Genomic DNA, 72,089 nt, shown 5'->3' with positions numbered 1-72,089 from the left:
CCCCCCGAAAAATTTCCGAAGCTGACCTATATGAGGGGTCGATCCAGCGCCAAATTGGGGCCGCTTTGCGGCCCCTTCACAAAATTCCGCATGGCAAAAGCGGCCCCATTCACAAAATTCCGCGTCGCAAAAGCGGCCCCATTCACAAAATTCCCCATCGCAAAAGCGGCCCCATTCACAAAATTCCGCGTCGTAAAAGCAGCCCCTTCACAAAAATTTATAAAAAGGCAGCCTTTTCACAATATTTTTTAACCGCAAATGTGTACGCATCTACGCGGGAGTCTCTTCCACCTTCCCCCATCTTATCTTTTTGCTTGCTGCGTGAGGTGTTTTTGCTTGAGAGCGTCAGAGGGGGAACGGGAGAGGGACGCTTGTGATTGGTAGCTTGTTTTCAGGAAAATCCTAAATTTTACTTTGATTACGCAATATATATTTAGTATTAATTTGTGTTAAGTTTCAAAATCCAATTCTAAAATAACTTTATTTGAAATAAAATTATTTTACATGCTGTTTTTATATTTTTATTTCTTTTGAAGATCTTGATTTCCTTACATCGGCCATGGTAAACGAATTTTTCGCATTTTTGATGTTTACTGTTAAGAGGCAAACAAATAAAATTTCTTATATATTTATTAACATCGTTAAATTGCTAAGTTTTAAACGAAATACCTACTCTGTAAGAACGTCAAAAGTCAAAAAATTAAACGCTGAATGCTGGTGCAGTATTATTTTGGGTTTTAATTACTTTTAAGTTTTTCAAACACATACATGGCATCTTTAATGAGTATTTCACTTCTGTGTTAAGAAATATGTGATACCTTTGAGTCTGTTCATATTGTATTTATTAGGAGTTATCATTACGTTCAGCAGCATGTGCAATTTTCATTGCTCTCAAAGTATTTGAGAGGGGCAAACAGGAAATCTGCTGTGAGACTTTCACTTTAAGAAAGTGTGCCTTGCATTTGTAAAAAACAATAAATGTAATGTATGTGTCAAATTACGAATAAAATGTTAAGGGTCTTACTTCCCCCCTCCCCCCAGCGCATTTTCTCTTGACAGCTTTCAGGTATTCTTCAAGAACTTGCAATCACCCCTGAAACCTGTCTAGGGCTTTTCTATAACGATACGACAGCTAAAAATGCTTTAATATAATCTTTTCCAAGAAAAAAATCACGAGAAGGTCTTTTTTACAAAAATAAAGAAAATTCACAAATATATTTTGCTTTTTCACAAAAATAACGAAATTTCACAAAAATATTTTGCCTTTTCACAAAATGGGGACCCAAAAAATAAAACCTGGATCGACCCCTGTATATGTAAAGAACACTATTTTAGGAAATTTTTAAGTGACTTATGGGGGGAGAATTAGAAGCCACTCTGCCAAAAATAGTTTTAGTATTGAAGTCTTAAAACTTTTAGGCTGTGTTTGGTAAGATAAAAGTAAGGCTCTTCTTTGAAAAATTTTGAAACTGGAGTGTTAAAAATGAAAATTTAGGCAAATTTTTGTGAAGTTTGGAGGACTCTCCCTCAAAAATTGTTTGTAGCTGAAGTTGTAAATTAAAAACACTATTTTAGGCCATCTTTAGATGATTTAAGGCTAAGGGGATTCAGGCGCTATTCTGTAATTTTTTTGAAATGAAATCTTGAAAGCCCGACTTAAAGCTAGCTTTTGCGAAATTCAAGGAAAGGGTAACATGGGGGGATGTTCTTCAAAAGTTTTAAAAACTGAAGTCTAAAAAACTAGTAGGTTCTCTTTGGAGATGTAGGGAGAGTAGTAAACTAATTTTAAATGGAAGAAACATTCGTTTTGTTGATGAAGTTTTTGCATTTTTATTAAATAATGTTTCCTAACAAATCAGCAGTCTCGATACATTTTGTATTATTTTTGCTCATTTTTCATAGAAAAAATTAGTGCCTGAAATAGTATTATTGGCTAGGTGCATTCAAGTAACAGGGAGGAGTAGAAATATAACCTTATGAAAATGAAAAATTGGCTATAAGAGAAATGGGATCAATTTAGTTGGACAGCGAGAAGTCGGGGAACATGATTTTGTTCTTTCTGTGGTCACCTTGTGTATATCAAGGGCTAAAATTCAATTTCTTCAGTATATCGATATTGTAAAAGTTTGTGCTTGGAGTGCTGTGCTTATCTCAAAATTTATACTAATTGTTAACAAGCAATTCTTTTTAATATAAGATAATGAAACTTCTCTGGGCAGGAATTTCCTGTCTGGACCATTTTCAAGGAAGGGATTTGAGAAAGCTCTGTATTTGTCATCCTGCCCTGAATTTTAGCCCTTGAATGAATGATTCAAGATAGTGATTTATTAACTTCTGTGTAAATATTTAATCATACTAAAAACTAAACTATTAAAATAAGTACTATTAAATTAGTTCTCCTTATGTTTTTTGGAAAAAATTAAGAATTGAGATTTTATTTTTCTTACATCGACTATTTTTAGTGTGACCTTGCAATGTTTAAAGTGTTATTTTTCTGCGAAAAATGCTTAAGAATTGAGGCATATTTGTATGATACATATATATAGATTTAATAATAATTAAGTTGATGAGTAGTTGATATTTTGAGGTCCTTAATTTATTTTAAAAAGGTCCTTAAAAAATCCTTACTTTTTGTTTTGGTAAAAGAGTGGGAACTCTGACAGGACAGCAAAAGCACTGTATGCACCTTCATTCTTTGAGCAATTAATCAATGCTAAAGTCAACTCAAAACTAATCTACTTTTAGTTAAGGTTCCCTCGTACGTCAGTTTTGTTTTGAAATATTACATTATTTTTCGAGAAAAAAGTCATTTTTTTTTTGTTCTGAAACCCTTTGGAAAGGAATGAGGGCAAAACTTAATCAGCTCCTCTCCCATTGTGATGCATATGAGCTCCAATTTTCATGCGAATCCTTGTATTATTGTTTCAAATACAGTAGTCAGAATAATAGCGGAAATCATTCGGATATGGACCACCCCTCTGATGAGATTGGTGCCAAAACTAATTATACCGGTTCACATGCAGTGCCCATTTAGTTCAACTCCATGCATTCCGTTTTGAATTAGAACGCCCACAATAAATCAGTCAGATGCATGCAAAAACAAATAGATGGACAGATAATTTCCAAAAATGGTCAAAATAAGTTCAATGTTCAGAACACCTTAAAGCTCGATAATCTATCAAAATACGAAACTTTTCACATGATTTATAGTTTTTTCTATGCAGAACAAAGCATTCAAATGATTTTTCATCATTACAATTTGACCCCCTGATCGTTAAAAGTTTGCCTTTAAGTCAAAAACAATGATGGGGTTCCTTAAGATAAAGGCTAAGCTCTAAGGGTTCCATGGCACTTAAAAGTTTGGGAACCGCTGGTATAAATAATCAGAGAAACAATTTAGTGTGATAGATCAGACATTATTAATTGTAAATCATCAAGAATAAATTCTTGTAAATTACTTCCTCATAATTATAGCTGTCTAAATCATGTGTTCTCAAACATGTCTGATGTACATTACACAACTTTAAAAATCAAAAGATCAAAGCATATTTTGTTTAAAAAGAAATGAAAATTACAGATTAATATTTTAAGACCCTAGTAAAAATTTATGCTTTTTTTTATTCTTCCCCCATTTATACAGGGGACTTCTTTTATTATATTAGGATCAAAAAAATTTTGAAAGGTGAAAATTTGGAATCAAATTTTAATAAGAGTACAGAGTAAAAAATTTTTTCTGTTTTCATAATTTTATACAGTCAAACCCCGTTATCACAAACTCGCTTAGCGCGAAATCAATGCTATTCCCCGTATGATAAAGCTACACATTAGTGTTAAATCGATTGCTGAACACGAAGAGGATTTAGACGAAATCCCTGTAATTAACACAGCTTTTTTTCGAAATCCAGTAAAAATTCAGTTCTTTAAGTAAAACAATAATATTAAGTTAGGAAATGGGTTAAAATTGTTTCGAGGGGTGTTTATAAAAAAATTTGTATAAATACCCATTCCACAATGTGAAATTTTGACTCTTGTGAAAGGTCTTGGAACGCATCCCTAGCGTAAGTTGACTCTACAGTACTGCCATTGACCTGCCAAGGAGATAATAGTCTCACTATTTTTATTGAGTTACTTCAGACGACTGGATTTCGTCTAGATGTGAAATAAAGAGAATCAACTCATGTCTCAAATATTCCTTTATCTTAAGTTTTCACTTGGGACTTACAAAAACCCCTAATCCAGGGTGTGTAAACCGTGCCAATGACTGTGTGGTACCGGGGGTAGTGGGCTGTTATTATTGTAGGCGGCTGTGTGAAGGAAGTGTATTGATTTACAGAATGATTGTTGTGGTTACCGTCAAAAATGTCTTTTGAAAAATGACCAGCATTGAAGCACCTCACAGCAGATTCTTTACTTATTTAAGACCTTTAAAAATGAAACAAGTAAAAAAATACTCTAATTTTTAACATTTTATGAAAAGCTGTTTCATCTTTCATGTATGATTAAGGTCCGTGATGTGAATTCTATAAAGTCTATTACAATATAATTGATAATCAACAAATGAAAATGATCATCAATTAAAGGGCGCCTGTAATATTAGGTAAATTTTTCACTAAGGTTGGGTGGCCTGGCACTTAATATTACATGCCTGGATATTAGCCTGTTAATTTCATAGCGGACTGATGCCACATTTTTGTTGATATGCAGCTCCATTAGCACAGCTTAATATTCTAAAAGGCTTGTAAAAGCTAATTTTTAACTGAAGCAGTGCAAAAAGGCTTTATTGTCTGAAACAGGTTATTTTTGTAAACTTTAAAAACATTTTTGAAAATCTTCTGCGAGTTCGCCATTTTTCGCCTACTGTAAGTATTTCTGAATTTTACTACATTTTTCTTTGGGAAAGTTTTTATCTGTTACTACTTTTATAGCTCTGCTGCTTTTTCAGGGTGATAGCCAACTTTGTTCCATGATTCGTTAGCAGATGTTAGTTTAAAATAAATTCACTGAATTTAAGAAAGTCTTACAAATGCCATAGATGCTGAAGAAATAGTTTGCTTACCAGTTATTAGCATTAAACAAGATTGTTTGATCACACGTTTTTCAAAAGAATTTTTATATAGGGAATGTGTATTTACATAAAATACACCGCAAACTCAGTTATTCCATCTGAGGACTGCTGTTTCATGCTTTTTAGCACTCATCAGCACGGAATAGGGAGTAACTGAGCTGGAGGCTGAAAAGCTCTTAAAGGAGCCAAGAGAGCCAAACAAACTGGTAGTAATGTAGAAGTAGCACACAGGACGAGTGATGCAGCATTGGTGCAGTTCAACTCAAAGATAGAAGGCAAAGCTGCAAAAATGTGCATTTATTTCAGATAATCTTCCCAAACCTTCTAGAAGACAAAAAGACAGGAATTAAAATTAAGGATCAGACTTGCTTGATTGTTTTACCTTTTGAGGATACCTTCACAGAGGCAAAGGGACGTATTGAAAAATGCAAAAAAAAAAAAAAAAAAGAGTCCATTGCTCTCCTAAAAAGTCCTGGCAGGAGACACTAAACTTAGATTATGAATTTAAGACATAACTATTGGCTATGTAGCTGTCAAGAGTGTTATTTCTTTGGAGTTACAGTACAGTCTCAAATCTGAGTTAATACAGGCTCATGTCACCTCGGATTACTGAAAACTCGGATTATCCAGAAAATTCTTTCAGATTGAAGGTTAACACTATTCGGACAACATAAGGAGGGCACATTTTACTTCCTTGTACAAAGAAAAGGAAGTACTTTACAAAATTTATTGCTCAAATTTCAGCAAAAGTGTCCCCTTTAATTGCGCACTTTTTGATTTAATTTTTCCCGATGTCAGTACGTACTTATGTGCGCATAGCATTGGGCAATCAAAAGAAGTGTTTCGGCTGTGACCAAAGCCATTTCGATGAGTTTTCTGTATTTATCAGAGTGCGTGTGAATAGATGTATCTTGCATAATAACACAAACGGCTAATTGTAAAAGGTTTTAATTTCGTATATGAAACTCATGTTGCGTCGAGTTGTGTAGCTCCTTTTTTTTTTATTGCAATCAGATACTCCAAAAAGAATGTTAACACATCCTTTGTTAAAAATCAGTGCCAATTTTGTTTATGTAATCATCTCCAAGGCATCTCTGAATATATATTTTGTAGTTGTAATACATTCCATGTTCTTTGTAAGTTGTTGAAACAAACCTCTCAATGTATTTGTATTATTTATTGTAGGTAGTTAATTAGCTTTACAGTAGTAAAATTTCTATTTTCAGATTTTAATGAAAATATTTTTTTATTGGCTAAAAAATTTAATTTAAAATATAAATGAAACGCCTCAGATTAAGCGGAACCTCGAATTTTCGAGACTCTACTGTACTTCACTTTTATTTATGTGCTCCAAAAATCAGGGGGGGGGGGGGGTTGGCTTGGAAAGGCTACTTACTTTCAGAACTCCCCCCCCCCTTTTTTTAAAGAAAATTTGGCATGTAATTCATTTGTTTGAATTGATTTGAGTTTCACTTGAACAATATTTCACAATTCATTGTGCCCTTAATGAAAATATTTTTAAAAACTTGTGTTAACTCCAAGCTCATGTTATGCAAATTTTGAGATTTCAATTCTTTTGCACCCTGTAATCATTCATTTATTGCAAAAGTTGAAAGCTATTTCAACATATGCTAGCAGCTAGCATGCTTGTTTTCCTTTATATTTTGTTATTTTTTTTTTAACATTAATTATTAAATTATTGATTTTTTTTTTTGGTGAACACACTGAGATTAAACAAATAAGCTCTAATGTCCACCACAATTTAAATTTACTTAGGTTCAAACATCTTTGATTGATCTTTGTCTTATTAATAAATAAGAAAGCTATGCAAAGATAAACAAAAGGGGATAGTGGAGGGGGAGGGGGGTTCCAGCCCTGCCAAGCTCTGTCTGATCATCATAGTCGTTGAAATTTTTTTGGACTAATTTTTCATAGAATTTAAATTCAGAAGATTTAGTGGTTGAATAAAAACTAATTGTATCTGTTAAAAAATGATTCAAGAATTTAATCTTTTGCTAGGCTTAAAAAGACTGTTCAATCATTGTTATTACTGCCAGAACAGAATGAAGACATTTTTAATTTCCTGTCAGAGCAGAATGATAAAAATTTTTGATCCGAAGTTTACTGTTAACTTGATGAGAAATTCTTTTATAACTTCATTAGCTTCTGACGCTACCTGATTAGTTGTTGAAAGTACTCATAATACAGTATAACTTCGATTAAATGACTGTCAAGGGACTCGAAAAAGTTATCGTTAAATCAAGGAGCATAGGCATTCAGTGCAGTCAAATCCGGACCAGTGAAATGTAGCATTATATTGAGGAAATCGTTAAACCGGGTATTGTTAAATTAAAGGTATACTTTACTTTCAAAAAACAATTGGAATTTTTATTTTACATTTATCTGGATTTGGTAAGTATTTAGTAAGTATCTTCTTTTAATATTATTTCTGTTCTAATAAACCACATTTTAACAAATTTTGGATAGTTTTAATGAATTTTCTAATTTCATTATTATTTTTATGAATCCTTTATTAATTCATATAAGCTGGTATTTTCCAGCAAAAGTTAGCTTTCCTTATTTTTATCCCTTTTAATGCAAAAATCAAAATAATAATGCATGAATTGATTTTAAGAACCATTATCAAGAAGTTCCATCTAGAACTAAACAAGCCTACTTTCCCATATACTCATACCACTTTCCAGTACCTGATCAATATTCTCAAAAATAGCGAAAAAAAAGAACAAATGAAATAGCAGCACCTTTTAAACAAAGCAGCTAATACTTTTTTCCATTAAAAAAATTCTTTAGCAGCTTTCAAAATGAAAAAATAAATTAAAATTAATAAGCTCATTAAAATAAATACATCGTATCAAAAAAAGAAATTTCTTTTTCCCCTGTTGCCAAAAATAATTTTTTAAATGAATTAATGCACTTACCAAAGTAAATAAAAACAATAAAATGTCAACTTCAAGAAATAATTTTCACTGTCCAAAAAAAAAAAAAAAAAAAATCGTCTGCGCATATCTTTATGTAGAAACCAGGGGTAGAAGTAGTCCTATATATCCTATATTTTTGAAATTGTCCTATATTTCCTATATTCTTATAGTTGTTATAAAAAATTGTAGAAAATTACCGTTGAAAAGCCTTTTGGTCACTTGATTCACACTTTCGTTCACGACTTAACAATTCAAGACTGATTAAAAACAAAATGCTTGTTTATAAAAAAAATATTTTTTTTTTTTGAGAATCTCTGCCAGCACCTGTCTTTTTTAAATTTTGTAGAGTATTTTTGACAAAATTTTCAATTTGTTTTAAGAGAAAGCTTCAATGATCTATATTTTATGACAGGCTCTGCAAACTATTGATGAAGCACTTTGCCAATGAATTTTCACTAACAACAAAATGTGGGAAGATTCGGCCGATATTAATGTTAAAAAAAAGGTCTATTTGAAATATTTAAATGTGGGTAATTATGCAAAAAATAAATAAATAAATAAAATAAAAAAGATTAATTAACCCTGTCTGGATTCAAAATTTGAACTTCTTACTAAAATCAGAATTTTACATTATTTGAACACTACATTTTTAGCAGAATTGGTTATTGAAAAAGAGGCTTTTCAGAAATTAAAAAAAAAAAGAAATAAAATTTTTACGGGATCCTTCCATCGATACGTCACCATTTTGTTAAAAATTTCGAAGAATGGGGATTGGATGTTACTTGGATGTAAATTAATTCATTTTGGAAAAATACTTCGTAATGATAAAAATTGATCAGCTTTCTAGATGCAAATACTTAGGTTTTTTTAGTAGTGAAAGTCTTGAGCACCTTTCATAAGTAGCATCAGTTGAAAGAGGTTTTTCTCGCAAACAAAAAGATACTGACGTAAGAAAGATCATCTTAAAGCATTGACTCTATAATAAGAGTTTTAAGGTTAATTTAGGTACTGCAATTGGAAAAGCAATAAATTATGCATGCGCTACCAAGGAAAGTGTTCGGTTTTATCATGATTTATCATAGTACTAAATACTAAATTTATAAAGAAAGGGGAAATTCTTGTAGAGATGCATAACAATCAGAGGCAAAAGAAAATTTTCATGTACCTTCCAAAAAAAAAATAATGAAATTTGGAGAAAAAATTGATTTTGCAGTCTGATTAATGTAGGCAGTCAAGGCATAGAAAATGGCCTTAAACGTAAATACATATATATGTAAAAACTTTTTTTTTCTGATGTTTCATATCAGTATCATTCATAAAACGTGTCCTGTATTTGTCCTATATTTTTGGTGGAAAATATCCTATGTATTAAAAGTTGACCACTTCTACCCCTGAGAAATGTAAATGACTTCGAGTTTATTCACCGAAAACTGAATACCTAAATTAAAACTTTAGCGTGAAAATAAAAACAAGTCATATCAACAATAATTATTTCACAGTTAAAACCATAGTTACGGAGTCGGAGTCAATCTCATTTTGAGATACAGGAGTCGGAGTCAAACATCCAAGAATTGGAGTCTGTCATTTGTCCTCCGTGTATAAATTTTTGCCAAAGCTACGATGTCGGGGAGTTGGAGTCCGATTAATTGTCGGGCGTCGGAGTCGGGTGTCAAGAGCTATTTCCAACAAAATTTGTTTGAAGTAAATCCGCCTTCAAGTATGGAATCTACATTGACTTTCAGTTTCCTTGTAGGCGCTAATGTTAAGTTTTTTGAACTGTTCAAAATTGAACAGAAAATAGATCAAATCAAAAAGTGAAATATGGGAATGAGGTGTCCTTGCCGAGATCTTTCGAACAAAAAAAAAGTTTGTTCGAATCGGACTATTCATTCAAAAGTTATTAGGGGGGGGGGGAGACAGACAAACCGACAGACATTCCCCCCCCCCCCCCATCTCAATACCCTACTTTCCAATTTTTATATTTTCTATATTTATTTAATTCAGGGTGGCGACAGATCAGGGAGATCAGACCTTTGTTTCCTATGCATTTTCCACCAAATATTTGTTTAAAAAAAAAGAAATTATTGAGGTGCGATTATACACTGACACATGTTTGTGCATTTTTCCCCTTAAGGTCAAAGTACTGAATCTTGAGTTATTAACCACAGGATAAACTTCCTAAGTTTCTGTGTCTGTAAAGTTGTTTATTTTACGTAGTTTGAATTTTTCTGCCAGGCGTTCCATGCTACGCAAAATAAACAACCCTACAGGTAAAGAGGAAGCCGCAATTAAAGACTTTGCTCCATTGCCTTTACTCATTATCTTGAAGTAGCTAGCCTCCTGTAATCACAATTTTAAGAAAAAAAAACCTTTTTTTTAAAAATATACCGCTAAGTGCTTAAAAGGTACTTTACTTGGCATTTTCGATTTAATTGCTAAAATTGAACGTTAAATGAAAATCAACTTTGTTTTTTGCCATGTCACTTTAGATTATACGAAGGTTTTTTTTTTTTTTTTTTCAGACTTTAAAATTCTTTTATTTTAAAACCAAGTTATACACTATAAATTTTGAAATTAATTATTGCTTTTTACATTTGAATGTTATTTGTTACAAAAAGTTTTTTTTTTTTTGACTAATAATAAAATCATTTGAAGTTGAGTTGTGTACATAAGTGAATATTTTTACTATTTTTTAATAGTTAAAATGCTGTCATCCATCATTAAAACCTAAGTTCTTGATTAGAGAATAGCTCAATATGACTGGTTGTTTATAAGATTCCAATTTGTTTTACATAAATATGTCCATTATTTACGTAAGTAAAACTGCATTATACTTCTATACTTTCACAATTACTTGTTATTCTTGCAGCAACAATTATGCTGCTTGAAAATTTAGTTCAAAATTATTTCCAAATAAAGTTTTTTAGTTTTATCATGATTAGATATGTCTTTAAGGGTGGTTTCAATAATTTCTTAGAATTTTCTTATGTTAACAGGTGTGTTTTAAATTTCCTGTAATATTTCTCCATAGATATTTTAATATACTATTTTTACTAAAAAAAAAGCTTATTTTCAAAATATTTTTTAATTAACAGCTTAAAACATTTTAAACACTGCATTTTATTTAATATGCAATGGTTTTCAGGTAGGGTAAAGGAAGAAAACCATTATCCATCAAAACGTTAATCAGGGAAATTCAGTGAACGTTATCAGGGAAAAGTCAGGGAACTTTTTTTCGCCGTTCCTGTCGCCACCTTGTAATTATTTTATTTATTTTTGACTTTTTTTTTTGTTTTTTGCGATATTTTTAAGATGCGTTAAGCCTTTCATGCTTTTTTCTTCTTTCTCTGACTTTTACTGGGAAAGTAGGCTAAAAAGTAATAAATAAATACATGAAATACACAGCCAGCTCAGTCAATTCCAGCCGAGGACTGCAGTTTCATGCTTAGTAGCACTCCGGCATAGGAAGTGACTGAGCTGGAGCAGTCACTTACTATGCCAGGCTGACGAGTGCTCATAAGCACGAAACTGCAGTCCTCGACTGGAATTGACGGAGCTGGCGGTGTATTTCATGTATTCTTGCCTTAGCACTTGCTATAGGGCGGTAACTTACAGAATAAAAAAATGTTCGATTTTCAAATTTCTTTTTTATGCTTCAATAAACAATGTACAAACTTTGTTATTTTTGGTTTATATTTTTAAACTTTTAGGTACAACTTTAATTTTTGTCTGCTTTTCAAAGGGATTATATATTTATTTAGTGTTTTCTATTCGAACATTTCATTAGTATGTTGACGACAACATGATTTCTATTTCTTTTGTTGCAAGAACCTGAAACTGTTTTTTGATTATAGTCATGCACAGAGCTGCCAACTTTTGAAAAACTAAATTAGGAACGGAGTTTTATGCGGGGGGAATAAAACGGCACATTAAATTACGAATGGAACATAGGCAAAAAAATAATTTACGTTTAAATTCTGTACCTCAAATCCAGGCTGACCTAAGTCGAAAAAAAAGCGAATTTCCATTTATTAGTGCATTGTATTGGAAGCCTATTTCACATCGAGACGTGAACGTAATTCGTGAAAAAAAAAATCTTTTACAATTTTTACCAGGGTTAAAAGAGCGTGCGTCCCCTCCTTTGCATGCGCGCCAGGAAAAAGTTTTTCCTCTCTCCTGGACAAGTAACACTTTACTTGAAAAAAAAATACTAATAATCTATGTTTATTTATCTTTTTATTTATTTTTTTTAACATTAATTGTGGTGAGATTATCTTTTAAACAGACATCTAGAATTTTTTTTACAAAAGTAATATTATCTTAATAATTGTAATATGGATATTATCTGCAATGATTGAAAAATTTCCTGTGATTAGAAAGAAAAAAAAAGGAAATCGTAGGTTTTGGCCTCGTTTTCGTAGCGTCGTAGTTCAAAGCATTAAATCGTAGAAACTACTATTTTTTTCGTAGTAGTTTGCAGCTCTAGTCATGCATGTGTTTTTTTGCTAATTAATAGGTATTCTCTGCCAGTATCGTGATTCGGGCCGAAGTTAACCACCTTTTGTGTAATTGTTTCATTTTGCCAAAACTAGCATCTTGAGTTTCCTGCTATCCCGATTTTGCGGTGCACTCCTAAGTTTTGATTGAATCTTCCCATTTATACTTCATTTCTCCCATTTTAAAAATATTCTTAACAAATTTTCTATTTAAAAAGAAATAGATTGTTTTGATACTTCAGGGTTCGTACGCTCCTTACAAACTCCTGCTTTTTAAGAAAGAAAAGAATTGCCCTTAAACCTCCTGAATTTTGCTATTATCTCCTTACAAATCTGGAATAAACAAGATATATTTTTTAGAAATTAACCGTGTTACAAACGGTTGGACAGCAAACAGAATAGGATGTACAATATTTTCATTATCTCACGAAAAAGTTTAGTATTTCTTACTCTGTACACAGAAATAGAAAAACAGGCAACATAAAATTCAAAGAAATGTCTTAAGCTGGAATTCAGTAAAAAAGGATTTAAACTACTTGAGGTTCTACAGTAGTTTTGTGTAACAAAATGAAATACAATAAAGTAAAATTAAAAAAAAAAAAAAAAAAAAAGTAGTAATTAAAAACAACAATAGGTTTTATCACTCGAGAAGTAACTTTTCGCCTTAACTGTTGGTAATCATGGAAACTAAAAAGTCTGAAACTTCACCATTCTTGGGTTTCGTCGTCTTTTATTTAAAAAACCCTGGGTCTATGGGCTTTTTAAAAAAACCCGGGTTTTTGACAACCCTGGTTTTAATACACATGTAACATCTGTGGTTGGCAAAGTTTGTGACTTTTTAGATTTAAAAAATTAAATTATCAGACTTCTTTTAAATTTTAATCAAGTTTTTTTTTTAATTTTAAAAATTTGTAGATATTAATAACAAAACATGAATAAACATAACATTTTACACAATAGATGAAAGAGCAGCTTAATAGCCAATGTAAAGCACTTTTTTTCTTTTTGTTTAGAAATTGTTTGTACATGTTTTGTTTTTGGGACAATACTAATTGCCAATCAATATTTTTTTTTTCATTTTCAAAATAAAACATATTTTAATGTTTAACACCCCTCCCCCTCCTATTTGAATTTGGTTCCGAGATAGCTCAAGTCTAAAAAGTAGTAAATGCATATTTTACTATAAATTTAGTAGGTTTTTGCATTTGATGTTTTGTATGAAAGCAAAAATAAATAATACTGGAGTTGTACATATTTTTTCTGAAATATATTTTAAAAATTGCATTTTTAAACAAGAAACTTGTTCTTAAAAAGTAAAATGGAACTCCTGAAAAACTCCTTTTGATTTTCAAAGTTGAGTATGAACCCTGTACTTGAATGAACTTTTTGACGACTAATCTTATTGTTTTGCAATCATTAGTTACGCTATTTTGCTTCAAATTATGGAGGTGTGAGAGCCTCCTCTCTCATGCAGATTCGGTTGAATGAAAAAAATTAAAACTTATACCATTAAAATATGTGTGCCTCTGTGTGTTGGTAATCCTCTCTCCACCCCCACCCCCCTATTTGGATATATTTTCATTCTTAATCGTATAATTTTCTCTTTAATGCAGTGATTCTCAACTTGTGGTCTGCAAGTTGGGTTTCTAATCTCACACCGAACTCGATTCCCCCCCCCCCCCCCCCCCGGATTTTGGGATTGGGAGGTGCCAATCCTGCAGGATTGACCTGCTAAAAGTTAAATTTCAATGTCAAATAGTAAAAGTTGCGCTTTTCAGGTTGGACTGCTTTTGTTAGTTGTATTAGTAATATCTCGAATTCCATACACCAATAGTATAGTACAGTAGAAGACCGTTATAACGCACACCTTGGGACCAGAGCTTTTGCTTTATACAGGTTTTTGCATTATATAGATCATTTCTCAAATTTTGAAACTAATATTCAGAATATATCTATATATTAGCACTTCAAAATGAGTTTTATCTGCAACGAGTATTAAAGCACCAATATTACAATTAGTTATTGACAAATAAATATGTTTCACAATCAAAATCCTGCACTTCTGCTAGCTTCATGGTTTGCATAACAGCTTCATTTTTAAGAGCCATCTGGTATTTTTCTTTTTACTATGAGTACTAATTTTCAATTTAAAAGCTTTGAAATAAAATGGAAAGATGAAAAACTTTCAAAATTTAATTTGCCTAACAATTTTTATTTTTGCAAAGCAAAACAGAAGGATTTTTTAAATTTCAAAACCTATTGTTTACTTCTGAAAAGTAGTGTGGTTTATAGAGAATTGCGTTATACAGATTGGCGCTATAACGGTCTTCTACTGTACAAGTATCATTTGGTACGCAAAAGTGTGCCCTAAAAAAGTTCAATGCGTCTTATTAAAACATTGCTTGTATGGTATTTGAATGAATTTTTGCGCAAAACATAATCTGCTTGATGAAAACGCGTGCTGTGACTCTGCTGCAGTTGGCTTTAATTAGTGTTACTAATTGTGGACACTTAGCCAAAAATCCTCATAAACTTCATTGGCTTGTAAAATAGATTTTTCTTTTCTTGTGGGGTTCATGCTTGGTTTTTGCTCAAGAGCCGAACAATTTCTAAAAAAGAAAAAAGAAAACCAATCTATTTGATTTGTGTATTGCTGTATCTAATTTAACTTGCATTGAGAATACCTTTGTTGTTTCTTAAACATTGCTCATTTCATTGCATTTGATTCATTGCAACAGGGGGTGAATACTGATTGGTTTTACCAAAAGTCAGTCTTGGTAAAAAATTTTCAATAACTTCACTAATCTTGCCTCTCATTTTAAAGAGATTCAAAAACCCAGGAGCAACTCAACATACTGTAAAGTCATGCAACTCAACATTTGTTTCATCCAAGTTTCTGTTGCCTCTTTTAGAGTCGTGCCTAACATTGAAAGTTGCTCAGCTAATTCATCCAACAATTTTCTAGGTTATCACCCATATTTGAATTGATTATTTCAGAAAGGGCATAAGTCCCACTGATAACTTTTCAGGATTCAATAAAAAGTGTTTATTTCATTCATAAATGAACAAAATTCTACAAGGATTTTTATGACTAATCTAGCCACGAGTAGGATCATTACTTCACATTAAATTAAGTTTCATTTCGTCACTGAAATTAATTAAAATTTAAAAAATAATTTGAACTTATGCCCTTGCTGTGATTAATAACCTGAAAGTCTAAGTTTAGAGTAATGAAAATGTAAATCGAAATAGTTATTTTAAATTGATTTTTGATGATTAAAAATAATATAACAAAAAAGAAACGTAAATAATTATCGAATAGTGACAAAAATAATTATCATAATTATCGACGTGCATATACTAAGAGGTCTAGTCTCTGCCCATACGTAAATAGCATACGTTAATCGTGACGTCATCGCACGAGCACATCGTATCGGACGCTAGCAACTTACGCACTCACCGTACGTACGGTAACTGCGGTAGTCTCTGCCCAAAAATACCGGAAGTTCGTTAATACTCACTGGGATAACGAACGTACGGTAAGCATTAAACCACGCCTTTCTTCCTGTCCCTGTAAGCCAATGGAAAATTAGAATCGTGGACATGAGAACGCTCAGGAGACGAGGCTAGCCTCAGTTGTTTTGTTTTGATTCTCCTTTCGACGTCTGCTCTCAATCATAGAAAGATGGAAAAAAAATTTCTTGTTATTACTTACACCACTCGGGTACCCAAATCAGAAGAAAAGGGGCACAAAAGAAGAACCTTTTGATCTAAGAATCATAATGATAATAAAAAAAAAAGCATTTTTGTTGGAGTTTTTACCTTTTTTTTTTTTTTGAGCATTCAGTAACAAATTCCTAAAATTTAAAATATCAACTAGCAAAGAAAACAAAGCAATGGAAGGTTCTAATTAAATTCATTTTTAATATTTCTTCATTGATCTGTCAATATGATAATGAAATTACAAAATATTCCTAATGTAGCGAAATATCATTCTTTGAAACATTATTTTGAATTGTTTTGTAAATGATCAAAATAGCTTTAACACTATAATATTTTTTAAGAATTTGGCTCAAAGTACTTTTGTGCCAACTCTCAAATAAAAAACAGGCATTTCTGGCACCATGGACATATTCACCGGGGGGGGGGGGGCATTTGTCAATGGGGGGAGTTTGAAAGTGTATACATCTTCTTCCAAGTACATTAAAAAAGAAAAATTACTGGTGTTGAGTTAATACTGCTATCATTTTAGAATTGCATTGCTTCCAAAATCTTGGGGGGAGGGGGGGGGGCTAAAAGACCAGTCCCCAAACTGTCCAAATTATGGCCCTGCCCAGGAGGACACTGAACTTTAATCTTTGGGAGGAAAAAAGTCTTCAATTATTTGCCGAATGGAATGCCACAAATATTGTCGCTGAATGAGGATAATTTTACCTAATAAAACTCCTAATTTTGCTGAAGCGGCAAAAAAATTTATCGAATAAGGAAAATTTTGGGAGGTCACAACGACTTTGCATTGGGACTTTCCTGGGCCTGCCCTCCCCTTCCATGTTGAGATGGTGACACCCTTGTCTGGCTCTGATCTATAAATTTTAGGCCCCCCTGGCAAAAAATTAGCAGAGCCCCTAACTGGCTACTGGAGTTCTAAGCCACTGAAAGCCGGGGGCCCATTTAGTATAGTGAGCCGCCCCGCGCTGCAGGTAAGTAGATCTGGAGCGGGGGCTAACTGAGCCCAGGCCCAAGGAGTTTAGAAACCCATCTCTCTTTAAATATCCAATGAATGAAATTTAATTTGTATTTATTAGGCTTTACATATGCAATTACGAAAAGAAAAATAATTGCTAAAATGTTTTTTCGTGAATTTCTTTCTATTTGTAGTTTGAAAATTAAAACATCATTCAGAACAATTTGCATAACAGATTATCTAATAGTCGATAATATTAATTTCTGTGACTGCCTGTCCCTAACCGCATCTCCTCTGAACTGGAAATGTCTGCCAAGTCAATACTAGTACTGTTGAATACATCACACTCTAGGATTCCCCGTACCTACCATTTTTATTGCACCCTGTCTCACCCTTCTAAACCTTGAGGGGCCAGATATCCAGTTATGTCTTGAGGATATCCAAGGATGTCATGATACCCTAAAAAGCATAAAATCTTTGAGGCGGATGGCAAACGGGTTGGCGTGCAAAGCGAGCAGGGGAGTCGGGCCCCCTAGTCTAAACTATTTATTTCTGTGTCTATCTTCTCCGGATTGGCCGTGTCTACCTGTACGTACCACTGGATACAGGGCAAATAGGGGAAGCCATTTCCACTCTTTAACGCCCCTCTAAACCTTTAGGGGCTTCCATTCCTGAGGATATTCTGGGATGTCTCGACACCCCTAAAATCATTAATAGTCACCTGCTGCAAGTGGCTTTGAGCGCCCACAGGTGGCAACCGGGGGTTGGTGAGCCAAACGAGCAGGGGGCAGAGCCTCTAAAATTCCATTACAACTATACTGCAGTTTGTACAGAATATGTTTTAATATTCCTTTTTATAATAAAATTATGACAGCTTAAATAAAGAAATTTGTTTGAAATCAGCCGAAGGTATACAAATCAAGTGCATATTGAAGAAACAACAACGAACATTGATGTAAATGTGCCTTTATTGGTTCCGCAACTGTGTAAAATTTTGTGATGTGTATTATGGGAATGATGATATGTATAGTAAAGAACAGGAATTCCAGATCCATCAATTGGGTGGTAAGGGATCCCTCTGAATTTTAGAAACAATCAAATTTGGCATTATTGTGTGTACGCTGTTTGTTTTCTTCCTATATAATCTATTGCGCACAAATCTTTAGACCCCCCCCACCCATGGAAAATTGTGAAATGAGACCCTACTGTAGCTTAAGGGAGTCCTACAGAAGTATACATGTGTACCTGAGCTTACAGCTATTATGTGCAAAGTCTATGATGGCTGCTGAGTGATGAATTTGCTGCTTTGAGTGTTCAACAAAAAGAAGCAGAAATATTGGAATGCATCAAAAGACAAGTATTTCAGGAGTCTTATACAATGTGTTGAATAGTTTAGATGCAAAGTTTGTCAAACTTTTTTTCTGACCAAAATGTTCAGATTAACCTCACAGCAATGAAACATTGCTTTCCGTCAGCAATATTACCAGCTCATTTGCTCATTCATCATTATGGGATTACCAACTAATTTACCTCATCATTCGGCAAACACAACATCATTTTTAATTCCTAGTATTCATTTATATTTACTGATGGGAGTGAAGTAAAAGATCTTGCAGCTTGGCCCTAGAAACATTGTTGTTTATTTTATTTGTACAAATTAATATTATTCGACACGCAAATGGATCATATATCAAACCTATAAATAAAATTCTCAACCTGACCGTCTCAAATTTCATGAAAGTTTCAGAAGCCCTACTCTCTGACATCTTAAATGTAACAGTAAAACCCCTCCAAACGGCCACCTCACTGATGTGAACAATATTTTATTCTCCGATTTCAAAGAAAATAACATTGTTAAATCTCTGTCCTGCGGACATCCCTCTATTGCCGACAAAAAAATTGTCCCATTAGTGTCTGTATTAGAGGGGTTTTACTGTATATAATTTTTAAAAAACTTTCATACATGATTAGTAATTAATTTCTGAAAGTTGTTAAAAAGCACAGCACTTCTTTCTAACTTGCTGGCAGTGCGTAAAATTTTATAATTCAATCTTTATGAGAGCTACAGAGCTGTATTATAACTCAATTATTTGAAGTTATTATAATTATTTGAAGAGAAAGACATGCACTTCAGTTGAATGTGTAACTTAAATACTTTTTGGAAAAAAATTCTCTTTCCCAAAATTTTCAAATTAAAAAAAAATTGAGAATAGTGTCATTTTATTAAAAAAAGCATGATTTTTACTGTATTTTAGTGAATAGGGCCAAACATTTTCAGAGTGGGACTACAACAAAATTTTAAAAAGTACATAATTTTAAAATTATTGGAATAAAAAAATGTTTAACTTACAAATCAGAGATGAAAGATAATGAAATTATCTTTAAAATGCGCTATTGTACAGCTCTGTAGTTAAAAAAAAAACTTATAACTAGTGATGTGCTGGATCGTTAAAAGTTCAGATCTGCGGATAGGGATCACTAGTGTCTAGATCCGTGAGAACTACTTGTGGGTCAGTACACGCCAGAAACTGAAAGTAGATAAATTTTAAATCGTGGAGCAACAAAGAAATTGCTATTACTCGCAAGCATAAAGGTTTAACATTGAACTCAAAATTTTCTTTTATTGTGTAAACAAGATTATAACTCCTACTTGGAAATTCCTAACAAATATTCAACGCAGAAAATTTCATTCTTTCAACTAGTCCCAATATTTAAACGCACATATATAAGATCTCACTGTTCAAACTGCGAAAAACACTATGTTGGTTTTTAATTAATATCTTCATTAATTCATAGGTGTACACCAAGGGAAGGCCAGACTACGGCATTGAAAATTTTAGGAAGGTTGTTTTCAAGGGTATTTTTCTCTGTTGTATTTGGGGAAGAGGTGGACACCCCTGGGTAATTAGTGTTACAAAGATGAGACCAAGCTAAGAACACAAAGGTCAAGTCACTTTTTGAGCGTAAAAAAGAATGAACAAAATAGTTTCATCTGTTTGAGAGCTACGATTCCACAAACACACACAAATATACATGTCAAACTTATTATCTCTTTCCTAATAGAGTCGGGGTTTAAAAATTAACTTTTTCAATTTCTGAAATGATACCTTATTTAACAAAATGAAAACACTTAACTTACATAGAATTTAAGAGTGTTTCATGCCTATCTATATTTAGAATTCAAATATGTGTTGAAATTTAAGAATATAAAAGATTTGTTTAAGATCTGGAAAAAACAGATAAGGATACACATCTTTATCTTCCCTCGGACATCCGGCATAACACTAGTCAGGATTTTTTTAAGCCAATTTTTTGTAAAAATTATCCTACAATATTTGTTGCAACTGTTCTGAGCCCACTCTGAACATTTGGGATGCATTCATTATAATACATTACAAAAAAAAAAAACCCTGAATTATTGAGACGCAATGTCAAAATTTAAAATTGTGAAAAAATATTTTTATCTGAAATATTTGTGTTGTTACACATCAAAGTAAGGCATATGCAGTTTTCTTTAAAATGAGCTATTATGCAACTCTGAAGCTCCCATAGAACTTGAGTTAGATATAACATTTCAAAACACTGCCGGGAAAATAGTGTTTAACAAACTCAGACATTAGTTACTGATCAATTGTGTAAGATAGATTTTTTTTTAAAGTTTATATACATTTGAGGTGTCGGAGAGTAGTAGGATTTCGCAAAGTTTCTTGAAAATCTGAAACGATCAGCTTGAGAATTTTGTTTATTTTATTGCTTGGTTTAAAATGGAATGACCCACTTACCTGTCGGAAAATAATTAATCTGTACAAACAAAATCAACAGCAAATTTCGTAGGGCCATGGTGCAAGATCTTTTACTTCACTCTTATCGATAAATATAAATGAACGCTAAGAATTAAAAATGATGTTGTGTTTGTAGAACCGTGACGAAGAATGTACTCGCAAATTAGCTGGTAACCCTATATACAGGAGGGAAAGCAATGTTTCACTTCTGTGGCGTTAATCACTTAACTTTTGATCTATTTATAAAGTTTGACAAACCTTGCATCAAAAATATCCAACGCGTGTGATGATTCTTCAATACTTTTCTTTCGATAAGTTCCAATAGTTCAGCAAGTTTCATAAAACTCATTGCGCGGCGAATACAGCAGCCATCTTTGTTTTGACTCTTAAACGTACGTACGAAAGGTTTACGCCAGAAAAATCATGGCGTTAATTTACCGTACGTTCGCGTTTTGGCAGCTGCCTTTTGCGTCCGGTAAGAAAGGGCAGAGACTAGCGAATTTTGTTGCGTACGTAAAAGTGACGTCACGGGTGGGCGTTGCATGCGTTAAATTTTTACGTATTGGGCAGAGACTAGGCCTCTAAAAATCATTATCTCAAGAAAATATGTCTTGTGTTTTTCTCTTTCTCTCGTCTTGTTTCAGTGAAATAATAAATCTGGTATAAAAGGAATTAATAAAAAATAAAAACAAACTGGAAAAAGTTTCACGTGTGTATGAAAATTCATATTCATCAAATAAATCCTCCATGGAAATCTTTTTCTATCCTTCTAGTTTTGTGGGCAACGTTTGATGTACATATTAATATGATTACATTCAAAATTTCACTGGATAATAAATCTTGATATTGGTTATTTCTTCCTACATTATGAAAATGTTCCCTTTGTACTTGATATTGCCAAAGCCTTATAGGTAGCGTTATGATAGTTCCTTTGGTGTTCTATCCAATATTTAAACATGAATATTGAGAATTTTGTATTTTTAGTTGACGAGAGAATAAAGAGTGTGTACTATAAAAATTTTATTTGAAAGTATTAGAAACCATGCACACTTATGTGGGGAAAAAAATCAAACTGGGTGGTGGGGGATAGCTCACCCTTGACCCCTCTAAATGATGGACCAGCCTCCCCATAATAATGCTAGAATGAAAGTGTTATTTGTTTAAACTTCATTGCACCAAAATAATCGTAGCTTTTCTATGATCGTGCCGTATATATTTGCATTGTATCTTACTACTTCTTCATTCGCATTGAGAACAGAAACAGTTAAGTCAAAGATAATGCCATTTCTGCACTACTGCGAAAATTATTGCCCCTAAATAAAGTGCTTTTTGTATAAGGATTCCCTTTCCTTATACACTAGTCAATTTCTCTACATAAAAATATGGTAAAACCCCAGCCAAATCAATTTTGTAAACAATGGGACTTACACCCTTTCTGAAAAAAATTGATTCATTTATAACATTAGCTTATAGTACGCACCTTGTACAGGTTAGAGAGCAGAAATAATGTCTGACTTTTCATTGCTTTCTTCTTCAGAGAAAAATATTTTGCACTTTTAGTGAATTAAAGGTTTTGAGTGGATTCTTTAAGCTTACAAAAGTACTCCAACATTGCACAGGGTTGGTAAAAAAACGTTTTTTTTTTTGGTTTAAACCGGGATTTTTTGGTTCAAATACTATTTGCGAGAAAAACAATTAATTTTCGGAAGGTAATTAAGGTTCCATGTAATTAACAGTTATTCAATAGTCACATTATATCTAATTCCTTGATTAATTAAAGAGATTAGAGCAAAATCTTGTAACTAAATTAAATAATTAAAATAGCTTTCTGCGGGGAAATATTGATTGAAATGTTCGACTTGATTAACATATTAGTATGGATGTATATATAGACCCTTTATGATACGACTATTGGCTTCATTTTTGATTTCATCAAATGAAAGCCAGATTAGGTCTTTTTTTCTACCAGAATTAGACATTCTTTTTAAAACAATATGAGTATGTAACTTTTGTAAACTGCACAGGTTAGCTAAGGCAAAGCAAATACCAATATCCCAATTCCAATGAACAAAAGGGGGGAAAAAACTAAGAATTATCTGCACCAAATTGTCATAAAGCAGCATAGGTGTATAGCCAATCAAAATCTTTTGAGCACACAGAATACAAAAAAAAAAAACAATGGAGAGTGTAGTTTATATGTGAAGATTTATGTATTTCTCAATCAATTTTTACACATACATTTGCATTTTGTTCTGGGAATTTAAAAATTTGTCTTTTAATCTTCCTACAGTATAATATAAGGAACTATTATGTATCATAATATGAAGTATAAACTTTTTTTTTTTAAATTTGATTCAAAAAATATTATTTGTGTTCACCTGCAGAACAAATCTTAATTTTTAGGTGCAAACAATTAAGTTAGACTGTTGATTACCTTACAAGTCAAATTTAAAATTCCAGGAAAGTGCAAATAAATATCCAAAAATGTCACACCCCTGCAACAGGAGTGAGCAATATAATGGATTGCATCTACAATAAAAGATTCAATCCTAAGTAAATCTTAACTAATCATGCAAATTAAGCATAATGATGGAAGTTGACTGAAATCTGCTTTATGGCACATATATGAAATAAAAAATATATTATTTTTTTTTCGATTAAAGCTTGTACATTTTGAAAAAGCAATTTTGCAATTTTTGTATTTATATCTGCAACTTAGCTAGGAACTTAGTATAAATGGAATGTAAACCTGTAAAATGGATTTTTTTTTTGGCTTAAAAAAAAAACATTTAAAAAAAAACCGCATGGTTCTTTTTAAAAAAAACCAATTGGTTTAAACCAACGTGGTTTAAACCAAACAACCCTGACATTGCATTCAGGTAACTGTGGTATATTTTATTTTCGGGTGTTAAATTTTTAAAATCTTCAAGAATATTGTTGTGACATATCGTGCGCGTCACCTCAGAGCACCAGTGAGACATATTTTCCCAGAAATAACATTGAGATATCTGTTGCTCTGAGGCGACGATATATGCAAATTAGTTTCCTCGTCTAGATTTTGAATTCCCAGTATGTTTTTCATTTAGGATGCACTTGTTTTTGTTTGATTTTTGATGTCAAATCTGCGACTCTGCTATGTTGGAAAATTTCCAAGAGTAACTTCACAACGGTTTTGCAATCTCTTGTTCTCAATTGTTTCTAAAGCGCAATTTTTCAAATTTTAGTGCTGAGTTTCAAAATTTTTTTTAAATTTTAGGCATTTTTTTCGATTGCTGAACGTATGAAAACTGAAACCTTGAATGAGAATTTCAATTAATTCTCAGAAAAATGTATATCTTTATGTGCTTTAAATGGTAAATCTACCGTTCACCGTATGAGTTTTTTTTTTCTGCTCTTATACAACAGGAGTAAGTTGATACAAATTTCAGATGTTGCTTGTGAAATATGTTTTAGGAATGGCAAAAGTTGGATAATGTTTGCATGGGCCCTCAATCACACAGAATTCCGCTAAATATCATTTTTAGTCCTGCAGGATTGGTAACCCTATTTGCTAACCCTTTCATGGGGTCTGCGAAGAGCTAGTGAAAATTAATCTACGTCATTTTTATAGTTGTAATTAAATTTGTCATAGAGTACTTTGAATTGTTATATCGTATGTGCAGGGCTGCCACTAGCAACTAATAAAGCAACTGTAGTTTTTGCCCAAATATGTCCAACACTTTGCAATCTATTGCAAAAAAGCAGACTTATTTTGTAAGTAAAGCAACTAAAATTCAAAAAGACTCCTTTCTTTTTCCTAGGAGGAAAAATTGTAAAAACTGTTGAAAATTCACCTATAAGCAGGGGTAGAAGTAGTCCTATATATCCTATATTTCCTATATTTTCAAAAAAAGCATCAAAAGTGTCCTATATTTCCTATATTTTTGAAATTATCCTATATTTCCTATATTCTTATAGTTTGTTATAAAAATTTGTAGAAAATTACCATTGAAAAGCCTTTTGGTCACTTGATTCGCACTTTCTTTCACGACTTGACAATTCAAGACTGCTTAAAAACAAGATGCTTGTTTATAAAAACTTTTTTTTTTTTTGGAATCTCTGCCAGCACCTGTCTCTTTAAATTTTGTAAAGTATTTTTGACAAAATTCTCAATTTGTCTTAAGAGAAAGCTTCAATAATCTATATTTTATGACAAGCTCTCCAAACTATTGATGAAGCACTTTGCCAATAAATTTTCACTAACAACAAAATGTGGGAAGATTCAGCCTCTATTAAAAAAAAAGTCTATTTGAAGTATTTAAATGTAGGTAATTATGCAAAAAAAAAAAATAATAAAATAAATAAATAAATAAATAAATAAATAAAAGAGATAAATTAACCCTGCTTAGTTTCAAAATTTGAACTTCTTACTAAAATCAGAATTTAACATTATTTGAACACTATATTTTTAGCAGAATTTGTTATTGAAAAAAAGGCTTTTCAGAAATTTAAAAAAAGAAATAAAATTTTTACAGGATCCTTCCATTGATACGTCATCTTGTTAAAAATTTTGAGGAATGGGGATTAGATGTTACTTGTATGTAAATTAATTCATTTTGGAAAAATACTTCGTAATGATAAAAATTGATCAGCTTTCTAAATGCAAATACTTGGGTTTTTTAGTAGTGAAAGTCTTTAGCTCCTTTCATAAGATGTAGCATTAGTTGAAAGAGGTTTTTCTCGCAAACAAAAAGATACTGACATAAGAAAGATCATCTTAAAGCATTGACTCTATAATAAGAGTTTTAAGGTTAATTAAGGTACTGCAATTGGAAAAGCAATAAATTATGCATGCATTACCAAGGAAAGAGTTCCGTTTTATCATGATTTATTATAATACTAAATACAAAATTCATAAATAAATGGGAAATTCTTGAAGAGATGCATAACAATCAGAGGCAAAAGAAAAGGTTCATGTACCTTCGAAGGAAAAAAAAAAGTGAAACTTGGAGAAAAAATTGATTTGGCACAGTCTGATTAATGTAGGCAGTCAAGGCATAGAAAATGGCCTTAAACCTAAATACATATGTATATATGTATAAACTTTTTTTTTCTGAAGCTATTCGTTCAAGAACTGCAGGCTCATTCTAAGTAAAAGTTATAACTTTTATTTGCATTTTTTAACTGTATGCAGTATTATTAATTGAAATCATTGATAATAATTTATGAAAAAATATCTAAATTATATATACTATGCATTGTTTATTTTTTCATATCAGTATTATTCATAAAATGTGTACTTTATTATACAAATACAAAAGTGACGACCAGCAACAGGCTCTGGGCCCAGCTAGACTGGTCCTAGTCAATTTACAATCCCCAGTGAAGATCAATGGCCCTCTTAAAACTATCTACTCCCTTACTCATTACCACCTGTTCTGGTAAACTGTTCCAAGGTTCTACTACCCTGCTAAAATAATATTTTTTCCTAATATCCATGTTAGCCTGAGATTTAAATAGCTTAAAACAATGACCCCTTGTCCTGTTTTCAGCGCTTAACTTCAGCTCCGTAACATCTTGCATTTTAATAAATTTAAACAACTGAATCATGTCCCCTCCGTCTCTTCTTTGCTTAAGACTGTACATTTTTAACCTTCTAAGCCTGGAATCATAGTCTAAGTGAGAAAGTCCATTTATTAGCCTTGTAGCTCGCCTTTGAACCTTTTCCAATACATTAATGTCTTTCTTAAGATAAGGAGACCAAAACTGAACAGCATACTCCAAATGAGGTCTTACCAAACTTCTATATAAGGGCAGAAGAACTTCTTTAGATTTGTTTGAAATAGATCTATTGATAAACCCAAGCATCTCTTTGGCCTTGTTACTAGCAATGCTGCACTGTTGGCTAAACTTTAAATCCTGACTTATTAAGACCCCCAGATCAGTAACTTTGTCTGCCTGACTAATGACTGAACCCAACATTAACAGCCATACCCCATTTATCAGCCCACTCCGTTTTATGATCTAGATCCTCTTGGAGCTGTTTTGCTTGTTCTTCTTCCTTTTCTACAGTCCCCATAACTTTGACATCATCAGCAAAACAATTCATGTTCCCAGAAATATTTTTGTGAATATCGTTCATAAAAACAATGAACAAAACAGGCCCTAAGACTGATCCTTGAGGAACCCCGCTTAAAACCTCACTCCAATTAGAGTAATTTCCCCTTACAACTACCCTTTGTTTCCTTCCGGTCAGCCAGTTTTTTACCCAAATGAAAGTTTTCCCTCCTATTCCTATATCAGCTAATTTGCTAAGTAGAGCAACATGCGGTACCTTATCGAAAGCTTTTTGAAAATCAATGTAAACAACATCTACAGGCTTCTTATTGCAGGGGTCGAAGTAGTCCTATATATCCTATATTTCCTATATTTTCAAAAAAAGCATCAAAATCGTCCTATATTTCCTATATTTTTCAAAAATGTCCTATATTTCCTATATTTCCGTTTTTTACCCTATATATCTCTCTTAAAAGGAACAGCAAATAAACTTTCTGACATCTGATTTTTCGCTGAAAGTACGTGCCCCATCGAATTTTAAATTAAAAAACGCAACTGACTAAATCCTACAACAAGCATCTTCTCTCATTTGCTACAGCAATGTGACATCACTCTATAGTAGGTGGAGTTTCGAGAACTAAGTCTGAAGTTGGTTTTAAAATTTTGCGTTTGGGGGGGGGGGGGGCAACAGCCGTTTGTTTTGTTTTCCATCATGGTTTTCGTTTTCGTTGGTATATTTTTGCGTTCAGTGCATTTTCTGATGGGAATGTTCTAATTTTCTTTTTGCAATCTTTCTTTTTGTGGAATTTTGGGGTCGTGGAATGGTTAGTTCCTTATGATGTTAAAACGTAGTTTGTTGTAATAAGTGGAATTATAATGGCAAAATCACAATGCTTAAAAACATTTCGTGTGGAGTTGTTGAACCAGGAGGACAGTTCTACAAATTTTGGTGCATGGTGCACTAAAGGAAAAGATGATTTTACAGCTTTTTGCCATTTTTGCAACTGTTCAGTGCCCATAAACAATAGTGGATTTTCGCAATTGAGGCAGCATGCTAAAACATTCAAGCCTAAAAAAAACTCTGAAAAACTTCAGAAGGATCCTTCTCAAGCTCTGTTTGTTCTTAATACAAGTGTTAAAGGGTTCAGTTTAGATATAAAATCTAAGAGCAGTGGAATTAGTACTTGGGTCATGAGTGAGGAAGAAAAAATAAAAATTATCTTTGTTCAAATTTTGTTTAGTTATTTAGTCTATAAAGTACACCTTTTTCAAAAATTCTTTCAACTACAGGAAAGTCATTATAGATGTAAGGTATTTTGTTTGAGGTTTTTTTTAAACAAAATCATTGATAAGAGTAACTGAATAATATATGATATGTATTATTTCTTTTTTTATTGCATAATTATTCATATAATGTGTCCTATATTTGTCCTATATTTTTTGTGGAAAATGTCCTATATGTGACAAATCGGTCACTTCTACCCCTGCTTATTGTCCAAAGCCATGGTAACTTTGTCATAGAAATGTAATAAATTAGTTGCACAAGATTTGCCTTTCCTGAAACCATACTGAAAACTAGTCAATAGATTATTAGTCTCTAGAAAATTTACTATCTTAATTTTTATCAATGTTTCAAAAATTTTGCAAACCACCGAAGTTAGACTCACAGGTCTATAATTTCCCACACTCCCTTTAGACCCTTTCTTGAAGAGCGGTGTAATGTTAGCCAGCTTCCAGTCCTCTGGCACTGTCCCCGAGTTATAAGAAGCATTGAAAATATTTATGATTACATCTGCTAATTCCTCCGCACATTCAACTAAAATTTTTGGATAAATATTATCAGGTCCCGGAGCCTTAGTCTCTTTAATTTTTTTCAAATGAAGTAAAACGTCATCCCTGGAAAATACAAAGTCCTCAAGCTGTACTATAGGTTGTGTCTTGTTGGTGTCAACTGTTGAAATACAGTTATCGTTAAAAACACTCGAAAAAAAGTTATTAAGAACATTAGCAATATCACTATCGTCCTGAATTAAAATTCCGTGCTCATCAACCAGTGGCCCAATATGACTATTTCGAACTTTCCCCGAATTAGCGTATGCAAAAAACCTCTTGGGATTCCTGTTTATGTTATCTGCCAGTCTTTGCTCCAACTCTCTTTTCTGAATCCGTACCAAATACTTAAATTTACGCCTTGCCTTACAATATTGGAGCCTATCTGCACTGTGACCAGTTTCTCTAAACCTATGAAAAGCAGCTTGCTTGTAATTTAGAGCGTCTTTAGTTTCCCTGGAGAACCACATTGGCCAAATTTTAGTGTTGACACCCTTTCTCCTAAAAGGGACATGATCCCCAACCGTTTTCGCTAGCTTTTCCTTAAACTCTGCCCACTGAAGATTCACATCGCTATTGTCCAATCCAGAAGAAAAAACTGCTTTCAAACTCTGCCGAAGTGCCACAAAGTCAGTATTTCTGAAATTGGGCACAAACCTAAAATTCTCTACTTTGTGCATATCAAATTTAATCCCAAACCTAATACTGTTGTGGTCACTGTCTCCAATGTGTTCCCCTACACATAACCCCTGAACAGAACCTTCCATATCACAGAAAACTAGATCCAAAATCACGTCCTGTCGAGTACCCTGAGTTACAATTTGATCTAAAAAACAGTCGCCAATTACTTTCAAAAATTCCTCTTCTCTGCTATTACTATGGTAAAAATTATTCCAATCAATTCCTGGAAAATTAAAATCTCCCATTATAATGACTGACCCCTTGCTTGAAATGTCACTAATAATACTAAACATCTGTTCATCTTGACTCTGGCTTAAGTTGGGTGGCCTATAAATGTTCCCTAAACGTAGTTTATTTCTCTTATTGCTCATCAACTCCAGCCAAATCATATCAATCTCATTAGGTTTATCATTAATTACCAATTCATTGCAAGTTAAAGTGCCTCTGACATAAAATGAAACCCCACCACCTCTTTTACCTACTCTATCTTGTCTAAACAAGTTATACCCAGCAATAGATAATAAATCATCATCACTTTCGGTAGCCCATGTCTCAGTAACTCCAATAATATCCAACCTCTCATCTATAATTATGCTTTTCAATTCTTCCATCTTGTTCCTAATACTACGAGCATTTGTATAAAAGACCTTAAGTAAGCCCATCTTACTTTTATTTAATGCTGTACGATTATTTGAATCCCAACTGTTAAAATCTTTTCTCTTATTAGTCACCCTATTTCCATTTCTACTAAAATCCAAATAGTTAATACCCTTTCGAATTCTGCTCCTAAAACCATGCCCCCCATTCCAACTTAGTTTTTTGATTCTGAAGCCTCTAAAACCAAACCACTAACCATTTTGACCCCTGTAGAGCTCAGATGCAGGCCATCCCTAGCAATCCAATCGCGTTTACATTTACTCCACACATCAATAAACCTGATACTACGCTTAACGCAAATTTAAGCGTAATATTTGTCCTATATTTTTGGTAGAAAATGTCCTATGTATTAAAAGTTGACCACTTCTACCCCTGTATAAGTTTCCATCCTGGTTTGTTAGAAAAAAATAGAGAATGCGTTATTGCATTAAATTTTTTAAAATGAACCATTTCCGCTACTACGTATTTTGTTTACTGTTGTTTGCATTCTGAATAAATGTCAATAAGTACTTGTAGCTTTATTACATTCGTTTTTGAAAATTTACACAGAATGGGGCGAAATGTCACGAGTGGGATGTTTCTATTTCTTTTTACGTTGTTAGTCTTTTACTCTTTCTTTCATTTTTTAATTAGACAATAAGAAATAATTGTCTAATTGTAAATTAGAAATATACCAGAATTACAACAAAAGTTATACCAGAAAGGGTCGATACTTGTTTCTTTGCGATTCTTTAAAAGAGTTGTTTCTGGAATATGTTTGTTAAAAGTTTTTTTTTTTCAAGGATTGTTTAGGAGTAATTTTAGGAAAATTTGCTCTCTGCTGTGAGTGGTCCCGCCAACATACCGTGCCGCCAAAATGTCTTTTTATTGAAATTGATTATTAATATGACATAAATGATTTAGAAAAGAAGAAAAAGGACATTATTTTCTGCAGCTGGCAACTATTTTGGAAACATTCTCATATTTCAGGCTACTAAGCTATTATTTCTCATAGCGGAATTTAGTGGCAGCCCTTTATATGGTCCGGTTAGGATTCAGTAGGGTGTCAAGTGGTCCTAAGTAATGAAAGTTAAGAACCGCTGTAGAGATATAATATATGGATGTTTAATTTTTGGTAAATTTTAGGTGGGAAAAAAACTTTTGGTTTGTGCATGAAAGGTTTAATTTAGAAATATCCTTTGCTGTTTGAAAATGTCTTGCGAGTTTGACGCATAGATATGTGATTGTTTTGAATACCTGTAACTGGGAAAGGAAGAAATATTTCACCGACAACTTTTGAAGTAGCCAACTGTAGACAAATAGTTAATTTAATGAATGTAATTGATGTGCTTCGTTCGTGCATTATTGGTACAGTGAGAAAAGTCACGTTTTTAAGAATTTAAAATGTGTAAATTCACTAATAAAAAAGAATTCTAAAATTCTTGTGGCCGACGCAACCTTTTTTTTTTAAATGAGAAAGGTGTGGTTCGAATAACTGGAGGTCGGAAAAGTATTGCTTAGTAGTGTTATGAAAGTGGTAAGTATGGTTTTCTTTTGTTATGATATACAAATGCAGTGGTGTACCTACGAGATCTAGCGCCTCTGGAGACATCTCAATAGATGTTAAGTATGTTTAATATGTATCCTTGCTCGTATTTTGTAATTCTGTAAAATTGGAATTTCATTCGGCAAATTGAGAATTTTCTCCTTCCCAAAAATTTTAGGAGAGCCCTTGTCTCCCCTTACCATTTTGCATAAATTCAATAATTTGCTATTTGTTATAAAATTTGTTCGTATTTTTTAAAATCCAACTTGAGTTGGCTAAAACTTCGTGCACAAGAAGATACCGTAACAGGACGAGTTCGATATAACCAAAGTGTGGTTTAAATGTTAGGATAAATATCTTCAAGGCTAAACTTTTCGATTTTTTTTCTAATAAATCCAGAGTTTTTTTTTTAATTTTTTTGATCAATAATTCAATATGTATGTAGATTCTTTTCGATTATCAAACTTTTTTTTTTTTTTTTTTGAAATTGGTTGAAATCCGTAGGTACGCCACTTCACGAATGTAATTTTGATTTAATGCTTACAAATATCTGTGAACGCTGAATAATCTATAGATTACCAATTCAAATATTTCAGTAGTATAAACTGCAGAATTTCCACTATTATTCTTTTCTCTTTAGATTTAAATTTTCTCCTGAAGTGGAGAGTATCTTTAAACTTGTATTTTCACCAGGGTGTCCTTTCTGCCAGCAGAAACTAGTTTTTGCCGTGCCGGTGGCAGAAACTGGCAAAAACTTAAAAGCATCCTTAATAACTCAAAGTAGTTACTAAATGATATTCGTTTAAGTTGACTAAAAATTTAATTTCATTCAATCATTTTAAAAAATAAAATTCTATGCTAATGCCCTTGATTTAGATCAGAAAGGTAACTTTTCAATTGCAGATCCTCGTAATATTTGAATAAGTCTAACGAAGGACGAAAAATCATATGGGTGCATAGGAAAGAGGAGTGACATACAGAATTAAACACGCATTACTGATTGTAATTTGCTCACTTATATGCTTCATCTAAATTGCTTGGGATTGAAATTATCATGTGCTTCAAGAAGAAAGTGCCAGAATTTAACTTGTCATTATTAACATAGATTTTGTACCTAATGTCACAGCTTTGCAAAACAAATTGCCCCCATTTCTTGAAACTGTTTAGATTTTAGGAACCACCTTTTCTAAAAGGCAACTGCGGGGTCCAAACAATGTAACATTTGATTTGTAATTGTGATAATATTGCAATTAAATTGTGCTTTGGTTAACAATTATTTTTTCTGCGCATTTTCTATGTCAATAATTAATTTTCTGTCATTTTGTGAGTTTTTCCCAGTTTCTGCCGCAAATATGGCAGACAGTGGTTTTTGCCATGCTGGTTTTAACCGGTTCCTACCAGTGGTTTTAACCGCCTTGGCAGAAACTTTCCAACCCTGATTTTCACAAAACTTGAATGTTTTAGCATTACTTTTAAAATTAATGTCATGATTAGGGGAACTAAATTATTCAGAAGTTAAATTGGTGGTGAAATGCTCTGTCATTTTTCGTTGCATTTGTAAAATAAATTTTTTTAAAAGCATTCAACTTTCTAAAGTGTTAATTCTGGAAACATTTAGGGTAGGACCCGACTATGATTTTTTAGGACCAGGGTAGGAAACATGCAGTATCGCATTGCAATGTGCGATTCAAAATGTATGAAACACAATATAATATATATTGCATTAAAGTTTTGAGATGCAATTTTTTTTTTTTTTAATTTTAGTTTTATTATTAAACAAAGTGCAAATGGTTGAAATTGTTTTCATGGTATAAATTAAATTTTTTGAAATATTCATATCTTAAATATTCCTGCATTTGTAGATCCACCCATTTGCAAAACAGAAATAATAAAAGTTTGTAACTGAAGTCAATGTTCAAAAGATTTTAAATGCACGCATTAAATATTACATTTCTTTAAAAATGTTTGTTTTCTTGTTTAAAATTTAATTATCAAATGACGTAAAAGTGCTCCTCAATTTTACGGAACTGCTCACTGTCAGAATTTAAGGAGCAGTACTGCTCCTTAAAATTCCATTTTCCTATAGTACTAATTTAAATTTTGCTTTTGTACTAAAGTTATTCCAATTTTAACTTAAGCTACAAATTTGGTAACCACGAAATTTTGGTGCTCTGCACCTATTCCCCCATGCCTCAATCTGACCATGATTTTGGGAAGGGTGGAAATTTGAGTTTCTCAAAAGTTGTTCTTGAAATAGAATCATTTATTTTAAATCTACCCTTTGTTTATTACCTTACAATATTTTATTCTTTGAATCCAGATTTGCTGTTTTTTTTTTTTGCAATTGATTGTATCAATATTGACTGCTTATAAGTATCATTTCAGAATTTAATTATAGCTGAAAATGAGAATATCTGCTGAATCATGGTGTGCTTTGAAGATGTTTAACATTTTTTTTTTTTTTAAACTGAAGATCAATGTTCTACTATTCATTTTAGTAGACTGAATTCTTTCAGAATATGCTGCCTGGTGTATGCATAAGTTGACCCTTCTACTTCCAGGAAACAATCGGAAACCTGTATATTAATTGCCCCTCAATTTTCTTGGAAATATCGAGTGTTTTGCTGCTGTGTGTGTGTTTTAATGAACAAGATGAATAGGCATGTTTGTGATGAAGATGTGTGTGGTCCTCTTATACATGAATAATTTAGCTTTTGCTATCCAATACTTCTAAAAGTATGGTTTTTCATATTTTCAAGTTTCAGCAATGGAGGCCTTTTCATCTCGAGCTTACTCGGAAACCGTTCGGTTTGTATCTAGAGAAATAACATAAAGTGTCCAAAATATAAAAAATATGTTTTAATTAGAAGTTTGAGAATCCTCTTTTTAAGCTATAAACGACATCTTGCATTTCTTTTCCTTAGTATGATAAAATATCGAATAATGCATTTTTTTTTACCGTTATATAGAAAATCTTGATCACAGTGCATAAGTGCCCGTAAATGTATGAGGATTTTATGATGAATATTTTCTTGAGACAAGAGGAGGGGGAGTTACCCATCATAAAATATATTTTAGGGAAAAAAATCTTTTGTCCCATTATAAATTTGAATTTTTTGTTATCCTGTTAAAATTATTTAAAAAAAAATTAAATCTAGAGTTGCAAGGATAATTATATAGTTATATAAATAACTCTTTTGCATACATTGCTTTAAACCTCTACTTTCTATCAAATTTTCAATGGCTGTTGGGAAGTTTTATTAATTTACATTTATTTTCATTTGTGCTTAAAATCATTATTATTGTTTTTTACAAATTGCATTTCAAACAACCTATTACCATGAAAAGTCCTTTGAGTTCTGCAAACTGTTTTTAGTTCTAAGCTTGACTAAACATCTTGTTTCATAAACGTTTTTCTTTTTTTTTGCCTCCATTTGAGACTAACATTACAACAAATTGCATAACTCGTTGTGCTCGTTACTTAGCCCGAAAAGCAGAAGCTTCATTATTTATTTTTTTTGAGGAAGAGGAAACTTAATTTTTCCCTGATCGTGATTGTGTCGTTTTTAAGAAAAATCTATCCATATGCAAGTACATAGGATATTTTGATCTGTGCTGAGCTAAGTGCCTCCCCCCTCCCTCCCATACAAATGTTTGTGTAAATAATATTTTTATGCAATGGATAAAAAGATGAGTTGTGCAGTAGGTGATAAGGGAATTGTATCATTAAAAATCTCTATTATGGATAATTAATGAATTATCTTAGATTTAGCAGCAGGCAGCTAATTTGCCTTTTGGTGCCTTCTTAGGTTTAAATGAATGGTCCTCCCAAGGTCCTCTTTTTAATCGTAACCGGTCCTCTTTAGTCCTCTTTTTGAATGAAATGGTCTTTTACCCTTTTCTAAAGCTAAAATGTGTTGGGAGCAGGGGCGCACCCAGGATTGTTTCCTGGGAAGGGCTAGAAGTTTCGCGAGGAGCTCCAAAAAGTGAAGTCAAAGGCAAAATCAATAAAGCTTCAAAAGGCCCTCCCTCCTAATAAAAGTTACGTCTACAAAACACTCAAAGTCCCGAAAAAGCCTAATTTCAGGGAGTTCTTAGTGACTTCAGAGAATCGACGGAGGTGGGCGTTTCGTGAGAATTGCCTCAAAAATTTTCTGAAGTGAAGCATGAAGAATGAAATTTTAGGGACATTAAGGGAAGATGAGAAGGCTTTCCCCCTTGAGAACATTGCTAAATTGAAATTTATAAATTCCGAAATTTATTTAAAAATTGAAGATTTATGCAATTGTGGTGACGTGAAAGTGAGGTTAGGGGGCTCTCAACTGGAAATTTTTTGAAATTTGTCTTAAAAATGCATTTTTGGCTACCTTTGATGGTGTTAGGAGAAGAGAGTCGGGGTTCAGGGAGACTCTGCTTATAAATGTAGATTATTTGCTGAGATATTAGAAGATTGATGGGGGGGGGGGGCGTACTCTTGGCAATACTTCAAAGTTGAAGCCCAAAAAATACATTTTCATGCTATGTTTTGTGATTTCAAGGGTTCTCCTAGAACATTTTCCACATAGAGGGTCTAGAAACACAATTTTTAACTATCTTTAGTGTACCAAGGGATATAGCATGGAATATACGGGAGTTCTCCGAATTAAAGCAAATTTTGCAGCTATCTTTTGGAGATGATACACAAAGGGTGGAAATGCAGAAGTTCCATACTGGAAATACTTTGAAAATAAAGTTCCCAAAACTCACTTTAGGCTACATTTGTACCAGTTGGAGGAGAAGGAGAGGGAAAGTAGCTCTCCCTCAGAAATTTTTCGAATTTCAAGTCTTTAAAAAAAATTAAAGTTATCTTTTGTGAAATTATGATGGGAATAGGAGAATGAGTGCTCTCCCCGTGAAAATTTCTAAAACTCAAGGCTAAAAAACGCAATTTTAGGCTCTCTTTGTGTGGTCAAGGGGGTTCGTCTTCATGCTTCTGGGAAGGGCTTAAGCCCCTTAGCTCCCCCCCCCCGGGTTCGCCACTGGTTGGGAGCACTGCTAATTGTGCTTTTAAGTTGTTTAATGTGGGTGCGGCACCATACATTAAATCCCCCCCCCCCCCCCCCCCGGAATATATTTCAATGCAGCGCTTACTCCTGAAAATACAGTAATTTAAAACAAAAAGAAAAAATACTTGCCAAATCATGTGCAAATAATCAGTTTCAGATTTTTATTTTATATACTTTGTCTACACTCTTTTTGATGCAATGCACTGGCGCCGATTTCTTTGTTAAATTTTTTTTTCTGGAGCAAAAAAAAAAAAAAAAAAGATTTCAACTTGTAGAGTTACGATTGCAAGGAAACTTTGACGACAGTCATATAATGGAATTCGATTTATCGAATATTTTGACCCAACATAACTCAGCTTATTGAAAATAAATAACATTAACTCTCTGTTCCGTTAGACGGGAATAAATATTCACTTTGGTTTATAGAAGTTTTCGGCTCATCAAAGTTAGATTTACCAAAGTTTTACTGTATTTAAATTCACTATCACAATGCTTAAAGAAGGCAGCTCAGCACTGCCCTCTGTGGCAGCCTTCAGTGTAAAAATCTGTACGGAGAAGGGGCATTTAGAGATTTACAGTGGATGATACAATCCAACAGAAAGCTACATAGCCTATTTGTTAGTTAAATGGCTGTGGAGTCTGATATTCTTGAAAATTAGTGGAAAACTAATGCCTTTTCACATTTGCCAACTATTATTTATGTATTATTACATGAAAATGTATGTGCTTGAGCCGTTTGTGTCGGTCCTGTGTTTTTGGTATTTCGAAATCCCATTACTCCTATCTGGGTAAAAATTGCTTGTTTTTGTTTAATATGTAAATCTACTGTTTAATCACACTTATTTTGTGCTTACAATTCTTTAATGTTTCAAGTTCTATTGCAGAGGACTTGAACGCTTGTTGTTTTCCCACGTTCTTTCAAAAATCTGAGTCTGTTATTTATCTTAGGTTTAGTAAAATTTTAGAAAGTAAAAGTAGTTAAAAAAGTTAAGGAAAGCATAGAGAGAGACATTCTATTGAGAGAGTTTCGTTGGTACAAAAAATGGGAAGACTTGAAATGTAGAGTGACTTAAATTCAGGATTGCTTTCTGCAGTATTTTTAGCTTATTTAAAAATTTTGGCTTTCATATCCATTTAATCAGGAAGTTTTTTAACCCCTTGCAATTATATACTTGTATACATAGTTTTTATTTTGAGCAGTGTCGGTGAAAGCAAACTTTTAATCGAATGAGACATCAGGTTATGTAAAAGTTTCAACTTAGTGCATTTTCAAAAATTTGTAGCTTAAGTTTTGCTGACAATCTAATGTTACAAAGTATGAAAATTGAATGAAGATTTTGTCTGCACATAAAATATGTAGTATATGGATGTTTGGCTTGAAAAATTTCAGTAACAGGAAATATTAATGTTACTATTTATGTATATTTTCCCTTGATGATTTATTAGGGAACAATAATTAAATTTTAACAAAAATCATTCAAAATACAAATTTTAAGAATTTTAATTACAGGAAATATGAAATGAGTCAGATTCAGTTTAATTAGTTAATTTTCATTGTTTGGAAGTTTGACAGTTATAGATTTAAAGAAGGATTTAATTTAAAAATGGGCTCTTTTTCCTTAAGCAATTTGTTGAAGCATAACTTATCAGGAAAGTGTAACAGAGTGCAGCTCAATCACCACAGATGTCTAAAATTGTGCTGTTTGGAATTTTAGTTTCGAAAAATTTTCGGGGAAAGAGTTTGAAGCACCATTTCTTCCCCTAATGTCATCAAGATGTTATGATTTTTTTAAAATTTTTTTTAAGGATAATTCTGAAACATTTCCTTGTTAGCTCCCGCCCTTTCAAGAACGTCAAAGATAGTCTAAAATTCCCGTTTTTTAAATTCAATCTCTAAAAATTGTTGGTGTAAGGTTCTTTGTCTTTGAATCTACTTCTTTAAAAAATCATCTGATGATATGCTGAAAGGCATTTAAGAAAACAGTTCGACAGCAAATTAATACTTAAATATAAAGGCATGACTCATATTGTTAACAAACTAATAAGCATCAATTTTGCTGGAAATAAAAAAATTAAAAAGCTGATCAAAAAAAGACAAACAGTTATATGTATTTTTTTTTTTTTTTAATTTTCAATTTTAAGTTAAAATTAAGCTTTTTTTCCTCAAATATTGTTATTTATTTTTTATTATACATTTTTCAACTCCTGAAAAAATTTAAACCATAAGGTAATTAATTCTGTTTGTAACACAAGAAGTTTTTTTTTTCTGTTAGAAGAATAATTTAACAATATGCTGTTTGTTTTAACCGTTTTTTTTGGCTTATATTTTGATCTCTGTAATATTTAACTATTTCTTGTGTTAACAGCGTCATCATTGAAATACAGGGTGGCGACAGATCAGGGAAAAGTCAGGGAACTTTATCAATCAGGGAAAAGTCAGGGAAATATCAGGGAATTGTAAAAAAAATAACAAAAAATCAGAGAAAATTGATTTTATGAAGAAAAAAATTTTTTTTTTCCTTTATCAAATTAAGTACTCTAATTCCCTATGCATTTCCCGCCAATTATCTGTTCAAAAAAAAAAAAGTAAAATGAATGAGGTGCGATTATACATTGCTGCATATTTGTGCATCTTTTTTCCTCAACGTCAAAGTATTGAATCTTACTTATTAACCACAGGATGAACTTCCTCAGATTGCTTCTGTGTCTGTTAGGTTGTTTATTTTACCTAGCTTGAAATTTCCTTTTACGCTTTCAATGCTACGTAAAATAAACAACCATACAGGCAAAGAGGAAGCCTTCATTAATGCCTTAGCTCCTTTGCCTTTATTCCCCTGTCTCGAAATAATTAGCGTACTGTAATCACGATTTCAAGAAGAAATCTTTGGTTTTTGAATTAATACTATAAACGCTTAAAAGTTATTACTTCTTCACGTTTTTAATTTAATTGCTAAAATTGAACTTTCAATTAAAAAAACTTTGTTTTTTGCCGTTATACTATTTGTTGTCACCGCAGATTATAAAGGTTTTCTTTTCTTCAGAAAAGAAAGTTCAGTGATTCTTTAATTTTATAACCAAGTTGTATTCTTCTTTTATATGTTTTGAAATTAACTAATTGTTTTTTTCCCCCTTGCATTTCAAAGTTGTTTGTTACAAAAGCAATCTAAGATTTTTTTTCGTTACATACTGAAATCATTTGAAATAGAGTTAACTTGTGTACTTAAGTAAATATCTGTATTTTTTTATTGTTAAAATGCTGTATTCATTCATTAAAACCTATGTTCTGGATTAGAGAAAAGCTCCCTATGAATGGATGTCAAATGGTTTCATCTGTTTTGCATAAATATGTCAATTTGTTATATAAGAATAACTGCATTACTTCTATTCTTTCACTATTACTTGTTATTCTTGCAACGATTATTATACGGTTTAAAAACTTAGTTCAAAATAATTTCAATTACTTTTTATTTCTATCATAAATACACATGTTTTTAAGAGTAATTTTAATAGTTTCTTCAAATTCTTATGCTAAGTGGTTTCTGGAAGTAAAGTTTTTTTTTTAATTTTCTGTAATCTTTCCATGTAGAAAAATTTAATATACTTTTTTGTATGTTTTGTTTTTTCTCAAAAAAATTGACTTTGTTTTTTTAACAATTTTAGTAAAAAAGTAGCATTTTTTAAAAATATATCTTTAATTCAACAACTTTACACAATTTAAAACCTTTAAAATACTGCATTTTATACAAATATACAATGGATTTCAAGTAGAGCAAAGGAAGAAAACCATTATCATTGGTAATGTAAATCAGGGAAATTTGGTAAACTTAATCAGGGAAATCAGGGAAAAGTCACGGAACTTTTTTTCACAGTTCCTGTCGCCACCCTGAAATATGTCTTCTAAGGTCGTGAAAAGTCATGATTTTCAGCAAAAAATGATAAAAAATCCTGGGAACAACTCAGTTGGTCATAAATTTTGGATTCAAGATTATACATGCTTATTAAATTGTACAGATTAGGTGCAAAATTATGCATCTTAGCCCTTTCTTTAAGCTGTTCTGACATTTATCTGCACCAGTCCCCATTTTTTTTATGCATTTCGGAATGCGACTACGTTTTTTCTGTAAAACTCCCTCCTTGCTCATTACTTTCTTTCTACTGGTTCAACACTAAAAATTTTGTTTTTAGTGTTATTTTTAACTTTTCTTAAGTCTTATTTTGTAGTCTACGCTTCGAATTTTGCCGCTCTCAATTGAAAATTTTAGCTATTTTGCATCTGAGAAACTCGTAGAAGTTATCATTAGGTTTCACCAGTATCTTCAGTTAGTCTAGATTAAATAAATTAAATTGGTCTAAAAAATTAAGGACGTTTAGGATTTAGGACAGTGATAGAATATTTGAATCGGGAAAATTTTCATTGGTGAAATTTTTGAAAACTCCGAAAACGGTTCACCATTTATTCACCAGTAGTTTTACATCATTATTGCCACAAGTTAGAAGATTGCCTCAATAGCAAAATATACCGTATTTAAAGCTTAACAATGAAATCATGTATGTCACTAATTATTGTTACATTAATTGCTTTTTAGGTATTAATAGCAGCTCAACTCGTCTCGCTTTAATTTGAATTTTTAGAAACATATGAGCGAAGCATAGATCCGATTGTTGCAATTTTATTTTTACAAAACACTTATTCAGATATATTTTTCTGGAAAAATGGCATTGATTACTTAAAATCTTCTGTATATTTGAGAGATAAGATGCTTGGGTTTATCAATAGATCTATTTCAAACAAATCTAAAGAAGTTCTTCTGCCCTTATATAGAAGTTTGGTAAGACCCCATTTGGAGTATGCTGTTCAGTTTTGGTCTCCTTATCTTAAGAAAGACATCAATGTATTGGAAAGGGTTCAAAGGCGAGCTACAAGGCTAATAAGTGGACTTTCCCACTTAGATTATGATTCCAGGCTTAGAACGCTAAAAATGTACAGTCTTGAGCAAAGAAGAGACCGAGGGGACATGATTCAGCTGTTTAAATTTATTAAAACGAAAGATGTTACGAGGCTAAAGTTTGGCACTGAAAACAGGACAAGGGGTCATTGTTTTAAGCTATTTAAATCTCAGGCTAACATGGATGTTAGGAAAAATTATTATTTTAGCAGGGTAGTGGAAACTTGGAACACTTTACCGGAAGAGGTGGTAATGAGCAAAGGAGTAGACAGTTTTAAGAGGGCCATTGATCTTCACTGGGGATTGTAAATTGACTAGGACCAGTCTAGCTGGGCCCAGAGCCTGTTGCTGGTCGTCACTTTTGTATTTTAAATTCATACTTGAATGCATCAAGATCTAGCATCATAGTCAATGCTTATTACTTTTGATCAAAAATAAGCAAAATTTTAAGCTTTATATTTCCATTTCATATTTCAATCAGTTATTTTATTCATATATGGAGGGAAGAACCTCCACATGATTGTACTTAAAGGGATAATTATAAATGTTCTGGCTTTTTTCCTTAGAAGGTTGGCAGATATGTAAGTGATTAACAGGAGGTGTCCCCGCCTCTTGACCAAGAGCTTGGCTAAATGCTATGGATCACCCCTGCAAAAAGTTGAATACCTGTTAAAATCAGGGCTGCCCATTCGGGAGTCAAAGGTTTAAAGCTCCAAGAGTCAGTGTTGGTCATTTCTCCTCAGAGTACGCAACTTTACCAGGGCTTACGAAATCAGACTGATTTTGGTGCAAAGGAGTCAAAGTTGAAGGTTCTAAAATTTCTGGAGTCAGAGCCGGAGTAGGTCATCTTTCCTCCCACTCTTCTGCCCTATTTTATAGACCATCCAAAAAATTTCAATGCCTCAGTCTATGCCATGCCCCCCCCCCCCCCCACCCTCTTGACCACTTGATTAACAACAAACCCAATAATTGCTTTTATTCAGAATGTATGTCAGTAAAATTATACATTTTAATTTTTATTACTTGATGTAGAATATGTTAGTAAGAGAATTTTTCTGTTTTGCTATATTTCTAAGTTTGGGTATTTTTTTAATAATCCAACAATTAATGTTAGCTCCTACTGGCTTATTCAAATTCAAACTAACATGAAATATATTTTCGTTGAATAATTGAGAAAACTCTCTATTCTCTGGAAGGTATATACATTTATTTTTAGTTCTGAGAACAGAAGGAGGTTAGTAAAAGGAGTAATGCTATTTCCTGCAAACTTAAAATTGATGCCAGTGAGGAACCAAATCCAAGCGAAGCAAGTTCAAGGCACAGATAATTTAACAAAGCATTGGCATATGATCTGTGTTAGTGGATCAAGAATATTTGACTTACTCATATGTCTAAATAATTTATTTATTCCCCTTGTTTTAATTAACAAGCCCTGGATTCTCTTCACACGTTAATGAACTTGTTTTGCCTTTCACTTATTTTATTAGTAGTTTAAATAAAGTTAAAAGGAGTATGAAATAACCCACATACAGACATCTTTTCATGTTTTTGCCAACTACTTAAATTTTTATTAGTATGAAGTATGAAGTGAAAAGGGGGGGGGGGCGCTTGAAAACAGCGCAAGCACCGAGAGCACAGGTCTATTGTACTATCCCCGCTTAGACTACTAAAGGAGCCCAGTAACAGAAATAAATCTCAGCAGTTGCCTAACCGAAATTCTAGGCAGTTCCCAGGGATCTACATAGTGGTATCCCAAGTGCTCAAATCTTTGTGCAGAGTAGAAGTCACATTCACATAGCACATGAATTGAGCTTTCATCAGCCATATGACATCCTCTACACGAAGGGTTGTCGATAACACCCATCAGATTAAGGTGCCTATTAAGAGAGCAGTGTCCAGTTAGTTACCCAACAGACTTCTTGATCTCATTCCTGCTCAAGTTAAGCAGTTTCTTGGACCTGAGCCAGGGAGGCTGCTGGTTCAGAGTCTTGGCCTGTCTTTGAGATTCGGACTGAAGCCACAGGCCATAAGATTCATCCATAAGAAGGTTCTTTGCAGTAGTCCTTACTGCATTGTAGGGCAGGCAGAGGACAGGCTCGGGTCCCATAAACGGTACATTGGAGCCCTGTTTAGCTAACTGATCTGCCAATTCGTTACCTAAAATGTCACGGTGACCAGGAACCCAGTAAAGGGAGACCCTATTACTGTCAGCTAGTCTTACCAGTGCATTATGGCACTCCCAAACTGTTTTGGTAGTAAAACAGTTACGATTGAGAGCTTTCAACACAGCTTGGCTATCAGAGAATATTCTGATAACCTTCCCGCTTAGGCCTCGATCTAGGCAGTTGTTTACACAAGCCAATATGGCTAAGGTTTCTGCCTGGTAGACAGTAGCTAGCTTCCCTAAAGAGAAGCACAGATTAGTGTTATTGCTGCTGCAATATGCACCAGAACCAGTTCCAGACGAAGTCTTGGAACCATCTGTAAACCAGATTTCGTGGGCATTGCCAATGATATCCTGTACATCCTTCCATTGCTCTCTGGTCGGAAACACAATGTTATAATTGGCATTAAAGCTGAATTGTTTTATCATCCAGTCAGAAGGCATCATAAAGTAAGGATGCTTACTAGTCTTTGCACTCAGTTTATCGTACAGAGACAGGTAACGAGGGGACTTCCAGAGACCCATGAGCTTGAGGCGGTATGCACACAGAATCGCCTCCATTTCCACTTGCTTATGCACCGGAAGAAGGCCTAGAAGTAGATCAAGGCTATGGGAAGGAGTAGTTCTCATGGCACTAGTGATAGTAATAGTAGCCATCCTTTGTACTTTGGCGAGGCAACCCTCAGCCGTAAGGGTACAGGTTTTACCCCACCAGGCAATTGCCCCATACGTAACCGTAGGTACAATTACTCTAGTATAAACCCAGTGAGCGATTTTTGGAGAAAAGCCCCAATTAATACCAATTGCTCGTCTACAAGACCAAAAGATTCTCTTGGCCTTATCGGTAATTTGCTTAAGGTGAGAATTCCATGTCAAAGTTTTGTCAAAGATCACACCCAGGTACTTAACCTCACTAGAGTAGGCAAGAGGCGAACCGAAGAACTTAATTATCTTCAAGACTTTGAGACGTTTACGAGTGAAGGGAACCAAATAAGTCTTATTCGGATTGACCGTAAGACCTGCCTTCAAACACCACTTTTCAATTTCCTTAAGGGCAGACCCCATGAGATTTGTAACAGTTTCATGGAACCTACCCCTAATAACAAGGGTTATGTCGTCCGCATAGCCAATGCAGTGCAAACCTTTGCGACGAATTCTTTCCAGAAGTTCATCAACCACCAGGCACCAAAGCAAAGGGGAGATAACGCCCCCTTGTGGGTAGCCACGGCAGTTACCCACCATCATAGTTCTGCCCAGCATGCAAGCTTTTGCCATACGGGTTGTTAGCAGACTATTAACCCAGGTACATATCATGGGATCAATTCCCTTGTGTGCGAGAGAATCGTTAATAGTCTCAGTAGGGATCTTATCAAAAGCTCCCTCAATGTCAAGGAAAGCAGCGAGAGCTACTTCTTGTCCATTGACTGCATTATCCAGAGCTGTTGTCAGCTCATAAAGTGCAGTCTCAGTGAACCTTCCAGGCTGATAAGCATGCTGGCACTTAGAAAGAGGGTTTGTTTTCAAAACACAATCCCTGATGTGCCTATCAATCAGTTTCTCCAGAGTTTTTAGGAGAAAAGAAGTAAGACTGATGGGTCTAAAGGCTTTCGCCACATTGTAGTTTGGCTTACCAGGCTTGGGTATAAAAATTACTTTGCAAGTTCTCCAAGCATAAGGCAAATAGCCAAAAACAAGACAGGACCTGTAGATCCTACAAAGATGTGGTGTGATAATATCCACACCTTTCTGCAGAAGAGCAGGTATAATATCATCCGGTCCAGCAGATTTAAAAGGCTTGAATGAATTAATGGCCCACTCAATTTTACCAGGGGTCACAATTTCACCCGCTAGTTTCCACCTTTCCTTACTACCACGTAAGGGGTGTAGGGGAATATCAGGATGACTTTCGTCATCTTTAATTACAGAGCCAGGAAAGTGTACCCTAAACATCTCTGTTGGAGTACTTTTCCTGTCATCAGTAAAGGAACCATCTTCCTTTTCAATGGAACCCAGCTGACAAAAATTCTCTCTAGAGAGTATTTTCGTGATTTTAGCAACGCGAGAGATGCTGTCCAAATGGCTACAGAACTGTCTCCAGTTATCCTGTTTACTGGTTCTTATAGCCTTATTGTATTTATTGCGAGCTTCATGGTACAAAGCCCAATCGCCCGTCTTCTTGGCTTTATTAAAAAGTTTTCTGCAATTCTTTCTTAATCCACTAAGATTTTTACACCACCAAGAATTTTATTGTAAGACTTTCTTAATTCTTAATTTATAGTTTTGAACCTCAAAGAATTTATCATTCACTTGGATGTTGCATGTTTCCGTTACAGCACTGATCAGTCAATACTTAATTTTTTTTTTTACAGATTTGAAACTTGAAACACTAATAAAACTTTTTTTTTAAATTGTTGAATTATTTTGATATGTTTAAATGATTTAAGAAATCATTGTTTCAAATAATTACTGTTTATTTGTAGTAGTGATTATTCATATATAGGAAATATTAACTTATATTAGAATGAGCAATTATTTTCTTGATGTTGAAACCATTCAACAATTAACAAAAGTAGAAAGTTCTTTAAGTCATATAATTTAAAGAACTTATGTTTCTAGCAAACCTAGATAAAGTGTAAAACTGTCTGACAACTCGAGTAATTAATTTCAAAACATTTCCTGCTGAAAAGTGCTGTGCTCCTCCCAGTAGTGTAACTATGGGGTCTAGCGCCCCTGGTGAACTAAAGTGCCTCCCACCCCACCCCACCCCAAGGTCGCCCACATGGGAAGTCACCGGAGGTCATTGTGATTTCCAAAAAAAAATTTTTTTTTAAACATTTTGAGTGATTGATTCGACATATAGGAGGAAGCATTGTAAGTTTTTTTCTTTTCTTCTTTAGAATTGTTTTCAATGATGCTCAATGTTCCTTCTCAGTAGATGTTATGTATGTGTGTGTATATATATACACCCTGTAGCTCTTTTTCTTGAGTTTTTTAATAAAAAAATTTTTAAACCATTTTTCAAATTCTATGATCAAAAAAAAAAAAACTCTTAATTTTTTTTTATCAGTCGAAATGCCGCCCCCTGACTGGTATGCCCCTAGCCAGGGCCACTCCTGCCAACCCTTAGTTACGCTACTGGCTCCTCCCCAGGTCTATATTGCAGCCGAAAAGTAAAATGTAAAGTTATCTAAGTGAATATGCGCTATTTAAATTCCAATGACGCATAGAAATTTTTTACGTACTAGATTGCTCCGCCCCCTGTTTTCTGGCGGTCAGCAACTCCCGCTTCTTACTCTTATTTGATTTGCACGGAATGCAATCGGCTATTAGAAAGAATGGGATTAAAATAAGCGTTACGAGTTCCATTTCGAACAGAATGAATATTCACCTCTCTATCCCGTAGAAAATGAAATTTAAGTAAAGAACTCATAATTTGAACACAATCCTGCTCCCACTCAAAGATAAAAAAAGAACTTGATAGAAATATGCATACGAGATATTTAAAAAAAAAAAAAACTTTGAAAAGTTTCTTTCAAATTTGTGATCTTTTGTAATATATTTCGCTCTTTACTTTGGGCTTGAATTGAGTTGAACCTAGGACTTTTTAATAAAATAGAAACCCTTATATCTGCTCTTTTAAATTATTGAGAAAATTGGAACAAGCTTCATTTGATGCAGAAAAAAAAATCTTTTGAACGACATAGGATATTCTGTGGGGAATCTTTCATCCCTTTAATAGGCAATTTACATGAAATTTTTGCCAAAAAAAATAATTCAGAATTTAAAATTAAAAACTTGGGGTGCAAACCCCGGGGGCTCAAATTAACTTCGTACAAAATTTCAAAGCTATGAATTCTCCTGGACACAGGCCCACTACAGACATCCTTTCAGAATTTCTGTGACGTTACTTTTTTTTAAATATTTTGGGAGAATTAATTATATTATTGTTATCATATGCATAATTAATAAAGAAAATTTTCTTTTATTTGGCCGACTCGGCTAATTCTCAGTAACTGCTCCATTTTAGCATTAATAGCTGAAAATAGTTATACTCCCCTCGGTTCTGGCGTGCCTTTTTTCGACGTTTTTTTACAAACACGTTCAGTGTTCTTTTTTTAAAGAACCTGGCGCAATGTTTTTTACCATGATCATCACCTAAATTAACATCAAAACAATTATTAACAAATATAATATTTTTAATTACCAGGGAAATTTCGTGAACTTCATCAGGGGAAAAGTGGGGGGTATTTTTTTCCCAGTTCCTGTTGCCACCCTGTTTTTCTTTGAGACTCAATTAGATATCGGAAAATAGTAAATTTATCTAATTTTGTGATTTGTTTTTTATTAATCCAGTAATATTATTAAAATCAAATGAAAAAGTGATCACAGTGAGTAAAGACTACTGTATGTTGAAAACTAGATCCATAATTAAATATTTCTATGCTCCATTTTAAGCACATTTCATCTAGTAAAGTTTTGTGTATGTCTTTATATAACATCCTTTTTGTTGCATGACCTTTCATCAATCATTAAGATTTATTTGCAGTTTATTTTGGTTACAGCTGTTATGATAATTTTTAGTCACTTTCTTTATCTGGACCGTAAAATGCTTGGTGCAGGGAGGACTAACCTGCAGTACACGTGCCACTGGGTGGCACGACCAAGTTCCAACAGTGGCTCACGAAGGTCTATTGAAAAACTTTAAATTAAAAGTTGAACCTGTTTTAAGTAACTCAGTCAAGCTCTAAAAACCATGTAAATGTCCCAAGAAAGACATAAAAAAAGGTTGTTCTGACAATTTGTGTTTTATGCATGTTCTTATCGTTAGCTTTGGATGAAAGCTGTAACATTAAAAACAAGACAGTTAAGACTGTCCTCTATGTGAATGATTATTACGAGTTTGTGGAAGAATTTCATAATTTGCTCGAACTAGTTTCAATTAAAGGATAATTTTAAAAGAACTTAAAAAATTAATTGTAATTAAGCAAGCAGTGTGGACAAAATTTGATATTGCTTGTCTTCTGTTGCTAACCGTGTTCATCAAATTTTGTTGGCTAGCTGATTTGCTAGCTAGAGTTGTGTCCAATTTGCTATAAATTATAAACTATTTCATGATCTTTCTCCGGTAGAAACTGATTAGTGTGATTCTTTATTTCTGTGTGCGCCAGTTTTCCAATGTATTCATAAAATTTTGAAATGTAATGTTTTTAAAATATACGATTTGGAAATAGCATTAATTTTTGTGTACAGATGCTTTCTTTTTGAACATAGCAAAATCAAAATCTTGTTCAAAATTAAAGGAAATGCTAATTGTTTTTGCTAGTTTGAGTACTCATTCTAATATTACCAGTGTAAAACATCTGTACTTGTGAGTTGTATTTTAGATTCTAATAATCTTTAACTTTTGATTCCCTTATCACTAGCACAGTATTTTATTTTACAAATTTTTGTCAGAGGAAATACCTTAATGGTAAAAAAATTCCAATAGAAATATTGAGAACCATATTTAACGCATAAATTTGCAATAAGTGTTGCGGACACCCCTTTCTTTGGTAATGGTTTGTTTTTTGGTCTTGCTCTTGCAAAAATCTTAAATTCAGTTTTTGGATAGTACAATATCCACTTTCACACTTCCCTACTGGCACTGAAGCAGGGCCGCCGCTACCAGCAATGGGGCCCGGTACCAATTTTAATTTTGGCCCCCTATGACCCCCCCCCCCCCTTTTTTTCTACCATCACATATTTTTATTCTCACTCACACGCTTCAGACTAAATAGTTTGAAATTGCATTCACATGTGATGTTGCATTGTCTAGTTGCTTCTGAATTTTTAAATTTTAATGTAGATTTAAAAACTTTAATTTGAAGTTTGTATAAAAATATATTTTCAAATACAGTAGTAAAAATTGGATAATTTGTCATGTCTGAGATAACAGGATATGCTATGAACTTTCGTCGGAAGGACCAAGGAAAAAAGTTTGAAGATTGAAATAAAAAGTTCTGTATGTAAAAATTAAAGCAAAACTGTGGTATCGACATATGTGAAAAAGTAGAAATGTTATTGAATTTAGTTTTGAAATTATTACCACACGTGCATATTATACTTGACTTCGATAATCAACAGCCGGGAGGAATTATTGAGTTTCTAGGGTAAATGTAAATTTATAATCAAGAATAACATATACATCATATATTCTCCCCAAAAATCAGTTTTTCAATGTATATTTAAATTAATTTCCTTACATTTCCATTGCTTTAACATCTAGTGAATACAGGTATACCTATCTGGATTACAAAATGGGCATTTAGGTTTTTTTATTATTGAACATTCACTAGCATATTTTCATTCTACATACTTTCTTTGTTGCAAACTTGTGCATGACTAAGTTAAAATCTAGTAGTGTTGCGAGTTGATGCTCAATACCAAGAAAAGCTGGAGAATTTAGTCTGTTTTGTCCAGTTCCTGATCTTACATTTTAATTTGATTTCCTAATTTACTAAATGCCCTTTTGACTTGGGCCACAATCAAGAAGGGATGCAAAATTTACGAAGGGACACGTTAGGAAAAGATTAGGATTACACACGTTAGGTAATACAGTTTGAAGTTTCCTGTTGTATGTATATCTCATTCAAAAGTGCTAGGATAGAAAGTTCAGTTACTTCCCTAAACATTGAAGATTGACGAATGAATCTTTCTTAAGTGAATAATCCTTATATATTATTTCTGTAGCCTATTTTTTGTTTCTATGCGAGATCTTTTTAGATTTTTGATCGATTTCTTTGATTTACACCTTTTTTTAAAGCTTATTGTGAGGGTTACTGACGAAAAATAGACCCACGGTCTAAAAATTGTTTTTTCTGTGAAAATAAATCTTTTAAAGAATCAAAATGAGGTCTTCGGTTAAATTTATAACTTTAACTTGCACTGTAACCAACAGAGCTGAATAGCTCGATCGGCAGAGGGTTCGACTGGTAACCAGGAGAATTAATGTTCGGGCCCATGTTCCGGACTATCTGCATCAAAAAAGTACAGAAATATCGCTTTTTACATGAACACTTAATATCAATGAATAACAAATATGAGGGAATAGAGTAGATGAGATGGAAATGCTCCTTGCTGTTATGAAAACTTGATGCAACATGGAGCTAAATTGATTCTTAATTGTAAAGTTTTTTTTAAAGCTTTGGCTCCGTTAAGAAAATTAAATCATAATGTAAGCGAAAATATAAGTATCAGGTTTAAGATTTCAGACTACAATGATATAGTTTTTTGTTCAGAAAAAAAATAATAAATCATACATTGAAATATAGATTCTTCTAATGTGTTTTCGATTCTTTGTACAAATTTAAGAAATGCTACCTCAATTTGAAGGGTAAAATATATATTTTTTCTTCTTTCTGCAAAAAAACATAGCCTATCACATTTTTACTATATTCAAAAAGCTAAGCTTAAAAAAGAACTTAGTTCAAATTATTTTGTATTTTAACCGTGCTGTTAAAAAATGAACACTTGCTGCCATCTAAGCCATAATGGTTCAAGCAGCCTGCGATAACAAATTGTAAGAATTTTCAAAAATAAAAACACTTCTCTTCAATGTCTTATCCTTATATATTATTTCTGTAGCCTGTTTTTTGTTTCTACGCGAGATCTTCCTCAATTCTTGATCGATTTCTTTGATTTACACCTTATTTTAAAGCTTATCGTGCAGGCTACTGATGAAAAATAGACCCACGGTCTAAAAATTATTTTTTCTGTCAAAAAAAAACCTGTTTTAAAGAACCAGAATGAGGTTTTCGGTTAAAATTATGACTTTAACTTGCACTGTGACCGACAGAGCTGAATAGCGTGATCGGCAGGGCGTTCGACTGGTAACCAGGAGAATGATCCATTTCCGGACTATCTGCATCAGAAAAGTAAAGAAATATCGCGCATTACATAAATACTTCATAACAATAACGAATATGAGGGAATAGAATAAATGAAATGGAAACGATCCTTGCTGGTATGAAAACTTGATGCAACATGGAGCTTAATTGCTTCTAAATTGTATGGCTTTTTCTTTTGTTTTTAAAGCTTTGGCTCAGGTAAGAAAATTAAAGCACAATGAAGGCGAAAATATAAGTATCAGGTTCAAGATTTCAGACTACAATGGAATTGTTTTTTGTTCAGAAAAAATATTAAATCATATATTGAAATATAGATTCTTCTGATGAGTTTTTGAATCTTTGTACAAATAAAAAAAAAATACTACCTCAATTTGAAGGGTAAAATATATATTTTTTCTTCTTTTTGCAAAAAAACAAATAGCATATCACATTTTTACTACAATCAAAAAGCAACGCTTAAAAAAAAAGTTAGTTCAACTTATTTTGTATTCTAACCGTGCTGTTAAATCATGAACACGTCCTCCCATCTTAGCCATAACGGTTTCAAGCAGCCTGTGATAACAAATTGTAAAAATTTTCAAAGATAAAAACACTTCTCTTCAATATCTTATATATTATTTCTGTGGATTATATTTCTGTCAGTATGCGAGATTTTTCTTATCTCTTGAAGAAATCCCCCCCCCCCTCATTTTAAAACGTATTAGGCCGGCTAATGACGAAAAATAGACTTACGGTCAAAATATCAAGTTTTCAGAAACGCCCCTTGCTGTTGCAAAACCTTGATGCAGCCTGAAGTTCTTATGCAGATTTTTTTTATTTTTAAAGCAAAGTTTTAATACAATTTTCAATTCTTTGCGTCGCTTTCGGCAAGGAAAAAAAAAAGTTTTTTTGGGTAGAGCGTTCGGCTATAAACTAACTGATCTTTGTGCAAGCTTGGGCTGTCCGACATAATAGCAAATTTAGATTAATATTACGCATTACAAGTACTCATAACATACAGCAGATAACACATGTAATAAAATAAATGCAATGGGAATGCTACTTGGTGTTTCGACTCCTTCATGCCGGCTACAGTTATCATTTGGGTAAGTTGATTGTTAATCGAACTGTGTTTTTCCTTTTTTTTTAAGCTTTGACGTATGCTCACATTATGCTTAGCAGACCACTAAGCATAATGTGAGCATAAAAAAAGTTTTAGATTTACTTCAAGGGAACCCTTCTTGTACAGATTTTCATTGTATGCTGAAATGTAGATTTTTCTAATAGCAGTGTTCTACCTTTTGTACAAATGAAAAAATACGCCAAATTAAAAATACTAGTTTCTACCAGTAAACCTTTAATTTTTTATTCAAATACAATATAAAACATTAAAATTATTATCAGCTTCATTAGTAAGAAATCATTTTCTACTCCTCTGCTTTCGGCTGAAAAAAAAAGTCTACGTTCGAGAAATTACACTTTAAAAACGGACTCGGCTCAACTGGTTTTGGTTGTGAATTTTAAGTTTTCGATTGAAAAACATGTGCGGGCATTTAAGCCCTAACGGTTAAAACAGCCTGCTATGGGAAATAGTTCAGTATTCAAAAATAAAAACACTTATTTTCAATCTAATTTATTACTTCTCTAGAATGTTTGTTTCAATCGCTACGTGAGATCTTCCTCATTCCTTAATCAAATTCCATGCTATACGAACAATTTTAAATCGTATCAAGCTGGCTAATGACAAAACATAGACGCATGATCTTATTTTTTTCCGGCAAAAAGCTTTTTTGCTGTTTTTTACTATGCATTCCTTCAATGAATAACATTCGGAAAAGAAAGCGATATTGCTAGGTTTGTTGGAGTGTCGTGCTGTTAATCAGAATGGCGTCAGTTCGAATGCGTGCCAATAAATATATCTTTAATGTTTCTTTTTTTCCAGTCAGATGCTCACATGGGCAGGATTGTATTTGCCACAACCTATTTTTTCATATGCACAATTACTGCTTTTTCACGAGTCACTCAGCCACTTTTAATGATGATTACGTATGTTTGCATTGAAAATACATACAACTAAAAGGTGAGCAATGATCATGTTATCAGAGCGTTGTATTTAACGAAATTTTGTTACTGATGTCTTCAAATTACTTGCCTTCTCCTGCGCGCTTACTTTTCTCCGTTATTATTTTATTTTGTTTCTTCTTCATAATGTTCTTTCTTTGAAATTTTTAAAGAGCGAAATGCCTTATGAAACGATTCAAAGCACAGTGCTGAGTTCCGCACGGGTCAACTAGTCTCACTTTAATTGACTTTAACAGGGAACAAATTCCCTTCATTTCTTCAAAACGTGCATTCATATAAATTAAGTATTTTTGTGCTTTTAAGTCTTATTTTTGATTTACTTGCTTTCTTAAAGTGTTTTTCTGTTCTTTGTAGCTAAGCCTAAAATGTGCTGATTTGTTGTTGTTAAGCCTGAGTGCTCTGTTAAGTGTGTAACTTGTTTGTTTTAATTTACTGCTTGTCTTAGGATTTAGCAATATTTGTACCTTTTACTTCCAATGCTTTCTAATTCTAATAATTACAGTCGGACCTCCATATATCGAAGTAGCAAATTGCCGGAAAAAAATTCGATATATAGAAATTTCGATATATAGAAACGATCTTATTTTATCATAAAAATCCCCTAAAACATTAAAATTAAAGCTCATTTTCGTGCATGAAACCCAATTTCTAATTTATACGAGCATCGGATTAAACGAAAGTTAATAACTGAAAACTTAACAGAAATTACATTTTTGTGCCTTCATACATCTTCATTCTTCGGCAGTTCAACTTGATTCGCAACATGAGGGGATTTTCGTTTTGACAATGTAATCGAGAGAAAAGTAAAAAATCTATCTACTTAACTTGAATGGTTTTTACTGAAGCTAAAAAGACTACGAATGATAATCAACAGACAAAAAGGATAACTTGAAACTGATTTTACAATGGTACTGGTGACTACTAAGATTTGAAAAAAAAACTTGATGGAATTTAAGAACTCCAGAACGGAACAATGACCTATCTACACACCCCTCAAACCCAGATTTCTGATGGGTTTCTTAGCAACCTTTAGTAAACATAATTTTCTCCCCTAACCTTCATTTTTCATAAGACGCAGTCTAAAGTGAAAAAAAAAAAGTCTACGAATGTCTCGAAAAAAATTTCGATATATAGAGATTTTTTCGATATATAGAAACAATTTTTCTATGTAATGAACATTGAAATTTGCTGGGATTTCGATACGTAGAAAATTTTGATATGTGGAAGTTCGATATATGGAGGTTCGACTGTAGTTTTATTTCTTCAATTTTGCATTTTTGCATTGACTTTTAAGTGTATCATTTTGAGCTAGAATGGGGGTTATATGCATAATGAAGGAGGTTAAAAGTGGTAAAGGGGACAAGTGGATTTCTTGTGACCTATGTCAGATGTTCTGCTTGTTTAAGGGGAAGGATGAGTCTGAGAAGGATTTCATTTGCACTAACTGTGTTGAACTCTCAGAAATCAGAGTCAGGATGCTTACTTTGGAGGGTGAGTTAGCATTAGGCTGTAGGAGTGTAGAAGGGGTAAACACTCCAGGGGGAAAGGCATACTTTAAGGAGCAGAATTCGAATGGGTACTAACTATTGGGATTTTAGTAGAAACGGAAATAGGGTGGCTAGTAAGAGAAAAGATTTTAACAGTTGGGATTCAAATAATCGCGCAGCATTAAATAAAGGTAAGATGGACTTACTTTTGGTTCTTTAATACAAATGCTCGTAGTATTAGGAACAAGATGGAAGAATTGAAAAGCATAACAATAGACGAGAGGTTGGATATTATTGGAGTTACCGAGACATGGGCTACCGAAAGTGATGATTTATTATCTATTGCTGGGTTATAATTTGTTTAGACAAGATAGAGTAGGTAAAAGAGGTGGTGGTGTTTTATTTTATGTCAGAGACACTTTAACTTGCAATGAATTGGTAATTAATGATAAACCTAATAAGATTGATATGATTTGGCTGGAGTTGATGAGCAATAAGGGCAATAAACTATGTTATAGGGAACATTTATAGGCAACCCAACTTAAGCCAGGGTCAAGACGAACAGATGTTTAGTATTATTAGTGACATTTCAAGCAAGGGGTCAGTCATTATAATGGGAGATTTTAATTTTCCAGGAATTGATTGGAATAATTTTTACCATAGTAATAGCAGAGAAGAGGAATTTTTGAAAGTAATTGGCGACTGTTTTTTAGATCAAATTGTAACTCAGGGTACTCGACAGGACGTGATTTTGGATCTAGTTTTCTGTGATGTGGAAGGTTCTGTTACGGGGTTATGTGTAGGGGAACACATTGGAGACAGTGACCACAACAGTATTAGGTTTGGGATTAAATTTGATACGCACACAGTAGAGAATTTTAGGTTTGTGCCCAATTTCAGAATTACTGATTTTGTGGCACTTAGGCAAAGTTTGAAAACAGTTTTTTTCTTCTGGATTGGACAATAGCGATGTGAATCTTCAGTGGGCAGAGTTTAAGGAAAAGCTAGCGAAAAGGGTTGGGGATCATGTTTCTTTTAGGAGAAAGGGTGTCAACACTAAAATTTGGCCAATGTCGTTCTCCAGGGAAACTAAAGACGCTCTAAATTACAAGCAAGCTGCTTTTCACAGGTTCTGGGAAACTGGTCACAGTGCAGATAGGCTCCAATATTGTAAGGCAAGGCGTAAATTTAAGTATTTGGTACGGATTCAGAAAAGAGAGTTGGAGCAAAGACTGACAGATAACATAAACAGGAATCCCAAGAGGTTTTTTGCATACGCTAATTCGGGGAAAGTTCGAAATAAATAATATTGGGGCGCTGGTTGATGAGCACGGAATTTTAATTCAGGACGATAGTGATATTGCTAATGTTCTTAATAACTTTTTTTCGAGTGTTTTTAACGATAACTGTATCTCAACAGTTGACACCAACAAGACACAAGCTATAGTACAGCTTGAGGGCTTTGTATTTTCCAGGGACAACGTTTTACTTCAATTGAAAAAAATTAAAGAGACTAAGGCTCCGGGACCTGATAATATTTATCCAAAAATTTTTAGTTGAATGTGCGGAGGAATTAGCAGATGTAATCGTAAATATTTTCAATGCTTCTTATAACTCGGGGACAGTGCCAAAGGACTGGAAGCTGGCTAACATTACACCGCTCTTCAAGAAAGGGTCTAAAGAGAGTGAGGGAAATTATAGACCTGTGAGTCTAACTTCGGTGGTTTGCAGAATTTTTGAAACATTGATAAAAATTAAGATAGTAAATTTTCTAGAGACTAATAATCTATTGACTAGTTTTCAGTATGGTTTCAGGAAAGGTAAATCTTGTGCAACTAATTTATTGCATTTCTATGACAAAGTTACCATGGCTTTGGACAATAAGAAGCCTGTAGATGTTGTTTACATTGATTTTCAAAAAGCTTTCGATAAGGTACTGCATGTTGCTCTACTTAGCAAATTAGCTGATATAGGAATAGGAGGGAAAACTTTCATTTGGGTGTAAAAAACTGGCTGACCAGAAGGAAACAAAGAGTAGTTGTAAGGGGAAATTATTCTAATTAGAGTGAGGTTTTAAGCGGGGTTCCTCAAGGATCAGTGTTAGGGCCTGTTTTGTTCATTGTTTTTATGAACGATATTCACAAAAATATTTCTGGGAACATGAATTGTTTTGCTGATGATGTCAAAGTTATGGGGACTGTAGAAAAGGAAGAACAAGCAAAACAGCTGCAAGAGGATCTAGATCATAAAACGGAGTGGGCTGATAAATGGGGTATGGCTGTTAATGTTGGGAAATGTCAAGGGCTACATTTGGGGCATGGAAATAAGTGTACAAGTTATTATTTGTAAGTTTCAGTCATTAGTCAGGCAGACAAAGTTACTGATCTGGGGGTCTTAATAAGTCAGGATTTAAAGTTTAGCCAACAGTGCAGCATTGCTAGTAACAAGGCCAATAAGATGCTTGGGTTTATCAATAGATCTATTTCAAACAAATCTAAAGAAGTTCTTCTGCCCTTATATAGAAGATTGGTAAGACCTCATTTGGAGTATGCTGTTCAGTTTTGGTCTCCTTATCTTAACGAAGACATTAATGTATTGGAAAGGGTTCAAAGGCGAGCTACAAGGCTAATAAATGGACTTTCTCGCTTAGACTATGATTCCAGGCTTAGAACGCTAAAAATGTACAGTCTTGAGCAAAGAAGAGACCGAGGGGACATGATTCAGTTGCTTGAATTTATTAAAATGAAAGATGTTACGGGGCTGAAGTTTAGCACTGAAAACAGGACAAGGGGTCATTGTTTTAAGCTATTTAAATCTCAGGCTAACATGGATGTTAGGAAAAATTATTATTTTAGCAGGGTAGTGGAACCTTGGAACACTTTACCGGAAGAGGTGGTAATGGGCAAGGGAGTAGATAGTTTTAAGACGGCCATTGATCTTCACTGGGGATTGTAAATTGACTAGGACCAGGCTAGCTGGGCCCAGAGCCTGTTGCTGGTCGTTACTTGTGTATTTGTATTTGTATATCACTAATAATAAAAACCAAAACTGTTTATAAATTATTTCTGTTCGAAATAGGTTCACTGGGTATGAGTTCAGTACTTTGATGTATTGCTTCTTTTTTGACTTCTGCTCCTTCATTAAAAAATTTTCTCTTTTTTTTTTTTTCATTTTTTTTTTTTTTTTTTTTTAAATTTGGAAGTTTGATCTTTCAGTCCTTTTAATCACCTGCCAAGAACTTGTCCCCCTGCCAAACTACTTGACTCAGCGCTATTGGGAGGCTCGAAGTCGATGTGACGTACGTCGCAGGACAGATGTCTGAGCTGCAGAACTGTTTGAATGTGAGAGGGAAACTCACAACTTTTCTGCAGAAATTCTGCAAATTTCAGTGAAATTTCTGCAGAAACAGCAGTGCAGAAAATCTAGAGAAACTGCAGATTTTCTACAAATATCTTCCAATTCAAGATAGAATTTTGCAGAAATTCTGCAGATTTCTTAAAATTGAAAAAAATCTAAAATTCTCGCAAATTACGATAATTTGGGGGAAAGCTCGCAATGTTGAATTCGCTGAGTCCTTTGTAGGACTTTCCCAATCGATCTTCATCCACTGAAATTTCCGCCATACACGTTTGTTTCAGAAACATGCCAACACTGAAACACATCCATCAACAGAAATTGCATCTCTTGTTTGAGATTTCAATCCCTTTGTATCCAGAAAATGTTTCAATTATATAGAAAGTTTTGAAGTGTTTTATTATTTAGTCATATTGTATTAAACTCGACTTATCCTTATATTTTATTTCTTTAGCCTGTTTTTTGTTCCTACGTGAGATCTTCCTCAATTCTTGATCGATTTCTATGATTTACATCTGATTTTAAAGCTTATCGTGCAAGCTAGTGGCAATAAATAGACCCAAGCTGTTTTTTCTGTCAAAAAACCTGTTTTAAAGCACTGGACTGAGGTTTTCAGTTAAAATTATAAGTTTAACTAGCTCTGTGACCGACTGCTGAATAGCTTGATCGGCAGAGTGTCAAATGGGTAACTTAGAAGAACGAGTGTTAGGGCCCCGGCCCGCACGATCTGCATCAAAAAATTAGTCAAATATCATGCATTACATGTACACGCGTTAACAACAAATGATATAGGTGAGGTAATAAATGAGATAGATACGCTCCTTGCTGTTATGAAAACTTGATGCATCATGTAGCTTTATCAATTCTTAATTGGAAGCTTTTTTTTACAGCTGTGACTCCGGTCCGAAAACTAAAGCATAATGTAAGCGAAAATATAAGTATCAGGTTTAAGATTTCAGACTACAATGGACAGGGATGAAAATCTTCCGCGAATCCGCGATTTTCCGCTTTTTGTATTTTTTTCATTTTCCGGACGCAGAGCATTTTCCAGCGATCGATCGCGATCGCTGGAAAAATTCTTCCCGTCAAGATTTTTACTGACTCACGTGTTCTTTCTAAGGTAGAAAGAAGGAAGGAGCTTCGTTTTGTGAGTGGGGAGGGAAAAAGGCTCAAGAGTGACATAGAAAGCGTCGGCGTTTATGCATTTCGAAATCCGATTGCATCCGCTTCCATAACACTCGCTCATTTTTGTCTACTATGCCATCCTATCACTTAAACCTTTATAACTTTTTGTGCACTATTATTTTCAACTCTTCTTGTATGTATTTTGTTTTTTGCTGAAGACTTGTACGCTCATTGTTTTGCCACGCCCATTTCACAGTCACTTTCTAGCGATCGCGCAAATACCCCCTCACCTCCCTTCTGCCCCGACCTTCCCATCATGATTCTTGCTGAAGCATACATTCTTTCTTGAGTAGAAAGAAGTAAGAAACCTTTTGCTGTGTTGGTGAAGAGGGTGAAATAGGAATGGAGGGAGAAATGCTGGAGAGTGATGGTGGGTGCAATCGTTAGATGTAGCTTTTGAAATCCGATTGCATCCGCTTCTGTTACACTCTCTCATTTTTATCTGCTATGCCATTCTACTGTTTAGACATTAATACCTTTTTGTTGACTAATATTTTCAACCCTTCTTATACTTTATTTTTTATGAAGACTGCCACGCCTATTCAAATATGTTTATTCGATTCCATCCGAGTTAATTTAAGCCAACATCGTTCTTCAAATCTAGTTTTAATGCTTATCAGGCTTACCAAAGATCTTAATACATTCAAATTTATTTTAATTATAATGTGCTATTTTATTATAACAGACATGTAAATATAGCAAATTAAAGATGCTTATCTTCTCAAATCATGACATAGTGTTTAAAACTTTTTTATCAATTTAAAAATAATCATTTTTATGCTAGTGCTTAAAATGACCATCAAAGTTCAAAAAGTTTTAGATTGGGTTTAGTTTTTTAATGATTTTTATAGAATATACCCAGCTACTCCACAAAAAGGTTAGCTACACTGATAATGTCATTTTGTAATCATGGTGTCCAGTGATTCAGCTTGTATTAAGTGTTTATTTATATGGAAATTTTATAGCATTATATGTCACATTATAAAGTTCTAATTTCACCTGATTTGTGGGCCATGGGAAAATTAAAGTGGTAAATGGAATTGATATATCTGTTAAAATCTTAACTAAATGCAAGCTTATTTTATTTATTCATTTGTTAGCATTTCTACTAGTAAAAAAAAAAAACATTTATCTATTAATATTTGAAAGACAGTATAGTATTGATATAATTTCACTTAATGTAAAAAATATATATATATTCAAATTTTAAGTCTCGCAATTTTTCCTCTTTTTTGACTTCGTGCTGTTTTTATCCCTGAATGGAATAGTTTTCTGTTCAGAAAAAAAAATATATATTGAAATGTAGATTCTTCTAATGAGTTTTTGACCCTCTGTGCAAATAAAAAAATTACTACCCCCAAATTGAAATTACGCTTTTCATTTAGAACTAAGAATATTTTTTGGAATACGAAGTAAAACATTGAAATGAAACAATTTGGGTAATATATATATAGTTTTTTTCTTTTATCAAAAAACAAATAGGCTATCACATTTTTACTACATTCGAAAAGCTACGCTTAAAAAAGAACTTAGTTCAACTTATTTTGTATTTTAACCATTCGTTTAAATGATGAACAAACACATGCTGCCATCTAAACCATAACGGTTTCAAGCAGCCTGTGATAACAAATTGTAAAAATTTTCAAAGATAAAAACACTTCTCTTCAATATCTTATATATTATTTCTGTGGATTATATTTCTGTCAGTATGCGAGATTTTTTTTTATCTCTTGAAGAAATCCCCCCCCCTCATTTTAAAACTTATTAGGCCAACTAATGACCAAAAATAGACTTACGGTCTAAAAATCAAGTTTTCTTAAACGCCCCTTGCTGTTGCAAAACCTTGCTGCAGCCTGTAGTTCTTATGCAGATTTTTTTTTTAAGCAAAGTTCTTATACATTTTCCAATATTTTGCGTCGCTTTCGGCAAAAAAAAAATTAACTTTTTAAAAAAAAAAAAGATAAAGCTTAAAAGCACTGGACTTAGTGTTAAATTTATATAAGTTTTTTCGGGAGAGCGTTCAGCTATAAACTAACTGAACTTTAGGCCCGCTCGGGCTGTCAGACATAATAGCAAATTTAGATTAATACTATGCATTACATGTAGTCATAACATACAACATATAACACACTTAAGAGAATAAAATAAATGCGATGGGAATACTACTTGGTGTTTTGACTCCTTTTTGCATTCTACAGTTATTATTCAGGTAAGTTGAATGTTAATCAAAGGGTGTTCTTTTTTTTTAAGCTTTGACTCCGTTCAGACCACTAAGCATAATGTAAGCATTAAAATGAATTAGATTTAAAAAATCAGACCTCAATGGAATCCTTTTTGTGCAGAAAGCTTTTTCATTGTATGCTGAAATGTAGATTTTTTAAATAGCAGTGTTCGATCTTTTGTATAGATGAAAAAATACTACGCCAAATTGAAATTATGAGCTTCACCCAGGAAACCTCTATTTATTCGAATACAATATAAATCATTAAAATTATTATTAACTTCATTTGGAAGAAAGCATTTTCTACTCCTCTACTTTCGGCAGAAAAAGAAAAGAAATGCATTTTGTCAACGTTCGAAAAATTACAATTAAAAAACGGACCCAGTTCAACTGGTTTTGGTTTTGAATTTCAACAGGCATCGCAGCGTTCCTATATTCCTATATTTTCCTATATTTCTGAAAAAGGTTCCTATTTTCCTATAATTCCTATATTTTCAGTTTCCGCTTCCTTTTTTTTTTTTTACTTTTGCAAAATTGGAAGTATTTTGACATAGATTAGCTTATTTTTCATTTAATTTCAATAATTAACGAAGGAATTATTTTGGAACCCATGGCGTCATTGAACTTACTCGGATTTCGCGGAAAAATGCTTCTCGCGTTTGAAATTTCAATCCTTTTGCATTTTTACTACATCGCAGCGTTCCTATATTCCTATATTTTCCTATATTTCTGAAAAAGGTTCCTATTTTCCTATAATTCCTATATTTTCAGTTTCCGCTTCCTTTTTTTTTTTTTTTACTTTTCCCCCGACTTTTTGCTACTGCATTTCCACGAGCGACGCGCAGACGCCATTTTATCTAAGCAAGGCTCCCAAATGGTCCGCTTTTCCCGCCAAAGTTCGTTTTTTATGGTAAAGTCCGCTTTAGACCGCTTTTTAACATTTTTTAACATTTCAGTCTGATTAGTCCGCTTTTACATAGTTTTTACTTAAATATCACATTTTAAAAGTTTTTTCATTTCGTTAAAAGTTACTGTACACCCAAACACGCCGCCGCAGCGCGTGTTGAACCAAGTTCATACGCCCATTAAAAAAACTTTGAAAGGTTATTGGAAAAAAAAGGTCTTTTTTTTTCTTCAAGTGCTTGAAAACCTTGAAAATGCATCTTGTTAATATTTTGATGTTTTTACAATCCAAAGTGATTTTGACATGACCTTAGCTTAGCTTATTTTTCGTTTAATTTCAATAATTAACGAAGGAATTATTTTGGAAACTATGGCAACATTGAACTTACTCGGATTTCGCGGAAAAATGCTTCTCGCGTTTGAAATTTCAATCCTTTTGCATCTTGTAAACATTTTGATGTATTTGACAATTGGAAGTATTTTGACATATGCTGCTATAGATTAGCTTATTTTTCATTTAATTTCAATAATTAACGAAGGAATTATTTTGGAACCCATGGCGTCATTGAACTTACTCGGATTTTTCGCGGAAAAATGCTTCTCGCGTTTGAAATTTCAATCCTTTTGCATCTTGTAAATATTGTAATGTGTTCCACAATTGGAAGATATTTTAAACATATGCTACCTTAGTTTAGCTTATTTTTCGTTTAATTTTAGTAATTAACGAAGGAAAAAATTTGGAAAACATGACAACATTGAGCTTATTCGGACTTCGCGGAAAATTGCATCTCGCGTTTGAAATTTCAATCCTTTTGCATCTTGTAAATATTTTGATGTTTTTGACAATTGGAAGTTATTTTGACATATGCTGCTATAGATTAGCTTATTTTTCATTTAATTTCAATAATTAACTAAGGAAATATTTTTAACCCATGGCTACATTGAACTTACTCGGATTTCGCGGAAAAATGCTTCTCGCGTTTGAAATTTCAATCCTTTTGCATCTTGTAAATATTTTGATGTGATTCACAATTGGAAGTTATTTTGACATATGCTACATTAGTTTAGCGAATTTTTCGTTTAATTTCAATAATTAAAGAAGGAAAAAATTTGGAAACCATGACAACATTGAGCTTATTCGGACTTCACGGAAAATTGCATCTCGCGTTTGAAATTTCAATCCTTTTGCATCTTATAAATATTTTGATGTGTTCTACAATTGGAAGTTATTTTGACATATGCTACTTTAGATTAGCTTATTTTTCATTTAATTTCAATAATTAACGAAGGAATTATTTTGGAAACCACGGTAACATTGAACTTACTCGGACTTCGTGGAAAATTGCTTTTTGTGTTTGAAATTTCAATCTTTTTGAATCATGTAAATATTGAAATATTTTTCCCAATGGAATGTTATTTTCCCATATGCCACCTTGTTTTATGTTTAATTTAGTAGAAAATAAATGTTTTATGGGAAACATGCCAACATTTAACTTGGTTCGTGAAAATATGCTTCTGTGAGCTTTCAATAGTTTTGCATCTTATAAATATTTTTATATTTATGACAATTAGAAGTTATTTTGACATGATACGTTTTAATTTTTATTTAAATAACTAAAAAATTAATAATTTTTGTGTTTAATTCGAGTTTATTTAGTTTTTCAAACTTAATTTTGATTATTCTTTGCTTATTTTCGTTTATTACTGTTTTTTTTGTGTGGGGTGGGGGGATATTAAATTTAAATAATTGAGTACATAGCATTTTTAAAGTAGCATTTGTATAAGAAACAAAGTTGAAGTATGTAATTTCATCAAGTTGAATTTGTGTACATCATTTCATTGTCATGATGCCTGCTGTTGTTCTCATGTGCCAGCTAGGCTGGCAATTTGGGGTGCACTGCTTCATTTTTCCAACCGCACTGTCATTTGGTATGAAGTCCGACTTCCACAGTACACACGTCATAAGGACCAGTTTATAGGGTAGGCAATTATTCACAGCATAACATTAGATTCACACAAAGAAAGGACAAAAGAAAGTACGTCCATGCCCGAGCCGGGATTCGAACCCGGACCTTCCTGTCGCAGTCAGACTTTTCTGACCACTAGACAAGGCAGGCGGCATGATGCCTGCTAAGGGGGGATTTGTTCCCCCCCATAAAAGTTCAAAGCACTCATGGCCCTGTAATCATGGAGTAATTTTTTAATGTAAGCTTTATGATTCTTGAAAATATACTTTGAATATGAAAATTGCAAAACTAAGCCTCATGTGATCTGCTTCCCTTTGTGATTGAGCATTTCAGACATTTTTAGGAAAACTTTGAATACAGTAGATCTGTTTGGTGTGTGATAGATTCATATCGGTTGTGAAGGGTATAATGCTATTAAGAAGCATTACAAGACAAAAAAACACAAAAATAATTTTAAACTAAGGAAAGATGAAGCACAGCTTCATCTATCCTTCTGTGGGACTACCAGCAACCGCCCCCCCCCCCTCCCATCCAAATGTTTGTGTAAATAATATTATTCGATGGATAAAAAGAACAGTTGTGCAGAAGATAAAGGAATTGTATCATTAAAAATCTCAGTATTATGGTTAATTAACAAATTATCTTCATGGATTTAGCAGCAGGCAGCTAATTTGCCTTTTGGTGCTTCCTTGAAATTAAATGAATGGTCCTCCCAAGGTCATCTTTTTAATCCTAACTGGTCCTCTTTAGTCCTCTTTTTAATTGAAAATGGTTTCCTTCCTTTTCTAAAGCTAAAATGTGTTGAGTGCCCTGTACCGTGTTTCTTCCTGAGTGGAGCAGCGTTTGATTTTAGCTCGTCTCTGCAGCTCAATTCTGAGCCCTTGAAGCTCCTGCGTAAGTCCTCAAAACTTCAATTTCGAACTCGGCGTCGATGAACTTGGGCGATCATGATGGGCGCATGGGCTGTGTAGGTTTTGATGATGTCATTGTAGGAAGGGTTCTCCGACCACTTACTGTTTCAGGTCTCCACATGCACGATTTTTTTTCTTTTTTCAGAACTTTGCGTTTGGCTATGGTTGCAATTATTGCTACTTGCGGGATAGCTCATCTCAACTTCGATTGTTTTGGTTTTAATTGTGTGGAATGTAGGTGCTGCAGTTCGCGTATCAACTAAACGTTCATTTTAATAATAATGCCTCCGAAGAGGCCGCACAGCCAAGTTTTCAAAAAAGAATACGCAAAGCTGTTCTCGATTTTAAAAGAATTGAGGAAGTCGGAAAGACATGCACACTTTGGGGTCGTTCCAGACACAAATTGGGTTCGCTTTGCGGCCCCTTCACAAATTTACGCATCGTAAAAGCGGCCCCATTCACAAAATTCCACATTCAAAAGCAGCTCATTCACAAAATAAATATACTAACAACATAATAGGGTAAATCTGGAGCTATCATTTTTTTTCCAACCGGAAAGCTACCGGACCAGCAGCTATGTGTGAAACAAAGTCTCCATATTTGGTCATTCACGGGATGGAATCAGACAAGATGCTTAAGTGCTTAAAATTCTAAGAACAAAGCAGAATTGTATTTTTAGACTTATTTATGCGTATGTATTGCACTTATGTCAGGTAGTGTTATTACATGTTTTTAATCAAATAGTAGTGCAGTCGAACCTGTTTATCTCGAACCTGCCTATCTCGAAAACCTCTCTGTGTCGAAGTTTTTCATTTTCCCTGCACACGAAGTATTAATTCAAGGTTTTCCCCCATGTTTGTCTTGAATGAAATTTTCTGAAAACCTGCATAACTCAAATTTCGACTTAAGTGTCTTTCTTGAATTCCATCCACAACAATCTTTATTGACTGGAAATTGGAGACAGAAAGCACTTTTCTTAATATTAGCAGTCACATAATCCTCCAGAATTAAAACTTTATGTACAAAAAGCAAGTTTTCCTGCAATTAAATTCATTCTGAAACTGAGAGGAAGGGGACATTGTTGATTAGTAAAATTGCTCCCAAAGTTTTACTTTCGAGTCATTGCTCCAATTACTTATTTTTAGAACTTTTTTCAAAACTTCTGTATCTCGAAGCCTCCATATCTCGAATTTTTCTTATGTGCCGTAAAAGTCGAGATAGACAGGTTCGACTGTATTGCATTTTGAAAAAAAAATGTCCTACTGGCTTGCCTTGTTATAAAAATTCCTGTATGTCCTCTTTTTTTTTATTTTCAAAATGTTCCTATATTATTTCGAAAAATTCCTATATTGTTTGCAAAAAATTCCTATATTTTCCATCGAATTCCTATATTTTTTTCAGAAAATTCCTATATTTTCTATCCAATTCCTATATTTTTTTCAGAAAATTCCTATATTTTCCTATATTTTTGTTGGCAAATGTCACTTCTATCCCTGATTTCAAGTGTTTGATTAAAAGAAAAGCATGCTGGCATTCAAGCCGTGACGGTTAAAGCACCCTTCTGTGGGAAATTGTATCAATTTTCAAAAATAAAAACACTTATTTTCAGTCTAATGTATTATTTCTCTAGAATGTGTTTCAATCACTACGCGAGATTTTCCTTCTTTTATCAAATTCCATGTTGTACAAAAAATTTTAAATTGTATCATGCTGGCTAATGACAAATCATAGATGCATGGTCTTTTTTTTGGCAAAAAGCTTTTTTGTTGTTTTTTATTACACATTTCTTCAATGAATAGCATTCAAAAATGAAGGCGTAATTGCTAGGTTTTTTGGAGTGTCGTGCTGTTAATCAGAATCCACCAGTTCGAATCTGTGCCAATAAGTATCTCTTTAATGTTTTTTTTTTCCAGTCAGATGCTCACATGGGCAGGACCATATTTGCCACAACCTGTTTTTTCACATGCACAATTACTGCTGTTTCACGAATCACTGTCACACGTTTAATGATATTTAAGTTTGCAATGAAAATATGTTCAACCAAAAAGCGAGCGATGATCACATTATCACAACATGGTATTTAACGAGGAAAAGGATTTCAAATTACATGCCTTTTGTGCGCTTACTTTTTTCGGTTTACTTCAAATCTGTTTACTTTTTTTGGTTCTTCATAATGTTCTTTCTTTGGAATTTTTAAAGAGCTAAATGCCTCATGAAACAATTCGACGCACAGTGCAGAGTTCCGCGCAGGTCGACTAGTTTTATGTATTTTAGTAATTTATTTATTTAGTAACATTATTTCAACTGCTTCTTTATGCCATGTAAAATTAACCAAAGAAAATGTATTTTGACACCTAGGTTCGGAATTTTATAAAATTTTGTATGTTTGCTCTTTCTATGCATTTTAGCAAGCATATAAACTATTTTTGGAGAATCTCGATCAGTTTAGTTTTGACACCTTGTTAAAATTTTGAACTAATTTTCCAAATTCAGTTCTCTTTAATTAATCATTTGGTTGGAAGCTGTGATATTTCCGGAAATATCTCATTTCTCAGCAATAAATAGCAGCAGTCCAGTTTCCTGCCAGTAAAAAAAAAAAACTCCTCAATGAAACGATTTTGAATTTTGCACCCAATTTATGGAAAATGCCTCTTTTTCGCAACAATGCTTGAAGTACTTGCAGAACAATTTCGGTCAAATTATTTTGCGTTGCAGAGCATCGTAAAGTATTCTGCCTTGAGGAACTAAACTCTTAAGTCCATTTTCAGAATCTAATTTTATTTCTTGAAAATTGCAGGCCAACCATCCTTAACTTTTAAAGGTCTTTTTGGATATCATTTGGAAGATAAAGCTCACATCCAGTGAAATTCCTCGCGGTTGAATAATTATTTTACCTTCGTCGATACATAACCAAAATAACATAAGCATGCTCTCAAAAAAATTGAAATATTTTGTGAAAGCTTATGGTTCACTGAATGCCTTCTTGGTTAATTTTAAAGCAAATTCTTCACACAAACGATCAAGTGCTTTCAATATTCCTCGACGGTGCAAGGAAATAGGTCAAATTATTGGAAAAAATTTCATGACCTTACGGGCCCCGGTACTATAGGTCCGTTATCCCCACCCAAACGGAGGCCCTGCGCTGAAGTACCTTAAAATTCTTTAACCTTGGGAAGTTTTCTTGTCAACAGTTAATGTTGCATTTTCCTTAGACCTTAATTCTCCCTTTTCGATTTCCAAACTAACTTGTGCCAAAGTGCACAGCTTGGTGCTAGCAGGCTCCTCAGCATTGCAAAATGACAAATTGTCTGGTCCCTAGTAACATTTTGTGCTTTAATTCTATGCTTAAATTGAGTTAAGCCTAAGACTTTTGCTAAAATAAAAACCCTTATATCTAGGTTTGCCAGATTTCTGAAATGTTCAACCGGGATGCCGAAATGCACCCCTTTTCCCATTGCGGGTTTTCAAAGGAGGTGCCCTTGACTGATTTTTTAAGCATTTATTTAATTCACAATGCTATGAATAAATGGTTACCAATTTGTTAGTTTTAATCTTGCAGAAATCTTCACAAGTTAATTCAATATTAATTTTACATATTAATATTGCAGATGACAAAGTAATTATCCTTAATAAGCCTTCAATCAGCTATTTTTGGATTACATCGGAATTTTTTTCGGAAAACTGGCACTGTCCTGATTAAACCGGGACGTCCGGCAAGCATACTTATATCTAATATTCTAATCTATGGAGAAAATTAGCACAAGCTTAATCTGATACAGAGAAAAGGCCCTTTCGAGTGACATATAATGATTAGGGGTTTGAGAAATCTTTCATGCCTTTTATAAGCAATTTGTGAAATATTTAGCTTAAAATAATTTCCCAAAACTAATTTGAAATTTAAAAAAAAAAAATTCTCCAAGCTACAAATTCGCAGAAAGTAATTTCGCTGTAGGTGCTATGGGATCTCCTAGACACAGGTCCGCCACAGACAGAATTTCACAATTTCTTTGACGTAACTTATTTTGATATATAGAATTTAAGACTTTTTTTTAAACACTGCAACAACCAATTTTCGTCTCAGAGTTATAGAACAGCTTTGGTGAACTAAGAGTCAAAAACTGTAATTCTTGTTAAAGCGTTTTCTTATTTTATTGGTTAGATATAAAATAAGGCGTCCAGTGAAGAATAGAAATTTGTTTAGCTGAGAGTTTTATAAGTCAACAGTTTAAAACAGGGTTGGCCGGATTGGACCCAACTGGGTTGGACCCAATGGTTTTTTTTTTGAAAAAACCCATTATTTTGCCCACTTTTGAATTTTTTAAAATTTTTGAGAAGTTTTTAAAAAAATTAATTTAAATACTTTTAAAATTTAAACTTCTATTTTATTTGTTCTTCACCACAGACAATGGACATTAAAACTTTGGAATTTTGAACTTTAATAGTATTTCTTAACTCTTAACGACATTAAAAAATACTTCAAAGATTTAAAAAATATATATTTAACTTTTATCTTTAACTGGTCAATAAATAACTCAAATTATCTTGACTAAGTCCTGTCACGTCTGGTTTTCTCAATATTTGTAGATTGTACAGAGGAAACTAATTTAGTTAAAAGGCTTTCATGTGAATTATTTTCTGCTAACCAACACGTCACAAATCTCGAATAAACACAAGGTATATTTTTTAGAAATAAACAGATTTTTCAAATGGTCGACAGAAAACAGAACAGGTACAGTATTTTCATTATCTTACGAAAAAGTTTAATATTTCTTACTCTGTACACAGAAATAGAAAAACAGGCAACATAAAATTCAAAGAAATGTCTTGATTACGCTGGAATTCAGTAAATAGGGATTTAAACTACTTGAGGTTCTACAGTAGTTTTGCATTACAAAATGAAATACAATAAAGTAAAATGCAAAAGAAAAAAAAATGTAGTAATTAAAAACGAACAATAGATTTTATCACTCAAGAAGTAATTTTGCCTTAACTGTTGGTAATCATGGAAACTAAAAAATCTGAAACTTCACCATTCTTGGGTTTCGTCGTCTTTCATACTTTTCTTCAGAAAACGCTGAATTTTAACTAGTTTTCCAGCTTTTTTTACCCCAAGACAATTCTTGTGCTTTGTCCATATACTTACGCTACAATATGCTACTACCCTACCTAGTTGGGGGTTTTATTTAAAAAAACTCGGGTTTTTGCCAACCCTGGTTTAAAAGTCTGAGATTGCCAAAAGGTTTAATATTGAAACTATTTAATTGATGCTCTTGAAAAACAGAGACACTAATCATTGTTAAAGTGTTACAAACTTGTACATAAATACTTGTTATTTTTCAAGCAGTTTCAAGCCTTTTCCGTCTAATAAAAGTATCTATAGTTTGGGCAAACCTAACCTGGCAGCATTGTTAAGGTTACACAAATCCTAATCACAGTATTACGATGCTGCCAAGTTATGTTTGCCCCAACTACAGGTGAGTATATTCAACATTTGGCTTACTGTTTGGGACTTTCATCGGCGTAATGATATTTTTGAAACAATTTGTTATTTTAACCATTTATTATAATGACCATCTCAATTTTTTTCTCGTGTGGAGAGAGATACAGAATCTGCTTATTGTGTGCTATACATCAATTTGGGGTGGATGGGGTCGTGTGTCTTTTGACTAGCAATAAACTTAAAATTATGCGTATTACTTGAATTTACTTTAAACATAAAACTTGATTTTATGTTTCTGTGAATTGTTTTTACTGTATATCATGGAGAAGTCCAGTAGTATTTTTTAAAACCTTGATTTTTCAATCTAATGAAACCTCAATATAGAAATTGTGTTTTCTTTGTTAGTTACTTTTGTGTTTTGTCATTTGAATTTCTTGTTATACAGGAAAAGGTGAATACAGATAATTGAAATTTAACTTGTTCTATAGCAGTGGTGCCTAACCTACAACCCAAGGGCCACATGCAGCCAGCCCATTTTCTTGCTCAATGTTACAAATTGAAAACCTAGATTACTCACAATGTCAAAAATTTGGAGCCAAATTAATTAGGTACTAGTTTGTTGAAAACATAGGCAATTAATAAATTAAACAATGGAAACAACAGATCTTGGTTTAAATAATTTTGTCTCTCTTTTTTTTTTTTTTTTTTTTCATGTTTTCTCATGCTATTTAGAAAAAAATAATGTGTTAAGATTTTATTTGTTTTTTTCCGCAAGAATCATTTTGATATGTGTTCTGGCTCTCAGGTAAGAAAAGGTGGGGCAC

General features: G+C 33.1%; 1 protein-coding gene across 1 annotated transcript in view; it reads left to right on the top strand.

Annotated features, from left to right (window-relative positions):
- Positions 1-72,052: 72,052 nt before the first annotated feature.
- LOC129228316 (probable U3 small nucleolar RNA-associated protein 11) overlaps positions 72,053-72,089 on the top strand; it is a 52,932-nt gene continuing 52,895 nt past the window's right edge. Inside the window, exon 1 of the mRNA XM_054862992.1 lies at positions 72,053-72,070. Coding sequence (XP_054718967.1) covers positions 72,053-72,070 — 18 coding nt within the window. The remainder of the gene's footprint in view (positions 72,071-72,089) is intronic.

The sequence above is a fragment of the Uloborus diversus genome, chromosome 8 (genome assembly GCF_026930045.1).
Source record: "Uloborus diversus isolate 005 chromosome 8, Udiv.v.3.1, whole genome shotgun sequence".
NCBI lineage: Eukaryota > Metazoa > Arthropoda > Arachnida > Araneae > Uloboridae > Uloborus > Uloborus diversus.
Note: the sequence above shows the minus strand (reverse complement) of the source record. Positions and strands in the feature narration are given on the sequence as shown.